We start from the raw sequence: 71,733 nt of genomic DNA, 5'->3' as shown, positions 1-71,733 counted from the left end.
GTGTGGGTGTGTTTAAGCTTTAAGGAGTCTTTCCGAGCAGCTACTGATATCTGCAGGATGGAGGTGTGTGGTGTGCTAGGGGAGATTACAACCAGTGTAAAAACACCCAGATGCATTGGTTGGAAATAATGATGAAAGAAAGAGAGAGGAATGGAAAATAGCCAAGTACTTTTGTTTGCCGTATGTCAACTCTTAAAAGATATGAGCTCTGCTCATTAAAGGTTTATGTTTGCATTTAGTTAAGACAAACAGACATTGCTGTTGGTTCAATAGCTGTCTAAGCAAACCAGTTATCTTTTAATGTTAGTGAATAAATAAATAAAAGGTTTTTGTATTAGGAACCTAATCCTATTCAAAACATCTTTAACAATTTATTCAAGACAGAGGTTTAACAACAATCAGTCGTCATAAATGGAAAGTAAATGTTGGACTTTCTTTTCACTATTTTGCTGACAAATTGACCTCAAATGCAGACTGGCCAATCACAGCGTAGCTTTGGTAAGCTCTGACCACCTGTGCTCCACAGACTCTGATGCAATCATTTCAGATTTCCTTTACCTTCAGGCTGGTTTCGTGGATTTGGAGCTAGTCATGGTTAAACATTGCGTAAGAGTGATACTTGTTACCAGGAGAGGTTGGAAGGTGACCGACATACATTTCTAAAATGTTGTGTTTCTATGTAAAAACTTATGAAGCTAATATTAGTAGAGTACGCTAGCAATTCTATGCTACAATTGCTACTGAAGGTATAAACATGGTGCTTTTTTAATTGTCTTCTGTCTTGATCACCAGGTGATGTGGTGCTTCACTTTTACACCGTGATATGTAGCTTTCCCTTCTATATTTGAACCTGTTTTCGCTGCTGATTCAGTTTGACAACATGGGTATATCCTTCAAACGCATATTGTATACCCTTCTGCCTGTTGCTCTCTGAAATCACTTAATTTAAATGAGATATTTCTTCAGGGAGTGCAGTTAGTGACAGTGTGGGCTCCATGGTATAGCTCTGACAGCTTGACGGAGTAGCACCTTACCGAAGGTCAATTGACAGCTCTTTTACATAATAATAAAAAAACTGAAATTACCATGTATTAGGTTACTTGCTACAACCCTTGATATCATAAAGCTCATGGAAGGACATCATTGACATCTGCCATGTTGTGAAGTTCTGACTCAGCTTTTATGATCCGGAATATATTTCTTTGTTTCCTTTGTTCCTCATTCATGTTCTCATTTGAATATGAACTAGTGACACAACTCTCTACATAACTAAAGTCTCAAATTATGTTTTTTAAGGATGGCAAGATTATAGATTATCAGTCTTAACGTGATAGCAGAACAGAACATTCTTCAACAGACTTGAACTCATAGTGAAGAACTTGAAGTCTCTGGAAACTTTTATTTTCTATCTCAAAAGCTGTCAAACATTAAGGAGTTGAAAACAATAAAGAGTTGCTATTTCTAAACATACTCTATATTGCATCTGTCTAAATCTGGCAGCAGAACAAATGTAAAGAAAGGTTTCCCTCCCACATATTTCCAGTTCTTTTTTCAGTGATTTAAACAATCATTCCACAGGTGCACGGGATTTAGATTTACAGCAAAATGACAGATGAAAGTGAAAGAAGTGATATTTTCTGCTGTTACAGATGTGTACAGCTTTTTTTTTTTTTGTCCTGGTCTTGTGTCTTTGCTTCTCGGAAGACCTGCTTATAAGAATATGTGTCTCTGGCGTCACGTTTTGGGAACTAACAGAGAGTTACAGTGTGACCTGCCTACACAGACAAGGTGCCAATCTGATGCATCAGGTTTTCTTTCTCAAAGTGAAAACTGACTTTGATCCCAAATCTTGGCATTTTGAGTGTGTGTGTGTGTGTGTGTGACAGAGATAGCCAGTGTGACAATTTCACAGCATTATCTGTAACATTCTGTTTAAATTATGCTCATTTCAGCGCTATAGCACAAGTTGCCTTTGAGTGTTTTACTATTACATCATGTAGTGTTTGTTATTAATCACAGTTTCTATCAATAGGTGGTATGGATGGACGTAGATGAGTTTGACATGGACATTGTTAACAGTGCACACCCACAGTTTCAGAGGGAAGCTGCAGATTCCTGATTTGTCCTGTGAAGCCTGTTAGTCTACATACATGTTTTCCAAAGTCAGTTCAAACTGTCCTACACTTGTCAGTAATAATATTTGTGGCCTGTAGAGGGGCCTCAAGCTAAATGTTCCATGTGTCCCCTAGTATTGATCCTGCCCTCCAATTAGTTATAAACAGCAAACAGACACAAGTATAAATAAGCATGTCGTCAAGAAAGCAGAAGAGAAGTTATAACAAATCAAACTCACAATGTCTGTATGGCACACAGAACTAACTAGGACACCTACAGGAGGAAGCTGGAGGCCAAACTCCAGCAGAACAATGTGAGGGAGGTGTGGACCGGGAGGTGTGGACCGGGATGAAGCTGATTACTGGCTTCAAGGTTGGAGGGAGACAACCAGGGGGCTCCCTGGAGAGGGCCAACGAGCTAAACTGTTTCTTCAATAGATTTAGCTCACAGCCCTCATCTGTCTCCTCAACACACCTCACCTCACAAACACCTCGGCTGCCTCCTCCCCTCCCCCCTCTGTCCCCCCTGGTGAGCGGCACGGACAATGAGCCCTCTACTTCAAAGGGCTCTTCCACCACCGACACCATGACCACCCTCCCCCCCCTCTCTGTGACGACTGGCCAGGTTAGAAGACAGCTGGAGAGACTCCACCAAGGAAAGGCTGAGGGACCTGATGGCATCAGCCCCAGGGTCCTGAAGACCTGCGCCATCCAGCTGTCTGATGTCCTACAACACCTCTACAACCTGAGCCTGAAGCAGGAGGAAGTCCCGGTGCTGTGGAAGACGTCGTGCCTGGTTCCTGTTCCTAAGAAGACGACACCATCTGGCCTCAATGACTACCGACCAGTTGCCCTCACATCCCATGTGATGAAGGTGCTGGAGAGGCTGGTCTTGGCCCACCTCCGACCGCAGGTGAAATCATCGCTGGACTCTCTGCAATTTGCATACCTGCCCCATGTGGGAGTGGACGACGCCATCATCTACCTGTTGCAACGAGCTCAGTCGCACCTGGATGGAACCGGTGGCTCTGTGAGAATCACTTTCTTTGACTTCTCCAGTGCATTTAACACCATCCAACCAGTGCTACTGAGTGAGAAGCTGCGGGAGGTGGGGGTTAACGCATCCACTGTCTCCTGGATCACTGACTACCTCACAGGCAGACCACAGTTTGTCCGACTGGGCCGTGTACTGTCTGATAAGGTGGTCAGTGATACTGGAGCCCCACAGGGAACTGTTCTGTCTCCCTTCCTGTTCACCTTATACACCACTGACTTCCAGTACAACTCGGGGTCATGCCATCTGCAGAAGTTCTCTGATGACACTGCAGTGGTCGGGTGTATAAGGGACGGACTCCAATCCGTCCCTTATACTGCTCCAATGCTGCTCCCCCTGCTGGGGGAGCAGCATTGGAGCCGGAGACACCAACAGACTTAACAAACTGGTTAAGAAGGCCGGCTCCATCATCGGCTGTAAACTGGACAGTCTGGAACAGGTGGTGGAGAGGAGGACACTGAAGAAACTATCATCCATATTGGATAACCAGGACCACCCTCTCCACCACCTACTGCAGGGACAGCGGAGCACTTTCTCCAACAGAATGATCCAGCTCCGCTGTCATAAGAACAGATACAGGAGAACATTCCTGCCTCCTGCTATAAGACTGTACAATAAATCACCTCGAGCCAAATCAAATCGTTAAACCTCTGCACTACTGTTTATTTAGTTGATTTAATATTATTCTGTTCTATTCACTGTGTATATAGTGTGCATTTTTTTATATAACATCTTTACTATATTATAACTGTATATATTGTGACATGTGTATTTTTCTTGTATTTTTCTTTTTCTTTTTATATAATAAGATTTTTTACCTGTGACCTATTGCTGCTCTGTAACCTATTGCTGCTTGTAACAAAATAATTTCCCCTCACGGGATCAATAAAGTTAGTATCTATCTATCTATCCATCTATCTATCTAGCTATTTCTATATAGAGTCTAAAGTGGTTGCTTGGACAAAAAAATATTCTGATTCTGACAACTTGCATTAACATATTTACAATGCAACAATAATTAACTACAACTTCACTGACTGATCCAAACGTGTACAAAAAATTCTTTGAAAGTAACACGGTAGTACAGCACTTTTTAGCTCCCTGACTTTGTTGTTGAGACATTTGCCAAACTGTTGTTTGTGTTTGACAGCCTCGACAGTGAGCAACTGTATATATTATTAAACTAATATTTTATCCACTGTAAAGTATTTTACATGACACACCACTTATCTTACATCTTTACTTAGAGATGACTGCTCTTCTGTTTAAAGTTAAATTAAACATTTCACATTTGGATTAAACTACTAAAACTCATTTTAATTTTCTCTCCTTCTCGCATACCAACCAAATGTAGGTTAACGGCTTACAAAGAACACATACTGTTGTGTCACACGCCCCCAAAACAATGTAAGTCGGAGCAACTTGAGCAACATAAAATCCCATGAGAGAGATTGTGACTGATAAAGAAGGATGATTAATCTAATACAGAAACCTCAGATGAAAAACAATCCAGAGTTTTCATTTGCAACAGAACATGATGTCCTAGTGGAGCAATTCTGTGTGTGTAAACTACTCACTCCACAAATGCTGCAATACTAATTGTTTCTCTCTCTCTCTCTCTCTCTTGTCAGCTGTTTTTCAGCCTTGAAGACATCTTTGTGCTGCTATTATATTGTTAGCAGTTCATATGATAGTGTTGCTTACTGGAAACCCTACCACAGTAATCATTTTGAAGCTTACAGTGAAAAATGGAAGCATCAGGATGGAAGAAAAAACATAAAACTTGGATTAACAAGGAAAAGTTTTGTATAAACTTAGCTTTGTACCATTTGTAAGATGTCCTAAATGTCCTAGATTGAGCCTACATTTGGGTTCCTCTCAAAACAGAACCCTCTGTTCCTAGTCCTGGTGTTAAACAGCTGAAACAATTTGTTTGGGGGTACTCTGCACTGCAATGGAAGGCGAAAGTCATTGTTTTGTCTGACAGGCGGCTTTGCTTGTTCTCCGTAACAACCTCAATCCCCCCCACACACACTCTTGTCTGCAGAAGGCGCCCTGTGTAATTACATCCAACCCATTCCCCTCTGCCTTACGCTTGATATCACTGCTGACATCGACTAGCACAGCCCCTCCTCTAGTGCTCATGCTCTCTCTCTCTCTCTCTCTCTCTCTGCTATTGAAGAGCTCTCGCACCAGCAAGTCCTGCCTCGTCTTCTGTTGTGTGCGTAGTGCAGCGGAGGGGAAAGGAAGAGGGTGAGACAGAGGCAGAGATGAGGGAAGAGGAAAGAGTGTGGTAGACAGCTGAAGAGGGAGCTGTAATCCATGTGAACAGAAATGGAGGATGGAGGATGACTGAGTTATACAGCAGGATATTTAGACAGAAGACAAACTGTTGGCTGAGCCTGCGAGGTAAGTGAGCAACTAGTATGAATCTGAGACTTTGCTCTGGCATGTGACAGCACACAACATGTCAAAAAGTCATTTTTTTTCACAGGACTGGAGGCAACCTGAGCCTCTTAAAATGTGACTTAATTAGACACTAAGTTTAGCAACGATACACAAAGGAGATCTTGTGATGGTTGCATTTTCAAACTCTCAGGGGAAGTTTTGAATTGTTTGTGATTAATACAAATCAATCTCCTAAGAGTGCAAAGAGGGAGGTTCCTCTCCACCTGAGAGTTGAAGGTTGCACCAAAGCCAGATCAAACGATCCGCGACTTTATCAAATCCACCTTTCACACTCCGTGGGCAGCCAGGTTTCCCGTTAGAGCTGTGGGTGTATAGAATTCACTGAGGCAGGGGGATCAGATTAACAGATCAGACTGATTGATAAGAGCTGATTAGGGGTTTGGGTGTGATAGTGCTGTCAAGGTTTCTGCTTGGAAACAGGTAGACCTTTTTATGTGTGTTTTTTTGTGTGTCACCCAGAGAAAGAAAAAGACAAACGGGTTAAAGATTGAAGAAAAGGCATTCAAGTAGAGTTGGGATACATCATTGTGATTCACAAGCTTTTTTTCTCACGGGAAGTGACTGCACTCATGCTATTATAATCACTTTTTTGAGAATGCAGAGCAAGACTTTGCACATTATGACAAATTGAAACTGAATATACAAAATATTTGTGAAAAAGAAAAGCTCCCACTCTCTCTGCCCTACTGCAGGTTTGCCTTGTCTCAATTGATTTTACCATTAACCCACTAACATGATCAATATTGATAGTGTTCATTTTACTGAAAATTGCAAATGAATGGTCATTCATTTTAAATAAATCTGTCTCACCAAAGGACCAGAATGCACATCGCAATCAAATCTCAAATCATTCAGATACCCTAACCTGAGAATATATTTGATCGGTTCTTAGAATAAGTGATTCTTTGTTCTATTTAGTTAGTTATATCTTCTAAATTTAACTGGTCACAACAACAATAACTTAGCAGATATCTTTCTGATGTTGTTTCGATGTTTTAAAGAATTGAAAATGATGAGACTTGAGCACTGTCCAGGTAAACACTATTCACTGACTGTAGTATACGTTTATTAACTATTCACACTACAAGTGCTATTCCAAAGTAAATTTATGGATATGCAAATGTTCCTAATGGGAAACTAATGGGAGAGCATTTTTAATCTAGTTCCTGATATTGTGCATCCTTATTAGCATATGGGCCGTCTGTACTAGATGTTAATTTGAAAGATTATGAAGAAAGATGAGCACATCAAGCGTGTAGATGTGTGTAATAGTGTAGGATAGTGCATGTGAAACTAAAAAAGCTGTGCCGAATCTAATTAGATCAAGAATTTGGGTTCATTTTGGTGAATTTTTTCTGGTGTGTAGCTGAAGGCTTGCAGTACACCAGTGGCTCACGTGGAAACAGGAGGGGATTGAGAGGAATCTATTAACATACATTACGAGTCTTAGGAAGTGGTTTGGGGCCAGTAACACAGATATTATTGCTTTAAAAGCAGTAAATACTGACAGTTGTGGTAATGGAGTGGAGAGTCCAGATCAGCTTCTTTTAAGCGGAGAGCGTTCTCTTGTGTGTGATGTGCAGTGGTTGTACATACAGCAGCCAAAGAATATATTGCGTGATTATTTTGCAGCAGCCTAAATGTGGTTGTGTTAAATTTAACGAGGCTAACCAAAGTGCACTGGTGTGCATGTTTGTACTTTAAAAATGCACATTGGGGGTTAACGCAATCAAACACTCATTCTACCACAGACCACCACACTAAGTTCCGTTCTCAAATATAACATTTCAGTTTCTTTCTCATTGGCATAAATTAGATCCACCGCTGGTCACTTATTTAAAAAGAAAATACATCACTTTTAAAGCTGGTTTGCCTGTTACGACCGTTATTTAATTCTTCCAAAAGAGTGGAGAAGAACACCGCAAGCAAATTCTAGGTGTTTGGTTTTCATTAAAACTAAATTATGACCAGTGTGTTACCTGCATGCCAAATTAGTCAGACCAAACAAGGCCAAACTGCCTCCTAAGGTACCGTATGACCGGTTGCTGACAAGCAATGTGGCATTTAAAAGTGTTTTTTTCCAAACAGAGTCTGGCGTAGTGCTCACTCCACATTACATCACTTCCAGCAAACAATGAAGGCAAAACAGCATCACCGATCTGTTTAAACAGAATATTCTTTAGTCTAGCTCAGCTAAAAACACAAACACAGAATCCGTCGACATGTTAGTGTGCCGTTCACTACAGAGCTTTTTGTAACCAGTAGGCTACCGCCATCGTTATCTTGACCTCACCTGTCCCTCCTCTGCTCCGCATGTCTGTGAAGAGGTTAAGCCCCCCCTGCAGAATTATGTATATCTGTGAAACACGAGAGCAACGTGGCTCATCATTCTACAGCAACACACCACTGAATGAATAGGAGGAACACTGCCGCTAACTCCCTACGCATCTGATGAATGTTAAGACCTTATGTAATAAAGAATGAAAGTATGTTAACTGACTAACACAAAGCTTGTTCCTACATCCCATTTCATACTCTGCTTGTGTTCAATTAGCCCTAATTCTTCTGCTTGTCCCTCTCTTACAGGCACTGGTAGGCATTTACTGGAATTGCAATCTCTTGATGATCTCAGGAAATGCCACGAGGCTCATCCGTATGGTGGAGTGGTGGTGTGTCACCCTAAAGACGCTAAAGACAGAAAAAAGGAGCCCTGAGGAGTTAACATTCATCGCTGCACTGAGAGGTACAGGCAGACTTCCCTGCTGTTGTCCAATCTAAATATTCAGCAGAACAAAATGTGCATCGTGCCCCTTTTACACAATACATATTGATTTTTACCTAAGGCATTTAACGATGTGATGGGAATACAGTAAGTTAAGTCCACCTGTGGACATGAGTAATCACAATCATATGGATTCAAGCTTCTAGTCTGAAATCAAGACATTGGTGACGTTCAGTCTCACTCATTCCATAATGACGAACTAAGGACATCATGGAACCAACTTAAAAACCTATCATCTCATTTGATCAACACTAGAAGCTGCAGTCCATTCTTCATTATGGAATCTGAAGAGAGAATGACAGGACTGTCCACAGCTGCGTTGGTGGCCATCGCCTGCAACACGTTAGTCGCCATCCTCCTCCTTCTTCTCTGTCTCGTCCTCTACCGAGCCTGCGGGGTCCCCTCCAGCCAGGAGAGGCTGCCGGTGTTGGTTCCGAGTGAAGGAGAAACCCAACAGGTGAACGAGCTCAAGTGCCCGTTGACCTCCTGACTGCAGAGGGATGAGTCAAATGCAGCGACGAGCGATGACCACTGTGCACTCCTCCGCTGGAGAGGGCACTGAGCGAGCACAGGGGCTGACTGCAAGCAACTATCAGACTTGTCCTTCGCTGTTTTTAAAGTCAGCTGGCGATCCGATGGCACAAATGGCTGTGCCTCCCAGAGGTAGCGAGGATGGATTGTGGTGAAGTGAGTTGACTATTTTTAAGCAGCTGTCACTTGTGAATGTGAATGTTTAGCACAGACACACACATACTGAGGAAAAGGACAAAGCCACAAGGATGGATGCAGGTCACACAAAGACAGAGAGAATCAGTGCACAAAGAGCGGCTGGCCTGTTGTTGGAGGTTTCTAAATATATCCTCTCCTTACTCTCTCCGGATAAAAAAAAGAGACAATACCAGTATATTGCTGAAAACAGGGACTTCAGCCTGTGTGGAGTGTGTGTGTGTCATTGTCACTCATAAAAAACAGCGATCTGTGAGGCATAGCGCCTGGCTGAGGGTGTTACATAAGGACTAGAGAGGCTTTGTCGAGATTTGTGTCCTCTTCAATACGGCCCTCACACTGACATCTGCTTGTGGCTGTACGTGATGGCCCACTCGCTCTGGACTGAATCACATGGATGCACACATACAGAGGCATCAATCATGTGGAATTCTACAGATCACGAAAAGAAACTGCCCACATTTCCCCCCCACAAATGATCAATACTTAGGAATTGAACCTGTATCGCCAGTGCTGCAACTTCAGACTCAACAAGGCGTGTTGTAGAGTTAAAAGATATTATGTGTATTTTAAACTTTACAATATCTTCCAGGCTTTCAGCTGAAATTGGAGTAACACAGAACAAGGAAGTAAGTAATTTAAATATTCTACAGAAACACATAGTGTCGGCATTTATAGGACCATTTTGTCAGGCTGGAGAATATCAGAATCAAAACATAAGAGAAATAAGCCCCAGTAGACCAGAATGCAAAACAGTCATGAAACATGTTATGATTTGAGTGAAAGAAATCTGTCTGTGTTAAGAGAAAACCTGTTCGACCCCTCTTCTAAACCAACCCAAATGTGATACATGCGTCAACAACAATCTACAAAAATGCAACGCAAACAAATCTGACAAACAGTTGTTTGACCAAACCTGCACTATACTTCCTATAACTGCAGTAACGAGGGAACCGGAACAATCGTATTCTCATTACTACCCTATGCACGCAAAGAAATATTTAGGCCTAATATTTAAGATTTATCTATTTTTTATGGATGTTTTATTACGAGCAGGAATATAAAAAGGAATTTTCTGCAGCAGAAAATTTAAAATTTTACATTGACAAACAAGTATTACAAGTATTCACATTTGCAGCAAGTCACCAATTTTGATGCAAGTGTTCCTGAGGTAAATATCAGTTTATCAGGCTAATTACCGTATTTTCCGCACTATAAGGCGCACCGGATTATAAGGCGCACCTTCAATGAATGGCCTATTTTAGAACTGTTTTTATATATAGGGCGCACCGGATTATAAGGCGCATAGAATAGAAGCTACTACAGTCAAACGTTTGACTGGGGTTGCGTTATGCATCCACTAGATGGAGCTGTGCTAAAGGGAATGTCAACAAAACAGTACCGGTGTTTACCGCTATTACTTCGGCGACGCCCCTGACTACGGTAGCCGTAATGCTGCAAGCGGTGCGGCTTTGTAGTTTACCAGTCGTACTGAAACATTTTGACAGAGCGCCGTGTACAACCAGTATGGATCAACCAATTAACCAATTGATTCATATATAAGGCGCTCCGGATTACAAGGCGCACTGTCGTTTTTTGAGAAAATTAAAGGCTTTTAAGTGCGCCTTATAGTGCGGAAAATACGGTACTCAATCATTGGAGCATCTTCATTTCCAGTGCTTGCAATTTTGGTGAAAGCTTGGTAGAGTCCAGTTCCATCAGGATTTTCTGAAACACTTCAAATGTGCACTTGAGGTCCTAGGGGTAGCTTAAGTTGAGCGCATAAATCAGTCCGAAAAGTATTACACTTCCAAGGGTGACACTTGGTAGGTTTTGCAAAAACGTCCACGCCTTCAAGTACAACGCCAGTATCTTTAGGCTCTTCTTGAGGACCGGCTCCCTCCCTCCGAAAGACGTAGATGCCCATCGTTGTCTGTGCAATCCCCGACACAGCCTCTGTAGTTCCGCTGTCCTGGAGGATAAACACAGAGAACAATGAGCTGTGTCCCCATGCTCGTCACATTGTGATATTCAACATTCTTAAGGCACACTGTTTCGCAAACTGACACTTCAAATATATATAATCATTCAATGTACATATGTAAAATAATGCAACATTTTTCAAAACTTCACACAAAAAAAAAACGAGGAAGAAAAAATAAGCTAACTAGCTAAAGTTAGTTGTTATTTATTACAATAAGTGCAAGTTGTCTAACTAGCTGACGTGACAAAAATGCTTGCAATGCTGGACTTAATGGATTTGACCGTCAATGTATCAATAATGGTGTGACACAATATCAACTGCACTCATAAAACATGTACATACACAGATAACGGGCAGATTATATAAAATGAGAGCAAATGTAATTTACCTGTTATAATCCAGGCTGCAGGTTGCTCTGAGGTAAAATGGCCGACAGAAAACTGGTGTCACTTCCGCTTCCGAACGATTCCATTTCCTGAAATGTATCTTATGAAATGTCTTATGAGTGTTAACTAATTGAATCTTGCTTGTTTCACAGCGAGCCATATTCAAACCATGTTTTAACTGATTAAATTTAATTGTTTTCAAAAATAACAGATTCATGCTGATTTTAAGGAATTTGAATAAACATATTTTTTTAAATATGAGTATTTAAATGAAATTAAATAGATGAAAATACTTGATAATACACTATGGCATGATAGTGGGGCCACAATCATTTGTTACACATTGTCTGTAAAAATGAACCCTGATTGAGCAGCCCTCTCTAACTAAACTTGTGGAGATGAAGTAATGAATCACACTTAAGGGACAGATTGCTGCATGTGTTCACAGGAAGATGTGAAGGGCCGGGGAGCTCTCTGTAGCAGAGTGAGAGTGCACTGTGGCAGCGTTGAGCGAGAGCTGGGTGGCATTTTACTGAGGGACAAAATCATTAAGTGAGAGAGAGGAATAAATAAAAATGCAAAATAAAGACGGACACTGCCATGAGTCAAAGCAAAGTTCTCCCCATATGAGATATTAAAAGGCTTCTATCTCATCCCTGGACGGGAGCCCTGGATGGCTTGTGCCAGCCAATATAAGTCTTCTGGATAGGGTCCATAAATGCTAAATCTATTATGCTAATTTAACTCCCCATGCGCTTGCAATAACTCTTCCTTATGACTTTTTAGCTTATGGAATATGGAATGGGTTTAAGACAAGTCAATGGAATTCTAATGTTGCCTGTTTAACATGTATTAAATACTGCAGTATAAATAAATGCATTGATAAATGAAACTGAATAATTTATTAACAGCTTAATCAAACAAAAAAACATTTTTTATGAAGATATAGAAATATTTTTGTTGTTATGTTGATGGTGTTTACTGTTGCACACACTGAACAAAAGACATGTTTGTTTTTTTTAATGAACAAAAATGAAAGATTGTATCATGTTGCTGTGTTGGGGAGCCTCAATGGCCGCGTTTTTTTAAACGCTATGTTCGGCGTTATGTTCCGCGAGGTAATTGGGATTAATAGACAATTACAAAATATTGCACAATGCTGCTTTTATATTACACTTGCGATATGTGGGCAACAACGAATGAGAAGAGAACAGATGAGATGAACGCATTCATGCTGAACAGAGCAGTGTGTTGTGTTGAACACAGACAGGGGTGATTTGATGCTAAGTGGTCATCTAAAGATGACCTGTGTTGGGGAGCCTCAGCGGCCGCGTTAGGCTGTGCTTTGTTCTGGTTCCCTTAGCAGACTGAGGAGCTCCTCCATCTTGGCTACTTCCACTTCTGGACCCTTCGGCTGCACCTGACCCTTCTTGCCCTACACACACAAGCACAGACACATAGAGAGAGAGAGAGAGAGAGAGAGAGAGAGAGAGAGAGAGAGAGAGAGAGAGAGAGAGAGAGAGAGAGAAATTGTAAATTATATTTTGCTTACCAAGCACTTAGGGAGACCACAAACCCAGCAGGCAGGCAGTTAACCAGAGGGGAACACAACACAATCAGACCTAAATTGAAATGGATGTTAAGGCAATAGTAACAAAGTGGTTATAATAATCCATTATATAGTAATTTCTTTCCACCATATTGTGATGTTGTTTGAAGACATGAAGCTACTGCCTAAAGGACACCACTGCAAAGGGCAAATTTAAAGAGATCTTCCAGTTTGTGGTGTGTTATTATTGAATAACACACCACAAACTGGAACACTCCTGTGCAAAGAAAAACACACACAGACACTTAAGAGCTATAGCTCAACATGTGTCCTCTTTTGCTGCAGGAGGTCATTCTACCTCTGTTATAAGAATATTTAACAGCCCATCACTATGTGAGTCCTAAAACCATTTTCACAGCAGACAATGTGACTTTGTTAGAGCAGGACAAGTACAGGTGTAACTAATAACATTAACTAGAAAGGTGCACACAGTAGAGCAGTAGCAGCAGCTGAGTGGCGGCGAGGTACTCAGCAGTGTGCGTACTGGTAGTTTCGTTAGCTGATAGCCAAACACAGTGTCCAAAACACTAAAAGTGAGCAAAACAGCGCAGAACAGCGGCTGAGAGGCGGCGCTGCACTGAGCTATGTGATATATCACTAGCGGCTCAGCGAGTGAGGTGTCAGCAGGCAGTCAATGGCGGTACAAAACAATAAAAGTTTTTTTTATGAAAGTGTGAGTCACCGCAACCACGAGAGATCCTTCAGCATGCAGCCATAACTGGCCACCCACAATATTAGGCAGAATGCGAGATTAACCGTGGAGAGACACAGAGGTGCACACTCACTCACTCACGGACGGACGGACGGACGGATGCATGCACTCATACACAAACTCACACATGAAACAGATCACATGATCCTCCTGGCTGGGATGATGATAATAACGATGGCTCGTTACAATTAAGTGTCTCAGTAAGTCATGCTAGTGAGCCAGCATGCACAACACCAGAACTACAACCTCTGAATGGAATGCAGCTGTCATTGATGTTATTAGACACACAAGTTTTTTTCCTACTATGACATCCCATAATGTCAGCTATGTAATGCTATTCTAATCATTTATTGTGTGTGTAGTATTTTTGCATTGAAGAATGACAACGTGAGGTATAAAACTACCTGTATGCATACTAAAATATACATCATATATATATATTTTTGAGTGCAATGTTGACGCAATGATGGATGCAATCATCCCATGATGGAATAAACAGTACAGCTGTGGTTTTGACAACAAAATACACCGTAAGTCTTAATTTGATGTCTGTGGCATTAATTCTTGTATATTAACAATCACAATAGTACACTTTAAGCATTAGTACGTAATATCTTTTTAATAGATTTATGTTTAGAAGTGTTACAGTGACAAAGTGTGACTGACGCCTCAACACGGTAGAAAGAATGAGAACTCCTCCTTTGAAGCTCGGAAAATGTGAATTGATATTGTGGTGTAGCTGTTTTGAAGTTTGAAATGGATACAGTGAGTGGGTTGATCCAGACAGACAGCTGCGTTCCCGAAACGAATGAGCATCAAATCTCGATGCACCATAATAACTCTGCCATGATTAATGGCTCAATAAAGCCTTTCTCCATAGTGGAGAGAAAGGCTGTGTTTTGTCATAATCATAAAAAAATCATCTTCTCTCAAGATGTCAACATATTTTCTAAATTCCTTGCTGGTTCGCTTACTGCAGCAGTAAAATCCTAGACTTGTTCTGTCTGTATAAAGGTAATGCATACAGATAAGAAGCCCCACCTGTGTTGTAAGGCTCAGACTGTTGTGTCTGCTCATTTTCTAGCATTCAACATGAATACAAATGTAAATGCTATGTTATATTCTGGGAGGTAATTGGGATTAATAGACAGTTACAAAATATTGCAAAATGCTGCTTTTATATTACACTTGCAACTTGTGGGCAACAACGAATGAGAAGAGAACAAACGAGATGAACACATTCATGCTGAACAGAACAGTGCGTTGTGTTGACCACAGACAGGGGTGATTTGATGCTAAGAGGTTGTCTCAAAATGATGGAGTGTGTAAAGTTGACTATAACGTGGACTTTCGGGTACCTAATATGCATTATGTGAATTGTGAAACACTTTCAGACCAGATTCAACTAAGTGAAGACTGCATACATTTTCTCTTTCTCCATGATAACACCACGTATCCACAGTTCTATACAGTTGTGTGTGTTGAGCATAACAGGCACACCTGACACTACCTCTTACTGATGGTTGCCCTCAGGCTTACAACTGGGAAATAACTGCTCAGTTCAGCACAACAGAAAGCCCTCAGAGAATTTTAGAACATCCTGTGGTAAACTTTTTTGTTTTCTGACACTTAAAATCAAAGTTCTGACATTTGACCTCTTATTTTGGAAGCCCCAAACAATTAATTCACTTTGAGGTGCACTGCAAGACATCAGAGGTTAAGTGGAATTTTATGGTGAGAGTAAATGAGCCAAGAAGTTGGACTGCCCCGACAGCCTTACAGAATTTTGGGTATTTTAATGGGCCACCATGCCCATTGTGCAAGTTTTAGAGGGCTGCAGTGCCAATTTTACAAGACATATTACTAATAATATTTGCTGTGTGTGTTGATGCCTGATGCTTATTTGCCACACTGTGTTCCAAAATGCTCTGACCGCAGTCAGTGATGCTTAACTATACAATTACTCCCCAATTGTACGCTTTAGGGCTACAGTCTGAGGCTAATGAGGTACCACTGGATGTGTGTGTATGTGTGTTGATATGTTGTATCCATTCAAACTGTGTTATGTGAGTGTTTGAATGGTAATTGTTTGTGCGTGTTGCACCAAGGCACTACAATGCAGTGTATAATACACAAAAATGCGTTGTGAAATGAATATGTATTACTCTAGTCATTAGAATGTTTTTTCTAGTTTACATGTGGCAAACACAAAGGAGCACAAAAGAAAAGGCTGGAGAGGTGGCAGAGCTGACTCTAAATGGGCCCTGACTAAAAAAGTGTTGTGACTCAGCGTGCCATTAGGTCTCCTCCTGTGTTTAGTAGGACCGCTGTGATTACTCCACAGCTCATTAACCATTGTCACTGGGTGGCAACAGAGCCTTCAGTGACTCATCAATTGTGAATGGAGTAAAGGGGAATTTATTTGTATTGTATTGCTACAAGTTGCTCCAGAATGTATTTCAGCTATCTTTTCTTGAAGATTATTTTCCCCACTATGTCTTTGCATTCATTGCCAGTTTGACAGTATATTTGAGAGGAAATAGGGAGAAAGACAGGAGGATGATTTGTGAAAGAGATCCATGCGTTTACCGCTGGTACCCTTGTACGGGTATGAAACAGCCTTTTAACCCACTGGGCTACCAGCAGTTGATGTTTCAGTAAAATTTCTAATACATGACAATTCATGTTCTGCTTCTCCTTCTAGTGATCTTTTCTAACAAGCTTATTGATTACGAAGAATGCTCCACTTCTCTGTGGCTAATTGTTAACTGGCCTAAATGAGCAAGGGAGAGAGAAATACAGGCGATCAGTGATTCTGATAATGAGCAAATGAGATGGGGGACAGTGGCCTTCATTTCATTGTCATTTGGTGAAATTAGCTCGAGGTCAGGACTCATGCAGAGACCTGATCTGCTTTCACTGACGTGAAAAAATAATACAAAAGGGCAGACATGTATTCAGATCATTTACAGATAAGATGGTATATAAAGGTGAAAGAACCACCCATTTTGAATTTTAGAAGCTGATTTAATGGGCTTTATCAGCGGTCATTACTATCAAGTGATAAGTGATCACCAATGCAAGTGACTTATGGTTTCACACAGCACTCACACAATGGTCCTCCAGGCGAAAGTCCTGTGAATGTTTGCCTCTGACCACCTTCCTAAAAGGATTTAGTCCAAGCCTCCAGGAAGAGCTAATTATACATAGTGGCCAAGCGGTGAAATTACAATTTTCTAGTCCGTCACTACATGACATTGGGCCCCAAAAAGCTTTTTCCCACAGACTTACATTGGGAAAGAGATGCTGCATCCATTCATTCATTTTCATACATCCATAATTTTATCGCTCTACTACATCACCTCACTTCCACCTTAATTCCCTTCATAATTATTACAGTGAACAGAAGTCAGTGCTTCTTCTTGTTTTTCATTCTTCCATTCAAATGCAATGGGAACAATGCAGAACACACTTCTCCATAGTGCTGAAAGTGGCAGAAGAGTTGGTATTAAATTTGTAATTTGGAAAAGCTCCATTCCTCATTATAAAGACAAAGCAGCAAGAGAAAAAAAACATGGAACAGTAAAGCAGCTGCATTTGGAAGGATGGGTTTATTTTCTTACCACTTATAGGCAGACCTAAAATGGGCATAGCTTTGGAGTAAATTAGTTCAAACAATTGTAATTCCCTCTCTTGCAACTCGATTAGATTCTTACCTTTGGTTTCTTGCGGAGGTTCGGGGAGAGTTTGAGGCTGCTGACATGGCCTCGGTCATCACCCACAGTGATGATAGGATAGATGGGATTAAACTCAATGTGAGTCAGCTTGGTCTTTTTGGCCACCACCGACTGCTGGCAGATGGCCTCATATTTGTTGACGTTGAGGTCAAAGACATGAACCTGAAAAAGACGAGTAATCAAAAGAATAAATGTGTTGTTTATTAATCTTTTTTTTTGTTACAGTTCTGACCCTCTGAACTGAGATTTCAAGAGTTTGGCATCACCACTAGGTTTAACTAGAAATCCGGTAAAAACTGACCCATCTTATTGACTACCATTACCGTATTTTTCGGACTATAAGGCGCACCGGATTATAAGGCGCACTGTGAATTAACGTGTCTATGTTCACACATAAACCGCACCGGATTATAAGGCGCATTAAGCAAAACAACACAGTCCGGTAAATCAAACTTTATTCAACTCAGTTGTAACAACAAATACCGGTACAGAAAAATACACTCACTTATCGATTCATTCCTCTTCCACAAATCCATCGAATTCTTCATCTTCAGTGTCTGAGTGAAACAGCTGTGCGATTTCGGCATCAAGAATGCCCGAATCCCTCTCGTCATTTTCCGAGTCAGTCTTGTTGCTGTTATCGGTACTTGGCTGTTCAGTGATGATTCCAGCTTTCGTGAAAGCTCGGACGACAGTTGCGACCGATGGTTACTTGTTGTGCTTATTGATTGATTTTGACTTTTAATTTAGACATTACATTCCTGTTACGGGGCCGATCAGGTAGTGACACAGCGTACCGTAATGCTCCGAATATCCATTGAGCGGAGCGGCTTCGTTGCTTACCAAAGTCGTACTTACATATTTCGACAGATTTTTAAGCGCATTGTACCACATAAAATCGATCAATAAGCACAACAAGTAACCATACATAAGGCGCACTGGATTATAAGGCGCACTGTCAATTTTTGAGAAAATTTAAGGATTTTAAGTGCGCCTTATAGTCCGAAAAATACGGTATTTAGGCTGGAGGATGTACATCATGTCTGAAGATTTTACCTGAAGAGTAAGTAAAGGCTACATCTGCCATTTTATATCTCGTGTTTGTGTTGTCTATTAAGGAGCCTGGTGAAGCACAAGCCTCTGCAGGGATGCAGCCTGACCATCTGGTGCAAAGAAAGATGTTCCCAGTTTTTCAATGAGTGTGCACTTCTGTCAGTATGTGTGTATTTATGTACATGGGAAATGGACTTCCATTTATAGCGTGCATGTCAACATTCCCACACACATCCATACACTGAGACAGCAGAGGCTGCCATCAAAAGTGCCACCTGCCCATCAGATCTAAACTAATGCACATTTACGCACACTCAAACACCGATGGCACAGCTTTTTAGAGCAATTTGCCGTCAATCCACACTTCGACATGTGAACGTGAGTCGCCGGGGACCCAACAGCCGATCTTTCCGATTAGAGGATGACCCGATCTACCGTTGAGCCGCAGCCGCTGTGTGTTTGTCTGTGCTGGCATACAAAACCATAAGCATCATTATCCAGAAGGGACCAGATCACAGACATTCTTTTTTCAGCATATAAGTGCATTTAGACAATCTGTCGGCAACGAATAAGCCCACAGCAGAGCACGGCCCACTCCTTTTACCAGAAAGATGACTGTGTCCAGGCTGTTCGGGTTCGCACCGTGTATGTGTACCAACACCACGTAAAGCAGCACAGTCACTTACAACCAATCATCATATTCTACCAGGGTATGACTTTCTGTAACCTCCAGCACTTCAGCCATTATCTGCAGTGTTTTTGCTTTTGATATATGAGCACTAATGTAACATTAGTCATACCTGATTGCAGTACACACTGACTACATTGGTAATTCATACAAGATACATTTTACTGTGTTGAAATGATTGCCCATAATTTATTAAACTTACACTGTAGAACATATTAATTTTAATTGATTTTAAAATTGTTATATTATTTAGGCAGTTTGTATTGCTTTAGGTTGATGTTGTTGGATCAGATCTAAAAATCTAGCATGAGCTGAGCAGGTATTCTGTCTGAAATATGAAGCAGTCCATGTGCAGAAGGTTAAGAAGAGCTGCACAGAGAGCAAATATGGATTTGGAGTCTAATCACTGGAGGATAAGCTTGGACTTCTCATTATTTCATCCTGACACTTTATTTCCTCGTTTGTCACCTCAGATGGAGAGGCAGTGACAGAGAGAACGAAGAGATATTTGTTTGCACAACTCAGTGTCATTTTTACACCTCAGCTTGCCAGGCAAGTCATTATCCTTATGAAGACATGTACGCACACACACACACACGCACACACACACACACACACACACACACACACACACACACACACACACACACACACACACACTCACACACACACATGCCACTGTGTCTCTGACATTTTGCAGTGTGGCAGCAGCAGCAGCAGGCCAGGTTTTCATCAACGGAAAATACACGTCAGGGGGTGCACAGCTCATGCTGAGTCACTCAAGCTCTATCAGACACTTGTCACAGAAAACAACAATGTACTGCAAATAATTTGCTATCCGGTGGTAGATTATGCAGACTAACATCATGCACTACGACCGCACCAGTGAATGTGGAAATTCTGACAATATTCTGCCATTCTTCAAAATGTGACCAAAGAACAAGTTTAGCCTTGCTTTGGACTGAATGTACGATCATTATTTAGTGGATACAGTTAATTCTGCACAGCCCTGTCCCTCAGTCCCATCCCTCAGTTTACAGATGACATTTACACTACCTCGACATTTGGCATTACAGTAAATACTAATATAATATCTATATAAAATCACTAGCTCACGTCAACAAAGTCTAAGCAAGCACATGCTTAAAATCAGACTGAAATGATAGTTCAGATTTGAGTTTAGCACACTGAGGAAAAATAGATCAGCAGTCTGATTTAATATTCCTGTCCTTCCTGCTGCTTGGAGATGAGAGGATATTGTGCTCGTAAAATGTATGCCAACTGATGAGCTTTTAATGAGTTTTTTTAATAGCTGCTGAAACTGCTTTTGATCCAGTTTCAGAGAATAAATTACAGGACTGAGATTTAATATGCTTTCTAGCAAAGTCATTTATTTAGATTTCTTTCTGTAGAGGATGTATACAATTTTAATTGTAATTTTTGTGTTAAAAAATCTGTCTGTATACATTGCCATTCATTTATGTGCAGCTTGCATACTATAAAGGGACATTTAATTTATAAAAAATCTCATCTTTCTTCTCTTCCATAACTAATCAAGACTGATGTTTGGTTGTGAAATAATCTGCATCATCGGTACACTATATTGTGCTTATATTGGGACTGAACTCTAGCATTGGAAAGGACGGTAAACACACACACACAGACACACACACACACACACACACACACACACACACACACACACACACACACACACACTATCACATACGGTGTCTCTCAAATTCTTCAGCTCTCATTTCCTTTTTATCATTCTCACACAACTTCACTTGGCACACTGGACAGGAAATGTGTCAGACACAACACTCTGGAGTTTTATAGCATGGTGCAGGCTGGTGCGAAGACAAACAGATGGGGACAGCTTGCAGCCATACTAAGAAAATATGTGAAGATAAGCAACACGGCATCCACGGAAATTACTTTTGGCTGGAATCAATAACCACTGGCAGGGTAGGAGCCTGCCTTTGTCACAAGAAACCGTGTTTGAACAAACTCAATTGCCTGAGGCTATTCTGCATTAATCTGAGACTTAGCATATGAAGATACTAAGGGTTTAGTCAGCTGCGTCTATATATATATTATAAGCAGCATAATGAAGTGAGTGGCAGGTGGGAGAAGGTACAGCTGCTTGTGACTTCACATGTTCTGTCAGGTAAGTGTTGAGCTCATGTCGTCTTAGGTCAACAGCAGATATGTGGTGGTGATAATCAAACAAAGCATCCTATAGGCCACATATAGGTCTGAGACTGTACAGTCAGCACCTGGAGCCATGAAAATATCTTACATTTAATATGTTATTATATTTTTGATTTGATACAGATATTGATACAGATCATTAATAATGAGTCCCTTCCTTTAATCCTCGCTAAAGGAAAGAAACTCATTCTGTATTGCATGACAGTGCAGCTTTCTTCAAATGTAAACATAAAACACTTCAATGTACAATCAATGATGTGAGGTTCTTAATACATCTAAGCAGGAATCATGCACTGTGGCTTGAACCAGAGTACTCTAAAGGCCAAAACAGGCATACAAGTTATGAACTGCTAAACTTCTAAGTCAAGCTGTGGGCTGCAAAATGTACGTTTAAGGGGACACTTACCGTTCCATCTGTTGTGACGGCAGCGAATACAGTGGAGGAGTATGGAGCCCAGGCAACGTCACCAACAGCTGCATTCAGATCAAATGTGAACATTGGAGTGCTGACAAAACACACAGATACATATAGTCAGTCAGGAAATGTGTAACTTTCCATTATAAAATGCTAAGAAACCAGGCACATACAAGTCTTCTTCAAATATTAAGGGAAGTGTCTGTGTGTACGTGTGTGTGTGTTTGTGAGCAAAATAAATGGAGTAGGCAAAACATTCTATTTCAATGTGTACATGAAAGCAATTTGCACTCGCAGTTTGTGGTTAATTGGTGTTTGATTTACTAAGGCAGAAACTAATTACACATCCAACTCCTGAGATGTCCTTCTGGCCACATTCTGCAAGTGAAGCGGAGCTCAAAAGGCCCTATTCAGTGGTAGAATATGTCCACCATCAGCAAGCTCAGAAAAATAAATCAAAATGTAGCAATGTTGAAATATGTCATCAAGAATGCATTCAAACTAGTGCTTTTTGAATAAATACGGCCACACACACACAGCCTCATCTATATACACCTATAGCCGCTCTTTGTTTGAAATGGACATGTTCATCTATGACATTCATTATTTATTGTTTTGGAACTATTTCAGAATAGTTACACTATGTACTTAATTAAATGCAGTATACTCGTAAATATTCACACATTTGGAGTATTTTATGTGCAATACTGAACCCCACAAACTGTATGAAACTTAGTAAATGAACCAGAATGTAAATTGTAACATTCTTGCCCAAGCCTCCCTTATTGATTTTGGGCAAGATGTGCCTCAGATGACAGATAAACTGTGCTCCCATGCTGCTGTGTGATAAATGGCATGCACTCTGGTAGGTGTAGAATATGTCTGAATCTGGCCCAGAGTCTTTTAATCAAGGGCCTTTTACAGCAGAATGACACTGCACTTACTGTACATCTAAGAGTCAGGGCTACTATGGATTCTAAGATCGTGTCCAAGTTTATCTCTAGGCTGAGGTGAAAATCTCAAGCTAACCTTTTGATGCAAGTCTCTTCTATTCTTCTTCAGCTCATTCAGGACTGGCTCATTCAGGCTCATTCAGGACTGGCTAATACCAAGCGACGGTTTTCCAGGATATATTATCCGCAGGCGTCAAACAAAAACAGCAGTTTTCACCGTAAAGCTTTCACACACTTCTAAACAGTGCGGCAAAGTTTGAGAAAATGTGTTTGATCCAGTCAGACCCTCTCCTGGAAAGGGATCTACGGGATGTTATGGATCATTCTTGAAATCCTTGTCTCTCATAATGGGAGGATGATTACTATCATTATTCAGTGGAGCTGCCTGTGCTGACAAGAAGTGGGAGGCACTGTGGGTTAGTCAAATAAGCAAGGAAAATGATGCTATGTGAGTACAACATAATAAAGACTAATATACTGCAATATAAAAAAGGGTTACAGGGATGGTAATTATATTGTCTCTGAATGCACATAAACATCTGAACACAGAGAATTGGTGATGTTGATAACCATGAAAATATAAATACTGTATAAAGTTGCAGTTACTATTCTGTAAGCATTTAATTCCCATGAGATAAATTACAAATGTATCATTCATCTTCTTCCACCCAGGTACTTTTACTTGAATAATGCTGAAACTAAATATAAATTATAGTTTAATAAACAGTCCATTAAACTGAATAAAAGCTGCAGTTACTGGGAAATCTGGAAATTAATAAAAACCAACTGACATTTTCTTTCCTATGTATTTCTTTTACATTTCTTCTCCTTTTTCTCCCAATTTGACACAACTAATTCATCATTAGTTGTCAGTCTACAGCAAGCCATAAATAAATACACCCAGCCAACCAGCCAATTGTACATGATCCCCCAACAGCTTCCCACCAGCCAACACTGCCAGTGGTGTTTGATGGGACGCCCGGTTAATTAAGCCAGCAGTCAGAGATAGCACCATAGCGGCTGCAATGTTGGGAGAGTGCTATTACTCAACAAACAAAATGTTTCCAACATGACCCACAACTTGTTTGTCATGGACAAGGTGTTTGTTCTTCTATATGAAATGAAAACAATGTAGAACTGGAAAAATACACAGGAATGGTAGAATATTTTACTAAAAACTAGATAATAGGCAAAATAGAATAATTCTTATAGCTGTGATATAATATACAGTGTGTAGAGTGATGCAATTTCGACAGTAGCTGCAAGTTTCACTCTTTCTCTTAACAGTTTTCTTACTTGATGGTATGGTCCCAGATCTTGACGGTCCAGTCTGGACTGCAAGAGATGAAAACCTTCGGGTGGAAGTGGTTCCACTTTATTGCATCCACTGCCATGCTGTGGGCTTCATACGTCTCCAGGAACTGGCTTGAGTACGTTTTGGAGCACTAGAGAATAAAGGCATCAAGGCAAACAACATGGCAAGTCTCAATTTGGGCCAACGTTGATGGTATAAACACAGATTTTCTACTTTTTTTCTCAAATTGCTTCTGTGCTTCAATGTTGAATTGCCCTGTAAATTTATAGTTTATTTGCAAATGACAGAATAGGTATTACAAAAGCACCAAAACAGCAGCAGAGTTAGATTGCAGGGATACATTAACTGGACAATCAAAGATAAAACAGCTGGACAGCTTGCGGGGACAGCTGTTGCTCTTCCAAGCACTGACAGCTTGATTGTTTCCTGCAGCGAGGTGAAAGATTCTTAATCTGGCCTCTCCCGGGGTTTTTGTGCCACTGAACCTTGAGTTGACAGACAGAACGTATTTTATCACACATACTGGGTGTGTGTCTGCCCATATGTCTGCAAAAAGGGATAGGTAAGAGAAGGGATTTCACAGGAGTGCAGCCATGGTGTGTCGCTATATACAGCCAGTAAGTATCTAAGCCACAGCCATCATAGGAAGTAGACAAATCAGTCTGCTGCTTCACTTGTGACCTCGCCTTAATTGTGTCTTGTAACACAGTTAAGGTGAGATCACAAGTGAAGCAAGTGAAGTTGGTAGCTTTGTGCTACCAGGCACAAAGCTACCAACATGCAATCAAAAAGGCTTTAAAAGTGTCTGATTATGCTTAAGTCTAATGGGTAAGATAATTATGGATCTCATTGCATTTCAGATTTTCTAAATCAGGAATTCAAGGATAATCTTTGTCTGATATGAAAGGAAACTGCTGAAGTGTTTTTTTACACATGTCTTGTGACAACACAAGACATGTGAATCGACACTAATGAGTGTTTTGAATTAAATATTGTTCAAGCATCTTCCGCCTCCTATCCTCTCTCCCCGCATCTCTTCCATGGCTCCTCCACTTGAGTCTCTTATGAGCGGGACTAAGATAGAATAAATAAATAGAAGAGGAGGTGAGGAAAGGAATCGAGGAGACACAATAGCATATTGAAAAGCACCCTATGTGTGTGTGTGTGTGTGCGTGTGTGCACATGCGTGTGTCAAGGCCAAATATTGTCCTGGAGTCACCTTCTGTAGCAGGAACTACCACAGAAGCCGTTTTGAGTCGTCCCCCCCCCCCCCCTTTCTTCTTCCCTCAGGCACTAGATTTAATTTTATAAACAGCCGATTTCAATGATGTGTGCATTAGTCACTGAGCTGTTTTGAATTGAATGAGGACACGGTCGGAAACCGGAAAACGATTGAGACTTCCGTGAGTGTCTTTCTGCCTTTGGTATAACAAGAACATGAGGAAGAAAAGCATAGAGAAGGTGGGAGGCCAGCCAAAAACTAGCAGCTGCCTGATGTGGACAGAGAGAGCCTCTGCTTAAGGAGACTCATTAAACGCTTAATGTCAAGCCTGTTGGGCTCCCAGGGAGCCACATGGACACACACAATTATACGTGCGCGCGCACACACACACACACACACACACACACACACACACACACACACACACACACACACACACACACACACATACACACACACACTTAATGGGAACTTTCTAGTGTGCACCCTCTGGAGTGCAAGCCCAGCACGATATCTATAAGTGCACCTCAAACAAAATGAGCTTCCGTTTTTCAGGGCCGACACTGTGAAGCCCCAAGATGATCCTAATGTCATTTAGGGGTGGTAGAGAAAGAAAACACATTTTAGGGATAAGGCTTTGCTTGCACCACATCAGCAGAATTTTTTGAGGAATTTTCAAAAGTAAAAAAGTTAGTCAAAGTTAACTTCGCAAAAGATTTTCTTTGGTTCTGTATATATACATAGTACTTTGTGGTTAAAACTGGCAAAAGATAAATATTATACATAAGATATATAATATAAACAAAGCATAAATATCATTGCAATGATGTAGACGAGAACGTTCATAACAGAAGTTGGCGGACAGCTAACGTCTATAATACTTTAATTCAAGTGTAAGTATAAGACTAGTTCAGCCTTCCTGATTCTCACAAATCATCTTTTGGTCACATGCGATACATAATACGGTTTATTCCCGCAGTAGTATGTTGAGCGATAGTAAACATATTGGGTACGTAGTGCAAAGTATGGGATTCCGGATGCAGCCTAGGGTTTAAAAGCAGCTTAAAGGTACATTAGGTCAGGGCTAGAGAAAAGTGGCGCCTGTCAAAGGGCCCAGTAGGTTTATTACTGATTCTGTTTAAATAGTTGTTTTATCACCTTTAAATTGGTCCTCGGGATAAAAGGTTGCTGGGTGGAGGGAATTGAAGCTGATAAGAAGGGTGGCAGTGGTCGGGAGGTATGGGTCCTGATGGTCGTGGTGATGCATAAGTAAGAGACAGAGTGAGCCATGGGCAAGCTTGTACAGCCTGTAAGGCCCAGGTGAATTAGATTAGCCAACAACCCTCCCATGCCAATTGCCTGCTGAGGTTGGCCCTTTTTTAACCATAATTTGACATGGATACTGAGCTTCCATCGGAATATTTGCCCAACTTAAAATGCTATCTCTATTCAAGGCTTGTTTTGTCTGTCCTCTTTCGTCTAGTTCCTTTGTCAGTGGTCATTCACATGCACTATGGGTGGCTCCACTGTTGCTCCACTGCATAATTGATACACTGCCATCTAGTATTGCTGTTTATCTGAAACTGGTTCTGTTTTAAAGCAAAACTAAAAGCTAAAACATCAAGTTATACTCAGAATAATAGTTGTAGAATACTACCAAATAGCTACATATTGACTCTGAAGCTTCAAACAGAGGGAATGAGGAGGACAGCTAATTAAGACACCTGTGTTCATTTGACTGAAAAATGTTTTCATTGAATGTACATCACCTGCTAAAACATTACTACATGGTGAATGTGGCACATAGTGTGGAACTGGGACACATCTGTATCAGTACGGGATTATCTCAAGCAAGTTTCAAATCTCTACTGAAATGATCTAATATCCATGATTACATGTGTGTTTATAAATCAATCTAAAATGTATTATAATAATACAAAGTATTACACTGACTGAAAGTTTAAAGTATGTCAATGAAGTGGATGACACAGTACCTTATAAATTCATGCTCTTTAAATTTGCTATTTTATAGGGTCCTGTTTTTACACACACATACTGTATTGTCATGTATTCCTCAAGATGATTGTCCTGTAATGTATTTTGTATCATAGATTTGTCGATTATCGTTACTGCCAATGTTCTGTATCTTGATGTTACTGTATCACAAGTTATGCTATGATTCCCTTCCCTTAAGTGAGTCATGTCGACAACTTGCTTAAAATGTAATTTTAGAAGTGACCTATGTCATCAAGCCAAAGCCAGCGCAGTAAAATCATGGATACATACCTTGTGTATTAACCCGTCCTCGGTGCCAACAAGGAAGAGATAGTCGATCTGTTTGTGGAAGTCAAACGATGTACCGCAGGCTGTGGACAGGAGGCATCAAGCACTTAAATTAGACACGCACTGTTACAGACAGCTGCACCAGACTCAGTCAAATCTGATCTGATGTCAGGTGACATTTATTGTGTAAGTACTTTGCATGAGTAATAGCCGTTAAAATTGTATTGTAATTGCATACATTCTTACATACATACATATAAAATGACATTGTGAGTAATGGAGATCTTACTGATGCCAGGCTGCTGTGCACCTTCTGGCACCTCAGAGACGGCACCATTCAATCTGATAATGTCTGTGAAGACCAGCTCATTCTGCAAGCATGCAAACACACTGTGATGCAGTCATAGATATACTGTACACACATTCAAATGATAGACATACACACACACAAATGAAAACAAACATAAACAATTGCAAATGTGAACAATCACACAGGTACATTTATCCAGAGTGGACACAAAACAACATGTAATTAGCCTCTCAAAAGTTTCATTATATTTAAATTATACTGAGATAACATGAAAAAAGAGAACATTTCCTTAGTTACAGAGAGGATAAATAAATATAATGCCTCAGCTAACCTTGACGAGTGTCCAGGACACAACTCGGCCATCAGATGACACGGAATAGAAATTGTGGTTATTGTCCATGTCGTCTCTCTGCCAGCGCACCTGAATAAAAAAAATAAATCAATAAATCTACTGAAAACAGAAGAAAATGGTTGAAATTCTCTAACCTGACATTAAATTCTCTGTCAGGTTAGGGTATCGTAACCCGTCATTGCTGCATGTCTGGTGTTTGACAATATATTAGTCCGCTTACACTTCCAACTAACTGATTTAGGATAGCGCACAAAAACTAAATACACACTCTGAACTCCCATCACCTCTACCTTGCCCCCTCCTCTCACCTGCCAGACTGGGTCCGTGTGCTTGCCAGTCTTAGCTGTACTCTTATACACAGGCTCCAATCCCTTCTTTTTCAAGCTGTAGACAGCCACACAGCCGTCATAGAAGCCTACCGCCACCAGGTAGGAATGCTGCTCGTGGATGTCGAGGCACAGGACGCCAGAGTCTGTGGGGTAGATGTACTCTGGGAATGCAGAGTTCTTCAATGTGTAGTGCAGAAGCATTCCACGGCCCTGCTTACTGAAGTCGTCTGGCCAGCAGAGGGCGAGAGGAGAGGGGACGTTAGGAAAGGACAGGTCAAATATCTCAGAATAGATGGTCTCAGAAATGCTAACATCACTTGAGAATTTTCATTAACTACTTACATGATCCCATTCCCACGGCAAACAGGTCCTGATATTTCTTATTCCTGTTGAGGACAGGTGCATCAATTAGTCATCTGCCCTTCTTGTAACAGCAGGAGAGATGTACAAACCTTGAAATGCAAACACTGATAATTGAGGTATTCAATCAATGACATCTTTAAAAATCTATATAGTAGAGCAAGTTGCGACTACAAATTCCCCCAAAGAATAACAATGAACATCATTCTCAGTGAACGTTAACAGATTTGTTAAGCAAACCTACCAGCAGAGGGCAGTGACAGATAGTCCTTTGGCTTTGTCATATTGGAACTTCCACAAGGGGAGAAGAGTGCCCTCCTGGCCTCTGAACGCGTCAGATGCATCTTCAAAGTATTTGAAATCTGAAAGGGCATGAAAGGCGAGCAGGGAGACAGGAAGAAGAATCTGTAGCAATTTGAGTATCAGATGGGATTGTAGTTTATCATTGTGTGTCACTTGACAGATGTACTTGAACATATACCTTGTGCTATGTCATCAAAAATATTCTGATGGACCATTCGTTCCAAGATCTTGGCTGACTTTCTCACTTTGGTGATGTCATCGTTCTGTATCCAAAGCATGACACAATTTTGTTGGAAACACAATAATTGATTTACCGATATTACATTACTGTGGCCAGCGTGACGTATGTTGATGTTATTGTAAGTTATGCTCTGACCGTCTAAATGAGTCAGCATTGTAATCAGATGTAACTGTGCTAAGATACAAATGTTAGATACATATTCAAATTAGGAAAGGGTGAGCACTCTATTCACCTGAGTTTCCATCAGCATCGTTTTCTTCTTGCTTTTGTCAGTATCTTTCTTTGAAGCCGCAGCTTTCTGCTTTTCTTTATTTTTTTCTTGTTTCTGCAGCTCCTCCACATAGGCGTCATAGATCTCCCACTGCAAAGCGAATAGAGTTATTACAGTCGCCCCATGTGAGCGCAAATATTCACGGATGCTCGACAGTGTGACAACAAGCCTGGCCTAAACATCTCTTTTAAACAAGTCAGGGAATTCAGTACCTGATTAGCAGTGGCAGCAAAGATGCTGCGTGGAGGAGGTTCAGTCTGGCAGCTTCTTTCCTACAGGAACATTTTAAAAAAGGCACTAGGCTATGAATATGTTATTATACACACATCAATATTATGTTTTTCATACCCTCCAATATTCACACTTTCCTCTTTGAAATGTTAGATAGCCCAACTATACGGCGTAAAAGATGTGTGTTGAGGTTCTCCTCCCTACCCTCAGTGGGTTATTGAGGGTCTGGGAGGCCCTCTCACTGAAGTTGAACGGGTTAGTAGCTTTTGGCTCCATGTCTGCTTTGGAGGCAACACTGTCTGGTCTGTCCTCTTCTCCCGCTTCATCCACTTCTCCTCCATCCTCTACAGGTGTGGCCTGTGGAAATCCAACAGGGGAAAGAGTTGTAGCTCAAGCTATACTCTTGGTTAAAATAAAATATTCTGTTCAACACAGACCAGTGCTCTGACCAGGGTGTCCGGTTTCTCCTCATCGGGTTCAGTTCCGGTCTCGACTGTTGCAGTCTCTGGACACATTAGAAACATTAAATCATGACTTGACGGTCAAGAAAATGAACACATCACTCTTTTCTGTATAAACTCTGAGCATGTCTTCAATTTTTATGACTCATGTTGAAAGTGTCACCTTGTGGCACCAATTATGTACTACACCAGAGAGGAAAACATCACTACATGCTTCAAAAACACTATGCAACACAGAGCGCAGTTGTTATGGAAGAGAATAATAGGTCAGCCTTGAATGTCTAACAAAGAGTAACTGTGATCTGTCAACACAGAATGCAGCATGTTTCAGTAACTACCCTTAGGGAGATCCCCCTTGGCCCTCAGTCTACGAGCCTCATCACAATCTTGATGCAGGAGGCTGCCCTCCAACACGAAGAGAACAGCCATCTGATCCACAACACTGGTGGGCTTGTAGGAACGTTCCTGGGAAACACAATGAGCAATGATGTGAGGAATAGCGAGCAGAGAAACCCTTCGTTTTGTTTGATTGTGGTTAGATGAGAACAAAATATACTGTATATGTTAATGAACAAGTGGTTCATTAACATATACAGTATATTTTGTAGTATCAAACACATTTTGAAACAAAAACCCCCCCAGAAACATTGGTTGGGAATAGCCAAGAGGGAAGAGAGAATGTGCCTTTGTTATGAAATAATCTTCAATATGACATGGCTTCAGTATTACAGTGATGCATCTATAGCGAGTGTTGTAAAGTAATACGCCTGGATATAGCTTTGTTACCTTGAAGCTGTAGTGGACAATATTTTGGGGAGCGTGTGGGTTGTTTGTAGTCAGGATCCTTGTGATTTTCTCATTCAGCTCCTAACATTAACATTATAGATAAAGCAGAGCACATAGCAGCACAGGTTACACTTGCCAGACTAATTTGGCCAAGGTTGCAAAAACAATGACCAAAAGATGATGATGAATTATTCTAGTTGGGGGAAAAAAACAATTAAGCAACAACAGCAGAATCTGAGCCAATTCCCTCAACACAGCCTGTCTGTCATAAACCTGAGCAATGAAGATCTCTTACAGTCTCAGTGAGCTCCAGTTGATCTGGGGGCTTAATGAGTGCTTTCCCATGAGACCAGTCGTCCCATCCATCACCGTTATCCACTCCCTCTTCCTCATCCTGGAATGGTAAAAAAGTACGTCAAGCTGTAACATGTGTTTCTCGTTGTTTTAACTAATTGCAGCCAAATGGCCAAAACTCTGAACTTTCAGGCATTTCTGGAATTTGGTCACAGGTTTGTGTGATTTGGAAGTGAACCCACCTTTTTCTTAGCTGCAGCTTTGGTTGTCTTTGCACCAAGTAAAGCTGCCTTCTGTGCAGGTAAACCCTGTGCGCAAAAACAAATGAAAAACGTTGCTAAATTAGCTAGCGTCAGGTTAGTCATTGATGACGCTAACGTTAGCTAAACAAAGTTGACATTTACCTTTTTCATCGTCGCTGCAGCGTTATTGTTAGACATTGAGAAAAGAGTTCGTTTTAATGTCTTCAGCGCAATCTAGCTCTTGTCAAAATACAGTACAACGACACAAAGTAAAAAAAAGAAACCTTACATAGTTAACGTTAGCTATAACATACACGAGACTAGCTCTGCAACGGCCTGCTGGTGTATACAGGTTGCCAAGACAACCAGCAGTCTCGGCCTGTCAGTCATTAGTGAGGGCAAAGATCCTAATAAATCCAGATAAAAAGAGGGCAAAAATCTTAATACAATCCAGAAAAGAGGACAAAAATCCTAAAATAATCCAGAAAAGAGGGCAAAGATCCTAATAAATCCAGATAAAAAGAGGGGTATACACACATATATACAATATATATACATATATATACATATATACACATATATACATACATATATATATATATATATATATATATATATATATATATTTACATATTTATACATATATTTATATACATATATATACATACAGTATATATATATATAAATATAAATATATACATATATATATACACATACATGCATATGTGTATACATATATGTATGATTATTATATGTATGATTGACTATTGTATCTGAAGTTTTGTGTATGTGTGTGTGTGTGTGTGTGTGTGTGTGTGTGTGTGTGTGTGTGTGTGTGTGTGTGTGTGTGTGACAATTGTTCCGTGTTCTAATGCGGAGTCCTGTCACTCAAGATGTCAGAAACATGCTCTAGAATTCTCTACATATTCTCTACATATTGGACAAACCACTTGGCAGTCACACAGTGGAGCTGATGGGATTAGAGATACTACTTTTTCTCATTATACCTAACTTTCTGATACCAGTGGATCATCAAGAAATGTCCATCGTTTGTGGAAGGAGAAGACAACGCCACTTTTCACGTTATGACTGGTATTTAATGACTTTCATGAATAGCTTTTGTTGGTTAGTTTAGCTGTAAAGATTAGTTCAAGTCTTGCAGCAGGTATACCGTAGGTATAGGTCTCTCTCTCTCACAGGTATTGGGGTAAGTTTTTCCTGTTTGATTTTCTTTTATTGTTATTTTGTTATATTCAGTGCTTGAAGTGGAAAAAAGTGACAGTTCTCCCTTTAATTCAAATGTTGGTGTGTGTACTGGCCGGTTTCAGCTATCTTTTACTATCTCTCTACTTCATTTATTCTTTCTTTTTAAGCATGTTTTAGCCTTCTGCCTCGTTCATAATCATGTTGAGATTGTATCATTATATTATTATACTTGGGCTATGCATCTTCTATAGCAACTCTGTAACACTCCAATAATAACTGTAACATTGGAGGGTTCAGGTGGTACCTTTGTAAATTGACCCATAGTGTTAATACTTAAAGTGATTTCCTGTGATATTTGTAGCCTGTAGTGTTGCTTTTAGATATAGTATAGGATGCCTATACAACCTGAAATCAACAGTAGCAGCCAGACAGGCAGGTTTGCATAAAGAGCTGAGGTGTGTGAACTATACATTCTGGTTTTAGGAGCAGTCTCTCAGTCAGGATGCTCAATTATTAGGGGTGTAACGATACACGTATTCGCATTGAACCCTTCGGTAAGGGGCTCAGGGTTCGGTAAGCATTACGAACCGAACAATACGTTTGAATAATATTAAATTGCTTTTGAAAAAAATATATAGCTGAAATTGGTGGAGCCACTGCGCTCAAACATGGCAACCCACCCAACGTAACGTGATGTCCTTCACTGATTCGCCACTCACAAACAGCAACAGTCTTGATTACCGATCAACTACCAGATTAATTCAACATGGAGAACTGATAACAGGTGTTGTTGTTGATGTGAATCGATAATGTGGATTGTGATGATGGCTTTGTTTTGTAAGTAACTCGGCAATGCTGTGTCGTAGCGGAATATGATAAATATGGCTGCGATCGTCAGGTTGCTAGCGATCGTTTAAGCGATCTTTTAATCTGTTAGCATTGAATTCATTTTCAAAAAGTTATTGGCATAAATGTGGCGAGTGGGTCTGCCTAGGGGGCGCTATATGGACTTTGATATTTGGTAATATATATAGCTTTTTTTCTGAGTTGTGTTTGGAGTTTGTACAAACAGCTTAACGTTAGATGACTTTGAAGCGCAGGAGCTGCAGTTTGAGTACCTATACGACATCATTATATTCGTTACTGATGATACAGAAGTTACTGATGGTACAGAAGGTTGTTGAAACTATGGCCTCAATCAGAAGAAAGAAAAGTTTTTAAAAGGTTGAGAAATAAAATATAAATATGTTTCCTATTTTATTCTTTTCCATATTTTATGGATCAGAAATCATTATATTCAAACATAAACATATGGATCAGAAATCATTATATTCAAACATAAACAAAAACATTCAATCTGGTATCCATAATAATGAGTCCTTCCATGTCATTCAATGGTGGAATCCCATGGCAAAGCGCTTTAACGTTTGCCTTTTGAAGAGTCTATATTAATACCTACTAGACGTTTTTGTCCTCATAAACATTTGAGAGTAGCGATGAACAAAACCACTGAGCAGAACCAAAGAGAGATGCAAATGGCTTCTACACTTGTGAAGCCATCTGCTTTTTGTTAAATGGAGGAAAGAGTTTTGTTCAAATTCACTGTTTACTGTAGTGTTTCTTAATTAGTAGTGTTCATCTTCCCAAGAAACACTTTCTAACAAAAATGATTTTGTGGAGTTGTTCTTGCCCACTAGAGAGTTGTGTTGATTCAGCATTTTTATATTAATGTTTTATGTTTAAATATCTGTTGTTGTCACTGTAAAGACACCTGTACGCCGTGGAAGAAGGTCTCTCTTGTGTTCATCTTCCCAAGAGATACTTTGTAACAAAATTACTTTGTACTGTTTCTTGCCCACTAGAGAGTTATGTTGATTCAGCATTTTTATTTTAATCTTGTATGTTTAAATATCTGTTATTGTCACTGTAAAGACACCTGTACGCCTTGGAAGAAGGTCTCTCTAGTGTTCATCTTCCCAAGAAATACTTTGTAACAAAAATATGTCTTTGTACTGTTTCTTGCCCAATAGAGAGTTGTGTCATATCAGCCATTTTTATGTTTTATGTTTAAATATCTCTTATTGTCACTGTAAAGACACCTGTACGCCTTGGAAGAAGGTCTCTCTTGTGTTCATCTTCCCAAGAAACACTTTGTAACAAAAATATTTCTTTGTACTGTTTCTTGCCCACTAGAGAGTTGTGTCATATCAGCCATTTTTATGTTTTATGTTTAAATATCTCTTATTGTCACTGTAAAGACACCTGTACGCCTTGGAAGAAGGTCTCTCTTGTGTTCATCTTCCCAATAAATACTTTGTAACAAAAATATGTCTTTGTACTGTTTCTTGCCCAATAGAGAGTTATGTCATAACAGCATTTTTATTTTAATCGTGTATGTTTAAATATCTCTTATTGTTACTGTAAAGACACCTGTACGCCTTGGAAGAAGGTCTCTCTAGTGTTCATCTTCCCAAGAAACACTTTCCAACAAAAATGATTTTGTGGAGTTGTTCTTGCCCACTAGAGAGTTGTGTCGATTCAACATTTTTATATTAATCTTTTATGTTTAAATATCTGTTATTGTTAATGTAAAGACACCTGTACGCCTTGGAAGAAGGTCTGTCTCGTGTTCATCTTCCCAAGAGATACTTTGTAAGAAAAATATTGCTGTGTACTGTTTCTTGCCCAATAGAGAGTTATGTCATAACAGCATTTTTTATTTTAATCTTGTATGTTTAAATAGCTGTTATTGTTACTGTAAAGACACCTGTACGCCTTGGAAGAAGGTCTCTCTTGTGTTCATCTTCCCAAGAATTACTTTGTAACAAAAATTATTTTGTGGAGTTGTTCTTGCTCTTGTTCTTGATGTGCGGTCACCAACGCGGGTGCGACAAGTGATACAGTCACCATCGAGGGAGCTACATGACGTGCGGTCACCAACGCGGGTGCGACAAGTGATACAGTCACCATCGAGGGAGCTACATGACGTGCGGTCACCAACGCGGGTGCGACAAGTGATATAGTCACCATCGAGGGAGCTACCCATTCAGCACCACACCCAATAATACACATATAGTTGCATACACACATTTAGATCCTAAAGAGTGGTAAAACAGTGTCTCTGACAGTCTTGCGGAAACCTCACGGTGTCAACAGAAGCAAAACTGATCACACAATCCAGTTGCTAGGGTGAATTCCATACAAACTGGTTGGCTGTTTCTCTCTCATCATGCCGGAACAAAATCGACCATGGAATCCATTCCTCCGTTCTGGTGGCACTTGTGTAACATTATGTATAATACTTCTGATGTTATTGAAATGTCCTTGTAACATATTTTTGCAATATTGTGTGATTAATGAATAATCTAAAGAGTGGAATGTAATGGTAAAAATATGCATTAACAACTGTGTGTCCTTTGCTTTGAACCTGAAACTGGAAATAAATCTTATTCATTTTGAATATTCATGATGAAGTGTCTTCAATGTCATAAGGCTTTCCTTACTAAATTTGAGACTGATCTTGTCAACTGGCTAGGAGGAGTAAATAAAAGTAGAAAATGTGACATTTCCTTTTGCCAGTAGGTGGCGGTATGAGTTATTGAACATTTTGGCATTGATATATGCTCATTCTTGAATTAGCATCATGCATATGTCATTTTTTGCAGATTGAATAATGTACCTTGGAGTTATAACAACTTTATTGTTCATGCCGAATGAGGCAAAATGGCCGCCAAGTCAAGGTTTTTCCATGAAAACTCACCAATTTGATAACGTTTCATCACAAAAGCCTGAAGAGCATCCTGACCAAATTTGAGGTTGATCCCATGAATTCTTTAGGAGGAGTTCATTAAAGTACAAAGGCTGAAAACTGCGAAAAGTGACAAAAAAGCACAACATGGTGGGTTTACTGTAGTGCCCCCTAGTGGTTGAATGAAATAAAAATGTCAGGGTATGTTACAGGATGCGATGTGCACATAAGGAGCAAATTTGATGATTTTCGTACAAATGGTTGAGAAGTTGTGTATTTTAATATATAAGCCACACCCCTAAGAAGTTTATTGGTCCTTATCTTGTAAACGCAAAGAGATTTCAAAAAGCTTTTGATAACTTTTGATGATGTAGATCCAATAATGATTCAGAGCAAATTCGGTATCAATTAAAATTGCGGAAAATCTAAGAAGGCGGAGTTTAAGGATCTGAGAGGCTTCTTTGTACATCTAGCGGAGGTGGACATGTGTGTTGAATTTCAAGTAAATCGGACATACTGGCTGAGGGGTGTCGCCGGTCCAAATTCTAGGGGGCGCTAGAGAGCCATTTATTTACACACAAATATGCAACATATATACAGTTGCGGTCAAAAGTTTACATACACTTGTAAAGAACATAATGTCATGGCTCTCTTGAGTTTCCAGTTATTTCAACAACTCTGATTTTTCTCTGATAGAGTGATTGGAACAGATACTTCTTTGTCACAAAAAACATTCATGAAGTTTGGTTCTTTCATGACTTTATTATGGGTTAACAGAAAAAGTGACAAAATCTGCTGGGTCAAAAATATACATACAGCAACATGAATTAGCAATTTTGGTGACTTAGAAAGTTGTGTCAATGAAATGAGCTTCATAGCATGGCCTCTTAACTTCTTGTGAGTGATTATGAGTGACTACAACTGGTGACTTCTCTGAGGCCATTTAAATAGGGCTCATTGGATACAAACGCCCACAAACGCTACAATGGGAAAGTCAAAGGAGCTCAGCATGGATCTGAAAAAGCGAATCATTGACTTGAACAAGTCAGGAAAGTCACTTGGAGCCATTTCAAAGTAGCTGCAGGTCCCAAGAGCAACAGTGCAAACAATTGTTTGTAAGTATAAAATGCATGGCACTGTTTTGTCACTGCCACGATCAGGAAGAAAACGCAAGCTATCACCTGCTGCTGAGAGAAAATTGGTCAGGAGGGTGAAGAGTCAACCGAGAACCACCAAAAAGCAGCAATATGTTTGGAGGAGAAAAGGTGAGGCCTTTAACCCCAAGAACACCATGCCTATCGTCAAGCACGGTGGTGGTAGTATTATGCTGTGGGGCTGTTTTGCTGCCAATGGAACTGGTGCTTTACAGAGAGTAAATGGGATAATGAAGAAGGAGGATTACCTTCAAATTCTTCAAGATAACCAGAAATCATCAGCCCGAAGGTTGGGTCTTGGGCGCAGTTGGGTGTTCCAACAGGACAATGACCCCAAACACACATCAAAAGTGGTAATGGAATGGCTAAATCAGGCTAGAATTAGGGTTTTAGAATGGCCTTCCCAAAGTCCTGACTTAAAATCCCATTGAGAACATGTGGACAATGCTGAAGAAACAAGTCCATGTCAGAAAGCCATCAAATTTAACTGAACTGCACCAAGTCTGTCAAGAGGAGTGGTCAAAGATTCAACGAGAAGCTTGCCAGAAGCTTGTGGATGGCTACCAAAAGCGCCTAATTGAAGTGAAAATGGCCAAGGGACATGTAACCAAATATTAGCACTGCTGTATGTATATTTTTGACCCAGCAGATTTGATCACTTTTTCTGTTAACCCATAATAAAGTCATGAAAGAACCAAACTTCATGAATGTTTTTTGTGACAAAGAAGTATCTGTTCCAATCACTCTATCAGAGAAAAATCTGAGTTTTAGAAATAACGGGGAAACTCAAGAGAGCCATGACATTATGTTCTTTACAAGTGTATGTAAACTTTTGACCACAACTGTATATATATATATATATATATATATATATATATATATATATATATATATATATATATATATATATGTATATATATATATATATATATATATATATATACGTATATATATATATATATATATATATATATATATATATACGTATATATATATATATATATATATATATATATATATATATATATATATATATATATATATATATATATATATATATATATATTCACCAGGCCTGACAAGTGTGCAAAATTTGGTGAGTTTTCGAGTACGGCAAGTTTCCCAAATATGCGCCCGATGTATTCAAATTTCAATAGGGCCTTCACGGCCCGACGTTGTCGGTTGCTCAGGCCCTAATTATGAGATACTAAGTCATTATTTTGAGATAGTATCTCATATAATAATTTACAGGATCTTTATTATTTCCTCAGAGTGGTGGAAATGGGCTTCCATATGTTTCCGTTTTTTTCCAAATTGTAAATTATTGCACTGACACAATTGCACAATTGTATCAGTTGATATGAGCATTTTATACCTTTTGAAAGCCACACACCTACGTTTTTAACCTTTAAAACAGCGTTTTGTTCCTTAAAGGCGCTGTTTATAATTTGTTTGGATAAGGACAACATGGTTGTAATATTATGTTGTTATGTTATCATAAAGGGTGGCTAAATGTCCCTGAAATGTAAAACACGTGTGCAATGACACAAACATATCGATACGTTAAGGTAATCCAAAATGTAGTATTATATTAATATAGATTTCTACAAATGTTTTTATAAGTAAAACATTTGAATTCTCCGTCAATGCATGGAATTACTCCCCTACGCATTTCAGCGTGATCTCCTTTGTGATTGGTCGGACTCCTCATTAATATTCTATAGACCCGGAAGTGGGGCGGTGCTGCTGTTTTGCTGTCGAGTCACCTCTGTCAGGATGGAGGAAAACGAACTGCTATCATGCTGAAAAACGAAGGATCCCGACAAACCGAGCATCATCTACCGGGATAGTTAGACACGAGTTACCGTTTATCTTTGACTATTGTACCGTTTCTATGTTAAAAATGATGGAAGAAATCGACCGGTTCCAAGTGCCCCCAGTCAACGGAGAGACTCAGCCTTTGGTAAGAGAGCAATGACAAAAACAACATTTTATTTTTTGCAAATAATTCTATTGAATGCAACATTTTAGTGTCGCTCGTGGGTTTATCTTGACAGCTGTGTGACATATAATCTGCGTGTGTGAGCTAACCGATAGCAATGTAAAGCTTTGGCACAAACTGAGCCTTTGGGATGGGTGTAGATTGATCTCCTATAGATGAAAGGATAACGTCATCTCTTTTTATCCATAGAGTGATTTCATAAATAACACATGTAAGGATTAAATAATAGACAAGCATTCACTTTACTGTACCATAGTACTGAAACCACGCATTTGACTAAAATCATGTTGTTGTTGTTTTAAATCTACGTCAGTATCAATAGACGACATAGCCCACTGTTTTTTTTTTTTCTTTTTGCATTTCGTTTTTTGGTGACGTGTTATTTGGGTCGGGATGGCTGTAGGTGCTGTGAGCCCAAATGATCGCGTGAACAGGAGCTCCGTCCACACCGATACTGCAGACTGCAACCCTTCAGGATGGCTAGCCCGAGCAGGCCCATAGTAAGAGAATATAGTCTCTCCTTCCATGCTTTCTTATTGGACACAGACCTGCCAGTACAATTTACAACAGATACACTTCAAACAGTAGCCAGTCATGACATTAATGTGTTCTGTGCTTCGATCTCTATCGTGCTGTTCATCACACAAGGGCTATATTTCTCCAGGTTTGAATGCAAGTATAATACAAGGCCCAACCTGCACACCGGACAAGATCTGAAATGATAATTAATGGCCACCAATAACTTACTGAACCACTACATTTCATTTTGAGTTTTATTTCAGCAATACAGCTTATTATTACCATAGAACATTCTCATATGCCAGCCTTATTCTCCATACTTCAAACAAAGCAGTCTCAAACAGCTGTTCCCCTTCTTTTTTTTTCTTTTCTTTTTTTTGCTATGTAAGTGTTTGCCTTCGGGTTTTAGGCAAAAGCAGCGCTCCAAGTTCTACTGTTCATTATAGTACCCGTGCTTCCCCAGCCCTCCTACCCCTGAGGCTAAACTCCAGCAGAAATCACAGAAGAACATACTTTCTCTGGTACAGAAAGTCTCCTTTTTGCCTCTCCTTATGAAGATTTAATCAGTCTGCTCTCATGTTTCATCCAGTGAGATTGAATTCAATCCAAATATCAGAGATACTTGGATTGTGGCTGCGGTGTGTCAGTTACAAATGGTATCGTTCATTCCATATCATGTAATTACTTATTATCATGCCTTGGCCTCCTAAATGTTACACCTGCTATCTTGCAGTCCCAGCCTCTGAAACACTCCCTCCCTTTCCATTCAAACCATGTCTGATTGTGTCAGAATCACAGTTTGCTGTGGCGCACATGGATGTGTATTATAATGCTAATAACTTTATTGTGTTTGCTAAAAAATGCATGAATACACCTGGCACCTGCCTCCTTGTTGAGAATAAATTTCACTCAAATATAACAGCTTTTTATAGACGCTAGAGTAGCAGCGTTTTGCTGGCTCTTTGTGGTGAACGATCACATACAGGTGCTCTTTGGATCCCTCAGGTGTGCTGTGCTTATTCCATCTTGTGACGGGCTCATTGCATCGGTGGAAAATGGTCATTAAAAATGCAAAGTCCCTTTGGAAACAGATCCAAGCCACACTGTAGGGTTTGTGCAAAATAAAATATTTACATGGGAATATGTATTTAAAAGGACCCTGCTAACAATGACCCTGAAATACATATTCCCATCTAAAATAAAGGCATTTTGAGACCATATTCCACCCTTGAAATCAGCTCTTCTTATGATGGAAGAATCTTTTTTTGTAGAATTTCGAGTGATTTGAATCACTGAGTTATTGTCTATTATCATAGATGTTTCACGCTTTAGATTGTGAATGTTAACTTGTAAATCATTTTTAATCTGCACTAAATTGAAATTCATGGTCTCTCAAAAACGACCCTTTTCCCAAACCGGCCCATCATTAAGCACAAGGACATTTGAGAATGATCACTGTCGCCTGAATCTAATCATGGCACATTGTCATAAGGATAACATGCAACTGTTTTAATGGTCACCTGATCTATCAGCCGACACTGCCATTGGCCAGTGGGAGGGAGGCCGGGATGTGTAATCCCACCAATGGCTTGGTGTCGGTGCTGTGTCAGCGGCCTTGTAGCTCTTCATCATCGGAGGCAGTAAAGGAGTCTGAGGACATGCTGATGAAACGGATACACTAAGAGGGCGTCTCATTTATATGTGTATGTGTGTACACATGTTCTCTTGAGTGTGTGTGTGTGTATGTGTGTGTGTGTGTGTGTGTGTGTGTGTGTGTGTGTGACCGTGAGTGAGTGCAGGTGTATTTGAATCCATGTTGAGGATCAGGGCCAGTGGCCATGTTTGATTTTTACATACATCAAAATCAATGTGTCACTCCTTCTGTCACGGCCCAGGTAGCAAATCATTTATGAGTTATTGTCGGACAACTATAGCCTATGAATGCATGTTTTAAATGGCCCATCTGGCTTTGATATAAGAATTTATTTTGTATTGCATTTAGATTTAGAACCTTCTAGTAGCATTTCTTTAAGCTAAACTCTGGAGTGCTATAGTGTAAGCGGGTCTATTTTAAGATGAACTCTAACTTGTTTATTATGGGCTTCCCGCTATAGTTGCTATCAGGTATTTAGTCGTCTTGTATTCAAGATGAGGCAGTTCATTCTGTCACATTCATCTTAGTACCGAATCCCTTTTATTGTTAACTGCCAGCTCTGCTGAAATATCTCAAACGGATTTACTTGCCAGACAATGTGACCCTAACCTCATCACAGTATCTGTCCGAGGTGGAAGGGAAGTGTGAAAAACAAGAGTGAAAAAATAAATCCTGTGGGTTAGCCTTAATGATCCAAGGGAAGGGCCTGTCGCAGAACAGAAAGCGCTCGTGTTTGTGCTTGTTTCTGTGGGAATGTCCTCATCTGTGTGCTGTGCCTTCATTGCTCCTACTTGTCACTGTTGCAGCTCTCATTAATTATTCCAGTTAAATGGATGACGCTCCCTCGCCAGATGAGAATGAGACTATTGAATGCATTGAAGGTGTATTTGGCCGCAGTGCACTAGCTCTTGTAGAGAAACGGAAGGTTACTTTTCTGTCACAATAACAGATTAGTCTGGATGGCTTCTAAAAAAACATTTAAAAGATACGATATTAGCCTTTTGCTCTGATGACAATAGTGTAGCTTTTTGCTTTAGTTTTGCTTGTGCGTTAACTAGACATCACACGTGTCTAAGCGTGTTGTGTTTTGTTGTTTTACCGGATTTTTTATATTCTTGACAGCTTGTTTTTGAATGCATTACATGAAAATTGATATTCTCACTGTCCCCAGCTAAATACTCATGAATGTTTTATCAGGCCCTGTGGGACTGGATAAGCTCTACTGGTCTCATGGAATTGGCCTGAATTCTTATAGTATTTCATAGTGATACCATGAAAAGGTTTTGATGAAATAGATCCCACATATCTGTGTCTAGAGTCTAGACCTATTTATTTTGAAATCCCATCAATCCCCCTGCAATATTTAAAGATGCTCTAGTTTTCAATGAACTTTTGAAAAAGCATTTTATGAAGTATAAACATGCCTAAATGTTTCTTTTAGGTACCCAACATTTTAATTATAGTTTTTTATTTTACTTTATGTAGCATAATGTATGTAAGTATCAAGCAGTGATCTGAGCCGATATTCATTTTTCAACTTTAACTGTAAAATAACTAAATAAAAAGTTTCATCTCCAGGTATTTAACTGCTTGAAGGATAGTTTAAAAATAGCAGCCATTTCTCTGGAGAGAATACAGAGTTACTGAAAGCCAAATGCCTGGTGGAGACCCTCAGAGGTCTACAAGGGGAGGACTGTAGGACCAACATAATGTGGAGCTCTGTCAGCTCCCCTCTCTCAATCTGGGGAAACCGTGGCTGCAACAGCAACCCCCTCTGTTCTCTCACGGCCTCCTCCTCATGTCATCGCTGCTCACACATAAAAGAGACAGAGCCGAGCACATAGCCAGAACACTCAAGCCTATTGATGTAGAAAACCAGGCAGCTATAGTAGCACATATAGGCTCGGGGAATATCGCCAGGCTACTGGACACAAGCAGGTTCTGAGAAAAAGAGCTGATTTCCAGGGCTGTGTGGGCCTGGTGATAAATCAGCGAGTGGCTCTCGGTACTGAGTTGATTGTGCCCTCAGGACTGTGTTCAATTTCAGCTGCCCAGTGGAAGTATAACACAAGTTGATTTGAATTGTATTACCAGAAACAACTTGGGTCCAAGTTTAATCCCTGTCAGCCACTGAATTAGCAAACAGTTGAGTCTATGATGAGACGATAACATATGAAGTTAGTTCTTAGTGTTGTTGTATCAAAGCTGACATGCTCTGTACTGTGCCTTTTTTTTTTTTTTTAATTACATTTTTTTTTCTAGGACCCAGCAGCGTCCTCCACCTCAGAGGCAGACGCTGACACCAAGGGAGAGACTGTGGCCATGAACTACAAGCCCTCACCACTGCAAGTCCAAATAGGTATCACAAGAAAACACATTGCAAATCAATACACAACTTCCCGCTTAATAATCGAGGTTTAACAGGAAGCAGTAACAAAGTGCTTGTAGAATGGAAAGAACTCAACACATGAACAAAATATTCCCCTGGGCTAAAGCAGTATGCAGATTTGTGTTAAGGCATCATATAAGGTCAAAGTAAGCCCAAGCATTAGTTCAAATCCAGAACCGTATGATATTCACAGAGACTACTCTATGTTAGTGAAAATATATTCCCCAGCATTGCAACACTGTGAAAGCCTTCGTCACACTCATATTTATTTGGTCCGGAGGGCTCTGTTCCAAACAAACTCCCGAGTCAATATCTACAAAATGTTCTGTTTGTCAAAGAATAATAACTTATTTCAATTTAACTAAAGGTGTTGCTTGTGGTGGTTATATAGGCTGAATACTTTATAGCAGATAATATGACTTAAAGTCTGTTTTTGTTTTGAACATATTTGATTACTTTCTGCTACAAACAAAATCATATAAATCGGCTTCTGATGGTCATGAAGGTGACCTTTATTGATGCATTTACTGATGACCTCACACACCCTGTGGTTGCCCAGAGAAACAGAGGGACCTTGCCAGGAAGGGATCAGTGAAGAATGGCACCGTGGGGAGTCCTGTCAATCAACAGCCCAAGAAGAATGCCAGGACAAGGTAACAGCTTCCACTGCCTCCTTGTTTCCTGTTGTGTTGACCACCTCGACCACAAATGTTACACTTTGCATCAATTAGCATCTCAAGTATGTTTTTTTGTTTCGTGTCCTCCACTCGGCCTGCTGGGGACACCGCTAGACTTCCTAACGTTACAACCAAATGCTCAATAGAGAGATTTCTTTTTTTTTTTAGAGAACGGGATGTTTTCGTGGTGTGAATGGTGATAAATGAGTCAGAGCGCCGAGCATAAACCCAGCGCAACCAACAACATTGACAGCTCATCTGTCTAATCCCACTGGTGGATTAGTGGAAATATAAGAAAGGCTACCGACTGGTGTGGACTCTGCGTCCCACTGGTGGAAAGATAATCTAGAAACGCCTGCAGTCTGAAGGCTACAGATTAGCCCCAGTTTGTGTTTCTTCGTGGCCTGTAAGAAGAGCACTACGTTTGTGTTGTGTTTTCAAGTCTTCTGTCTTCTGTGTTGTGTCTGCGCTCATCTTCAGGTTGGTGGTGCCAAACAAAGGCTACTCCTCTTTAGACCAGAGCCCCGATGAGAAGCCCCTCGTCGCACTGGACACTGACAGGTATGTATGTCACGTAGTACATGTTCCGACACATTTAGAAGAAGAAATGTTTCAGGCCCGCTTAAAGGGAGTGAACAGGAGATATTTGCTGACTTTGCGGTTTTGTCGGTCTCACTCTGCCGGATTGCACATTAATCCATAGAGCAACTTGAGAGAGTTCTTAACAGAAGGGATCCTAAAAAAAGGGACAAAGCCTCTCTCAGGGCGCGGGATTAGAGGATAGCAGGGTGAGGATTTGGGCAGGGAAAAGCAGCTCAGTGGGAGCGCTCGCTTCCCCCTCCCCTTGTAAACCAGAAGGTCTGCATTTGACACATATGAGTCCCACCCTTTGTGCCCTCCGTATGCTGCTGCACGAGGGAATACTCTCATGTGAAATGAGAACTCTGGAAGCCAACCCGAGCTTACATCATGTATTGCTTCATACACACCCTCTGACGAGCTTCCCGACTCACAGCAACACAGGACACCAGTTTGTTTATTGTCCACATTTTAGACTCGCGTGCAGAGCCTTTGGACAATGACGCTCTGTTCGTTGTTTACAAGGCAGTTTGAAAGGCAGATTATTCATTTGGAGGAAAAAGCCTGTTGGGTGCATTAGACTGATATTACTACTCCTTAGATTACATTTTATTTAAAAGAAATGTTGTTATTGTCCTGTATGTTGTTCATTCAGCCTCACTGGAAAAAAGCCAATCATTTAGGAATCAAGAGACTGCAGCAGATTGTCACTGTTACCTGATTTTAGCATAAGGGACATGAGAAGCACTACTCAGCCTGTGAAAGTAGTTGTATAATGCCTTCTGTGGCACTGGAGATTTTTTTACTATAAGAAAATAACTAAAAAACCCTGATGATGTACAGACTAAATAACCCGAACAGTGACTAGAATTTTAAAGCAGAAAGTCTGCGTCACAAACTGGGACCACAGAGTTTGAAAGACGTGGGCATTTAGCAGGCAGGAAGCATAGGACGAAAGAGTTTACAGAGTTGCATCATGGGAAATGTAGGATCCAGCATTTTTATTTTTATTTTTTATGGCTTGACTCACACTCTGAATAACAGTCAGGATATCTCAACCTGTGCTGCTTTGATTTAACCGTTCTTTAAAAATCTGATTCTCTGGAGTCTCCCAGCAATATTGAATTGCTAGACTTCTACTTTAAACATTCAGACATCATGTCTCACTCTTACCTTTTGAGACGCTTCTGTTTTAACTGCTGATGCCACCTGTCTTTCAGTGATGATGACTTTGACATGTCCAGATACTCCTCATCAGGATACTCCTCAGCCGAGGTGAGATGTCTGAGGGACCAGGTATCTATACACGCATTATACTGTTTCACAGCGTCATTTGGTGAATCCACAAACATCACCACCTGATCACCCAGTTCCATTGTCACTCCACTCACACCAGGTATATGTGCACCCGTCTGAATCAAACGTTTGCTGGCTCCTCCGAGGATTCATAGTCACAGTCATCCGTAATGATTTCTCCATAGTTCTCATTCAATTTCCTTTTCATTTCTCCCTCTTAGAGTAGAATCTTTTTTTGTTGTGCTTCTTGCCTTTCCCCGTTGCCACCTATATGACCTGCCTGCACAATGATGTTGCTGCCTTCTGTTTCTGTAAAATGTAATTATAATGAGATTTTTTTGAATCAACATAGGAACTAGTTTAACTAACAAGGTCCGTTCCTAGCTGAAGGATTTGTCCAAATTGTCCTGGAGCTCCGCTGATACTGTGTCTCCTCTCTTCTGCCTGTTGCAGCAGATCAACCAGGACCTGAACATCCAGCTCCTGAAGGATGGGTACCGGCTCGATGAGATCCCGGATGATGAGGACCTGGATCTGATCCCCCCAAAAGCGGTCAACCCCACCTGCATGTGCTGCCAGGCTGCTCCCTCCACAGCCTGTCAAATCCAATAGCGCAAACCCCCACCTCCCCCAAAGAAACCCTCCTGCCTGCCACCTACACTGAGGCCAACTACTGACACCAGAGTGGCTGCAAGGAGGAACAAACTATCAACTGGCAATGGCACAAAGGGAAAACAAGGGTTATACATGCTAAGTTAGGAAATGGAGATTGGTCATGTGGTGAGAAATGAGTCACTATGTACAGTATTAGTGCGCGTTCCTCCTATGGTAGGATCTGTGCATCTTACTTCTGCATTGTTGGTTCAGCGAGGACTCGACTGATGGCAGAAACATTACCTCTAAGGAAAACATGTTACTTTTGCTTCGTCTTTGTTTGACTTCCATCTCATGCTTGTGGATATTTTGGTTTTACAAGGACCATAGGGGATTGTGCGTCACTGTGGAAGAACAGAAACAAAGTCAGTGGGAACAAATACCTAAAAATGGTGACACGGTGACATTACCGTGACGGTGCATCGTCCATGGAGTCTACTTCTTCTACTGGTGTGTCAGTGAAAGTGTCAGAACAAAGGACAAGGAGAGATTGGAAGTTTTGTAGTGGCCATTGTTTTTCTTTCTCATTTCTCTTTCAGCCAGTCTGCTTTGTCTTCCTGTGTGTATATATATGTGTCAGACATGAAAATGACATGTGTGTCTGAAGATGTCCACGGAAGTAGTTCTAAACCATCAAGCTGCTGGTGAAACACTAATGCTTACACTCACAACACTATGGGAGTAATTCCAGATTTTCTTTTTCAAGTGTGTCTGTTGTCTCCGAGGTTGTACTGCGTAATTGTTTCACACTCAGTTAAAAGAAGCTGAAAACAAATAGTTTTGCATGTTGCCTGTTAACACTGTGTCCTAATGACCAGATGATTTATCAAGTTTTTGTCAACCTCTAAACACATCCTTGTGCCGATGAGACGATATGTGAGGCGTGCTTTTAAAAACATCGAGTTAGTAATATTTAGGTTCATCCACTGTGATATCGGTAGATATAGAGAAACCGTTATTAGAAACAGCTCATGAGTTGCTGCGTACTATCTTTGTTTTTGTCCATGAAAGCCCCGACATGAGTGGATGTGTAAGAGGAGCACAAAAGGCAGTCACCACCAGTGAATGTGGTTACAAAATAATACTACGAATATTAATAAGAGGCTTAGAATATGTGCAAATACATAGACAGTTGTGCAGTTGTGGCCTGTACCTGTGTTATGGTTTCTGAAGAATGTCTATAAATTGATTCCATATTGCTTGGATGGAAATGAAATGGATTTTTTTTTTCAGAAAAGACACAGGTGTAAGTGTATTGGGTTTGTATGGTTGTACATCTGCGCATATTCCCCTTGACTTATAATATGAGCAATTTGTCTGATTTGATTTGGGGACTGTATATGTAGCACCAGACACAGCTGTGTATTGTCGATGCTTTATGCCAATGGATGTTTTCCAATGATGTTGAGTAGGAAGTACTTAATGCATACTGGTTATTTGTAATGTTTACATCACATCTCTTTAGGTCTACAGATGATAAAAGTCACTTGCATGTGAATCTGTTTTGAAACAAATGACTGTGGAAGAACAGGCTGCTTTTCCCAAAAACACAAAATGCACATTCTGACACCTGAAAAACATTTTCTATTTAAAATAAGTTAAACCTAAATAGACAAGCATTTCTTAGAGCTCTCCCTTTTTCTTTTTTTTTCCTTTTTTTTTGGAAAATGCCAAATCTGCAAGCATAAAGTAAGCACGTTCAAGAAAATATGACATTTTTTTGAATGAATGAATAGTACCGTAAGTGGAGAGTAAAGAAAACTAAAAGCTACTTGTGAAGGAAACAAAAAGGCTAATTCTATCTGTTAACCTGTAAGAGGGCATCTCCTTTCTCTCATCACTGATATACCTGATTATACGGTCTCAATGTATCTGCAACGCTTGAGTTACAAAAGAAAAGAAGCATTAAAACAAGCTCCAGGTGCCATGTGTGTAGATGATAAAATGATGTGTATTAAGTAGAAAAATACCTGAATGGAAGAGTAGGTCAGGTAATGTGTCACTAATGCAGCTACTAGCTGAGGCGTGTGTCTGACCAGTAGCTGTGTACACTTAACATTTACATGTAGGGACTGACTGTAATTGATTATGGTGCTGATTTTATTTTTTTCTACCATAAACATCATCCCGGTAGATTCACACGGGCAGTCGCAGGCATGCCAATGTCGTCTCACTAGGGGTGTAGCTTCACTAATCTCCTGAGTTCAGAGTCTTATTAATGCATTGTAACATAAGCTATTTATTTGCAGTTGTGTGTTTTTAATTTAATTTTCAAGAATGGGAAATAATTCATGTGCAGACCGATTTTTTATTTTTATTTTTTATTTGTCAGGTGCTTATTATGATGATTGTGAACTGGTTCCATTTAGATTTTAACTGTGTCAAAGTTCTGTGTATAGTGCAACATATCAACAAAAATAAATATTAGATATCTGAAGTGTGACGGTGCCATGCGTTTCTGTAAGTTTCGCCCTTCCTCAGAGGAGGTGACGACTCCATGCAGCCTCAGTCAGCTCTCAAGAGCTCTTATCCAACCGGCCCCTCAGTCTGCTTCAAACTGCTTGTCCCTGCATGAGGTGCAACAAATAGCTACTGTATGAAACACTTTGCCTGGCTCCCACACAGAGTCTCTGCTGGTGATGTGTGATTGATTGACTACCTGCTGAAGTGACTGAAGGCAACATTTCAGCCAGGAAAGAGAGGATGGGGAGGAGGGATGGATAGATGGATGGAAGAGTAGTGAGTGTGAGAGGTGGGGGGTTGGGTATTTGTGATTAGCCTTGAGTTGATCCCTTGGGAGCAGATGGTGAATGGTGGCTTACCTACAGAAGACGCCTTGAATCCCAGGATCTAGTTTGTGTCCACGCTGAAAGGAGTAGCACTGAAGTTGAGGAAGACGTAGTACAAAGGCTCATGAGACAGGACTGCTGGGGGACAGGTGAGGGACATTTACATGCCCCAAAATGATGCTACTAGAACATAGCTGACTTCATGGTTATAGGTAGAATATGTTATTGTAAACTGTGGGAGTGAGTCTATGGTACTCTGTATAGTCAGGCCTCGTATGTAGTTTACCGTAACATCAGCCTTCCCTCATACATAGATTGAGACCATAACAAGGCGCAGGCGGGACGTGACATCATGTTGCCAAGAGACCTGAGCGTAGCTGCTGAGCTGCTGCTGCTGCTGTTCTGTGTCCAGCGTCTCCACGGCTCTGCTCTCCCGGCTGTTTCCTCCTATGAGTTCACAGCCTACAGGATGCAACAGTTCAACCTGGCACAAAGGAAGCATGGTGAGTTCAGAGCGTTGCACCTTAACTCCAGTGGTGGAGAGTGATTATGAACATTTACTCAAGCTGTGTACAGCTTTGAGGTACTTTGCTTGAGTATATCCATTTAATGCTGTTTTAAATGAATCTACTCCACTGTATTTCAGAGGGAACTACTTTACTTTGTACTCTACTACTTCTATCTTACAGCTAGTTAGTTAGCAGTTAATTAATCCAGTATTTAAACCTTTTGGGCTTGTGACATCTTATTTAAAAAAAGCAGAGTCTGCTTGGGACCCTTGTCTTGTTTCAGATCATTCCGTTGTTAAAGAGAAATTTCCCCTCTTAACTTCTTTCATTTAAATAACTGTTGGAGGCCCAAAGAGATCAAATCATCCAATTTTCCACAAAAGTGAAGATTAGAGGTCTCAAAATTTACTACAAATATGTGCTGCAGAAAATATTTCCTTCTTTCCTTCCTATGTGTGTCTTATACTGTTGCGTAATTATTACTGGTACACTAATATCTAAACAGGATGTAAATGTGAATGTATCCTATGTCATAAACTGACCATGTTTGCATGTAAAAACAAAAATGTAAATCTATAGCGGTCAGATAAAAGAGTACAAATCCCACATATCCTCTAAAATGTGGTGTGATAGAAGTGTAAACTAACAAATAATAGAAATAAAGTACAAGCAGTTACCAGTACAGTACTTGAGTAAAGTGGCTTGAGTTGCTATTTGTGTTCATTTCATTTGTCTTCTGAGGTTGCCGTGGAGCCATCGTAGTGGCGGAGGCGCGCTCAGCCGATGAGCCGGTGCTGACCCGCCGCTGCGTCATCATGAAGGTGCTGGATTTCACCACAGAAAAATACCTTGAGGCCCAAAAGCAAAGTGCTGCTGCCATCCTGATCCTACTGCCTAAAAATATCTCCGGTATCCCCCATGACACTTTGCAGGTAAACAAGTTATCCAGAATTACCTTTTTGCTCCAGGACATGCTGCAAGGCAACAAAAATAAATAAAATACAGCTTCTTTTCTGGCAGGATACAGTTTCTGTATATGATATATTGTATCTTAGTGCTCCAGGGTTTTAGGTAATAGCTTGCTGAAGTGTTATGATCACCACACGGCATCTTTCATATATCTGCGACTAGAAAGACTTCCCTTTTCCCCTCGCAGTCCTTCATGGTGAGTGAGAGCGAGGCCTTGATGAAGGAGACCCTCATGCCTGTGTATGTTGTGCCTGAGGACGAACAGCTGCTTTGCATGTATGAGGAGGTCAAGCAAGCGGCTGCCACCAGGACCTCATCTATATTCGTCAGAGGTGACAGGAGCGAGAGGATTGTTACATTTTTACTCTAAGAAGGTGAAAAACAGTAAAACCGAGGTTTGTATATGTTTTCTTTTTTCGCAGTGCTTCGAAGTATGGTCACAGCGACAGCCTTTCAGATCTTAGTGAGCAACAATGTCCCTATTAAGGGCATCACTGACAACATCATCACCACGCTGGAGGTGAGGATGGAACCGACTGGTACAAACCTCTGACCGCATGACGTTCTTCAGATGCCAGTCAAACCTGATTAGTTTGGCTTGTGATTGGTCCTCAGCTCTGCATTGTATAACTGGTGATGTTTCTTTCGAAGGGAGTGCTTCCCGGTGCAGGGGAGGATTTACCGACTGTCGTCATCACTGCCCACTATGATTCCTACGGGCTGGCACCAGTGAGTCACATACAAATGATGTAAACACAGTTTTCTGCACTTTTAGTATAATGCTATATGTTTGCATTTGTGTTTAACACAGTGGTTGTCATACGGAGCAGACTCTAATGGCAGTGGGGTCACCATCTTACTAGAGTTGGCACGTCTCTTCCAGAAGCTTTTTAGTAGCCCAAGCACCAGACCACCGTGAGTTACAACCCCCCAAACCTGGCTGAAAACCTAGCCGTGTCCCATTCTCAAGGGAGCCGTACACTATCACCATCTGTTTTGGTAGATTACTGCTAATCATCTGAAAAAAGTGTCTGTCATGTAGAAGTAACCAACATACTATTAAATACTTGATTGCTCTTTTAAAGATATCATTTAATGTTCTCCTTAACTGGAGGAGGAAAGTACAATTTTCTTGGCACGAAGAGATGGATTGAAGATAATCTGGACCATGCCGGTGAGTTTTTCTTGAAGTGTTTTGGGCTTTTTGAAAGTAGTCTACCCTGATTTATTTAATCCAAACCTTTTTTTTCTCCAGAGTCCAGCCTGCTCCATGACAATGTGGCATTTGTTCTGTGTTTGGATACACTGGCCAACAGTGATGAACTGTACATGCACGTGTCCCGCCCTCCTAAACCCGACACTCCCATGCAGTCTTTCATTCAACAGCTGGAGGAGGTAACAAGCTTTATTGCCAGGTCTAAAATATGGGGTATAGGCCTTTCTTGGTCTTCATGGACTTAAATGTGTGGTCACTCCACCAGGTGGTGTCTTCCAGATTTCCCTGGGTGAAGGTGGGATTGGTCCACAAGAAGATCAATCTTGTGGAGTCCACAGTAGCGTGGGAGCATGAGCGCTACAGCCTGCGCAGGATACCAAGCTTCACTCTGTCTCATCTGGAAGACCCCAAATCTGAGCTCCGTGGCTCCATTCTAGACACCATGTAGGTTCTTTATTCTGTGGTTCATTGTTATGACTTGGTGCTTGAAGGCCTTGTTTACTATAAGATGAGATGATATGAAGAGATGCTGCAACGAGACGCATCACAGTTGCCTTTGTGTCTTCTCACAGGTCACAAGTGGACTTCAGGAAAATGAAGCGAAATGGCATCATCATAGCAGAAGCACTGGCACGTTATATGTACAATCTCTCTGACAAGGTGATTTAAAATGCATGAAAATGGAATGCATGAATCCGAATTCATACACTGTGGTTTTATCTTTCATCAGCATTTTAATGTGTGATTCATTTTCATTATCTTCTACAAGGTTTCACCAAAAGATGTACAGGTTTTCAAGGGCCAATTGGTAAGTTGACTGGTTATTTTGGTCAATAAACAAAGGCAAATGCTGACCTCTGGTGTTAGTTTATAGGCATTGCAGAGTCCCCGTCCTTCATCTAAAGATTGGGGGCATTTAAATAAAAACATTTATTAAGATACACCATCCTTCAAAAGTAATGTATTCATTACATTTGAAATAGTTTGTCCCCAAAAGAACAAAAATTAAATTGATAAAACATGTGCTTAGTCTACATTTTTTATTTGTTTTCCAGTCCAAAAAAGCATTATTGACCCTCGATTTGAATTGAACCATAACGGTACTTTATATTATTTGGACCCTCTGCAGTCTACTCAGTGGTTGTATTGAGGAGTTTTAAACTGTGGTTTGTCAGTCCATAGTCTGTCCAGATGATATTCTGTGATCCAGTTCCAATAGTGCTCACCATACAATAAATAACCTTCAATTTCTGTTGTGAGGTTTTAAAAATAACTTTGATAAAGCATCACACCTGTTAGTATTCCAGCTTGTTATTGGCTGCATTATTGTACACTTGACACTGAAACAGTAACTTGTTCCTCTTTAAATCTGCAAACATGTTGATGCTAAGCTTCCAGTTTATTTTACTTTCTTCTATTCCTATTCCACTGTTGCTCAGAGTGGTCCTCTCAGCCATCAGACTCACAAATCAAGCTGTTGTGGCAGCGATCCCAAACTTTTCAGCGGCAGTGTATATTTGGAGTGTAGAAAATTAGGTTTTTCATGCTCGACATAGGCTACTTTTATTTTTATGTGATGGCCATTCCTACGTTTTTCTTCCTTTGAAAACACGTCTAAACTGTTGACGCAGGACTTTCACGACAGTCGTATGTCCAGTCTGATGTCCTTCCTGACGTCAGTCCCTCGAGCCACCCAGCTGCTGGACAAGGAGCCCAGTCACATTCTGCTGGTCAACTCACTGGAGCACGAGTTCAAACGTTACCTGCAGCAAGTTCACAGACACGCCTACCGACAGGATAGGAGGTGAAATGCAGTAGCAGGAGAAAACACATACTGTGAAATGTCATCCCAATGCAAAGATATCACCCATGATTAACTACATTTCTTCATACAGGGACCCTGAAATTACCTTTTTTGACCAAATGAACCAACCAATAGTGATGTACAGGTAAATATCTGAACTCATATGCATTTTGTGCATGTGGTCATTTTAATAAGACACTAGGACACTGACACACTTTTTATTCCAGAGTGAAGCCTGCAGCCTTTGATCTCTTCCTCGGCGGCTGCATTGCTGCTTATTTGGGGATCGTCTACTATACCATCCAGGTTCGTTAATACACCCTTTTATATTGTCCATTTATACTGCATTGCACAGCACCACATATAGGCAGTCAACGCTAGACATAGACACGTTTGTTTTCTCACACCACCTCTCTGTTCTCTCTTACAGAATTTTGGTTATCTCTACACAAAGCTCAAAGCGGCAGTGAAATCCAAGCACGAGTGAATGAGACTGTGAATGCTGAGTCGATGAAAAGGGCTTTGAAGTCTGCATTGCACATGTTGGACTCCTGCTTCACTGGCTGTGCAGAACATGAAAGCAATGCAGTGAGAATCTTCTAAGACCAATCATATGCACAACTAACAAAGTGTGCATTTGCTTTGAAATGTATATTGTTTTCATAAATACACTGTATTGTAAACCATTTCTCAGACTGGAATTTGTTGTTTGGACCAGATGTAAAGTAAACAAAACAAATAAAGGAGTATGGGATTTGCATAGGATCAAAGTAAACTGCAGAAGAGAACACAAGCTAGAGGTTGGGTTTGATTTGAGCACCCGTGAAGGACGTTGCTGCCGCATCATTACTATGATTCCCCATGCCCTCTGCTCTGCATCTGTTGACATGGATTTGACTCGGCTTAACGTGGCTGTCAAACAAGGTCCAGCCACTGCGGCGAGATGAACAGCCAGTTCCTGTCACAGATAACTCAGTGAGAACAGTGGAGACACAAAGGCACCCTGCAGAGCTTGGTGAATTATTGATGCTCATGTGGCATGCTGACAGTGGATAGAGGTGACCCTGGGTGGTGGTGGTGGTGGTGGGAGATTCTTAGAAATCCCATCCCTCCTCTGGTTTGTTCCAGTTCTGTAGATCTGATAAGACTGATTCTGTTTTAGCTATGAGGCGGCTAAACAGCTGGGAGCTGAGTGTTTGAGATCAGTGCTGGTTAGTTTGTGTGGGGCCCTGGGAGGGAAGTGGGTCATGGACAGTGACCCAAGGTATGTGTGTCTCTGCAGGGGGCCTTGGGCTTTAGGAGGATTAGTGGCCGAGTGTTCAGGTAGCACAAAGAGTTGTTCTGGTTCAGCAAGGATGCTCTTAACCTTTCGCTACTCCCGACATATAGATCCATCACAATAGGTGCAAGTTAAACAAAGCTTTCACCATGTATTTGTTTGTTGATGAAGATCCCAGCAGGATTCATAGCCACTGATGCATGCACAAATTTGATGTTGTGATACATAAAACATAGAATGATTGATATACATCGACAAGGTAGGTGGCATGCACAACAACAGCAACCATTTTTAGGATGAAAAAAACCGCACACTTTTTTTTTGTGGTGTGAGTAAAAGAACAACAGACAGTATGAGGGAAAGGGAGGAGCCACCAGGTGACAGGGGAGGAGAGGGATGTCCATGACTGTCAGGCCGACTGGAGGGAAGCAGTGGCAAATAGGTAAGACAATAAGTGAAGATGGCTCCCCAGCTCTACCTCACCATGTACAAAGAGCAGTTTGCCTCTCCCGACAGAGCGAAGCGAGAACAACTTCGACCAACATCTGCCCACCGAAGGAACAACCCCCAGCCCCGGCCGGTAAGAGGCAAAGCCACATAGACTTTATGGATTTCAGAAGATAAAGTAAATATTTATGAAGACATGTTGGGTTTCTTGAGAAAATATTCTACGTAATATTTCTTCAATTAATGTAATTCAGCAATTAATGTTACTCAAATAATTGAACACATTTCCAAGTGGTGCATGTAAGGTCAAACAAGGCTAATTGGATCACTTATTATTGGCACTCTCTTTATTGTTCTTCATTTAGCAAGACTTAGGAGTCTTACACTAATTGGCGACTGGTTGTTTACATTTCCCTGTACGTGGTGAAAGCTGCATAACATCTATTATTCAGCACTTCCTCCATGCCTATTTATCTATCCTGACATGTAGTAAACAGAGCTAAAAATAGAGAGTACAGTTAACCCTCTGTAAAAACTTACACTACCGTTTTTTCGGTGTATTATATTTGATAATCACACTAAGTGGAAAGCCATTTAGGAAAAATCCAAATAGCATTTTAAAACATGAATGCTGTTTACATTGTAAGTAGTACTGAGAGAAAGGAATAATCTTGGACAAGGTTTATTCAGTGAGAATAAATAAATAAATCCAAAAGTAAAAAAATTAAATAAAAAAAAATACATATCAAAACCATATTAAATGTGAGATGTGTATGCTACATGTAAACATGAATGTTCAAGGTTGCCCTTATCTTCTATTTCCACGTGTGCTTCTTGTCCTTGCTTTCCAGGACTTTCTGTTTCCCCGGAGTCTTCAGTCCAACTACAGGACACGCCGCACACCATCACAGCCCTCACCCCCTGTGGACGGTGGCCGTCCACTCTTTCCCCCTGTCAGACATGTATCATTCCACAGTCCACTTACGACTCATCCAGACAACTGCCTGAACACAATGGACAAACCAAACCACATGCCCCCTGTCAGCCCATCCACAGTACAAGCTCTGCCCTCTGCTGGCGGACTGCAGACACTACAGCTGACTGAGCCTCCTTCTGACACTGGATTTAAGCTCCACGCAGCTTTGACGAACCCAACAAGGTAGCAATAGATCAGTTTACTCTGTGGTCCAAAGATGACTCTAAATACACATTGAATTCTAATTGATTGTCTTTGTATCAGTAGAACGAGTTATCAGAGGAATGTTCATCCATTCTCAGCACAGCAACTGAGGTGAGAAAATGATCTCTGACCTCTTCTTGTGACCTTTAAACCCTTTAAACATTGGTAAACAACATACACTGACGAGCATTATTGAGCAGTAGTTGACTGATTCTGACTAAATTACATTGTTTTTCACAGGCAACATGCAGGAGCTCAGCTTCACACAAGACCACAAACCAGCAACCCTCAACACTACTTTCCACGGACACAATACCGGAGGTCTAGTTCTAGTAGCAGCCAGGATTATAGGTGCAAATTATAAAAACTTTATTTGATCATGATCATAAATAACAACCATGGGAATTTTTCCCTCTGAATGTTTCTCAACAGCGGGTGCTACAGCTGCTTCCATGTGGTGAAGCCTTACAAAGCTGGACACTACATCATACACCCAGACTTTGTGTCTGAATGCCTTCGTAAGGACTATTAGAGCCCTGGCTTCCAAAGTGGGGACCGGGGACCTGCAGAGCTCCTTGAGGACATCATTAACTTCACCATTGTTTAATTCTGCACTAATTAACCCAGCGAGACAAGGTGTAAGAATGAATAATGCAACTGTAGGCTGCACTCTCGCCACTATTATCTCCCTACATACAGTGTGGCCACTTTTACAATTCAGTACTAAATCAGTGGCTAAGACCTTCCCATAAGGGGCTTTTGGTGATCAAATCGAATGAGGCACCGTGGCCCTAATGTGTAACTGTCTGTGGCATTAACATTTTATCCCACTATTAGAAGATAATTTTATACATTTGATATAGGAATTCTTTATTGCATGATTAGACGGTTAAAACAGAAATAGTACTGCAAACAATCAAACTTTACACAGGGGAATTAAATACTTATCATGGTTATTATTATAGGTAATTTATTATAGTGATGTCATATAGCAGACAAAATATACCACTACATTGCCTATAGCACAGATGGTCCCCATAGAAATAGCAACATGTGTTTGTTTTTTCCCCCCTAACTTTGCTAATTGCAGTTCTTTAAAACATGTTTTTGGCACACTTGCCTCTCGCTATACCAGTGTGTTATGTGAAGTTTTGCACAACTAGTGTGACCTTGCTCAAATCATGTAAAACAGTGTAATCTATGCAGAATGAGAAAATAAACTGTTGCGTTCCCACCTACTGGACTACATTTCCCATGCTATGGTGGGCGTAGACGAGGCGGATCCGCATCAACATGCATGTCTTGGTCATTTTTCTGTGAACTGTGGCAAACAAGTTGTGGCTGTAACTGCTGAGGGGGCTTCTGCTGATCGGTAGGCAAAACAAACTATTTTTAATGAACAGCTGAGAGTAAAACAGAACACGCATAAACGATAATATTTTGCCGTTGTACTTACACGGACTCTGGGTTCTTTCCCCTCCGTCAACTTTCTTGTACGACCCACCACCGCGACTTTAGTATACATTCGACTATAGGCTACTGTATGTAGGCTAGAAGTTGTGTGTACATTAGGAGAGACGGCATTCTTTTTTATGTACGATTATTAACTTATAAATGCATGTTTGTATCTACTGTACGTTTTGTTTATTAAAGAAATATGCACAATAGGCTATAAGTATTGAACAGTCTCAGTGAAGATCGTTGCTCTGTAAAATTCAGCCGTGCAGGCCAACTTAATATTCAAGTTTATTAGCGGAATATATGCCTATATAAGTCATAGACTGATATAACTACAGCATGCTCTTATCAGTGCGCCGCAACATGCCACACACACACTCCACCTACGCGCACGCTCAAACGCGCGCGTGCTTTTTGAGGCAGTGAGCCTCTCTCAGACTTCTGTTCCGACTGCATCAGCTCTTCTGTGTTTGTTTTCCCCATGTCAGAGTAGATAGTGAATCGGCTGAAGTGGCAGATATGAATCCCCCTGATCACACCATAAACAAAGAAATGCCCCAGTGTGAACATTTTCAAACTGAGAAAAACACGTTTGAGTTCAATAGTTTTGTCCACTAAAGACCCTTTATGTGTGAAAAACACTAGTTAATCGACTAATCAATTAGTTTAAGGAGAGAAAATTAATCTGGAACAATGTTGATCAATTTTCATTTTGTCTATATTAGATATACAGTAGGTCATTCTACTGTTGGATTTTTGATTATGTGTTTTATAAAATAATAATAAAAAAGATAAACGATTAATCTTTAAAGTCATTTTAGGAAAAAAATGTCCTGGCTCCAGCGATACCTAAAAAGATCACCCTTGGCTGTGGGAAATAGACGATTTTCCTTATTTTGTGATGTTTTATTGATAAAAAAGATTAGTTGATAGATTGAGAAAATAATCAACAGATGAATCAATAATATCCATATAATTGTTGGTTGCAACCTTAATTTGCTAGTCTTAATAAATGTATTATCTTTAAGTTTTTGGTCTGTTGGTTGATTAAAACAAATTGAAGACTTCCCTTTGTACTCTGAGAAGCTGGATATTTGACCCAGTTTTTATATAATTGTATAGACTAAACAATTAATTGAGAAAATGATCATCATGTTGATTGATAATTAAAATAATTGTTGGTTGCAGCCTGATGTGAGCAATGTCACAAATCATAGATTGTAATATGTTGAATTCATACATCTGTCGTTGCACTTTTCCATTAAACAAAGAAGGAAAAAAAGACATAAGCAAATAAATACAGTAAATCTTCTGTTGACTTTCCTGGTCAATTCCAGCAGTGAGTAACCAACAGTACGTTCTCTGTTAATTAATGATGGGCTCATGTTATCACTCCTGTTGTTGGGGTAAATCCATACTAAGGGTGGTTGAACACAGAATTAGTCAATTAGATTGCTAATTAATAGCAAGCATTTTTTATTATCGACCCTTGCTGCCAGGGCAGACCATGAGGGTCAATTGCAGTTAGGACCAGTCAGCAAACGGGGAATGTGGAGAGGACTGAGCTCCCCTCGGCTGGCTGTGCACCTTAATCTAATCTATTCTGATTAGCTAAAGCCACAATAACTAACATAAACTAGTTGATTACCCAAATAGTTTTTGCTGTATCCCTGCTGAGAGGGACAGCCAGGTCTAAATGCAATAGAAATGCAAAAATGCATGTTCAAATGTCTGTTTCTTTGGCTTGAATGAACCAGGTTACATCCAGTTTTGTTTGTCTGGCTTGATGGAGCACAAAGTTTAGTATTCTTTCCTCTCCTTCCCAGCATTGGCATACCCTTAAGGCCAAAATCCCCTTTTCTGCTCCTCTACTTCCTTCCATACAAATGAGTCTTCTTTCAGTTGAACTCATATGTTAGAATTACTGCTGGGAACAACCACTTTATCCTCTTATGGGTAATTGGCAGTAGATTTGTTTTGTTAAATCTCAGACACATCTTTAAAGTTTTCATCCTGACAGTGTAATACCTCTAAGTGATGTGGAATCTTTTAGTGCAGCAATGCAAAGCATGTAAGACAATGGTAGAAATGTAATGGAGGCTTTACACTGACAAGGAAACAAGATAGACTGAGAAACAGGCTGGCATATCATGCTGATCTGGCTGTGGCTGTTTCCTTGATGTCTCTGATAGTTAAGTGATTTGAAAGAATTTGTTGACTAAACAGAACTGGTAAGCAATATTAGGTGAATGCTCTGTACAAAGGCTCCTAGTACAGGCAGCCTTTTTGTTCTACTTTGAACCCATTTCCATGTTGATATATGAAGATCAAATACTGCATGAAGACCTTGACACTGACTTTTCAAAGCTTGTTATTTCTCTCTTATGACAGGCAGAGTGCAGCAATCAAGGTTCCCTGGAAAACATTTCTATGATCTTAAGAACAGCAACTCTCAGATTTGCCCACTGAACGGCACAAGTCATGTACCAAGTTGTTCCCGGAGGAGCGGGAGGCACAATTACAGATGTTATCCCCAAGCAGAAGCACAGCAAGGACACTCGACCCTTGGTCGGAGCTGGAGTAATCGGCTTGGTGCTGGTAATTGCAGCAGTGACTGCATGGTGTTATTACATAGCCTCTCTACGCAAAGCTGAGCTGCTTAAGACTCAGCTCCTGGATCTGAATAAAGATGGCTACATTATCCGCAACCAGGGAGGGTCTATTGTTTTCAGAATGGATTTCAGGTTGGTATTTTTCCGTGTAGTGATGCATAATATGTAAAAATGTAAATGTATGCAAGTCAATTCAGTTGTTTAACTGTTACAAAATAAATGGGAAATGTGTCTGTTGAGAGAGATTGCTTATAAATGTAATTATATGTAAATCTTGGCAGGTCAGGTACGCTGGATTTGGATTCATGCTCCAAAGAAGGGGAGATGCTGAGCTGCGGACGCACCACTGATAGAAAACTGAACTTCTTCATTGAGACAGTGCGACCCAAAGACACGGTGCAATGCTACCGTGTGCGTTGGGAGGAACTGGTTCCTGACATTCCTGTTGAGCATGCCATGACGTACACGTTTGCACACTGGTATGGTGGTGCAGTGTCAGCAATTCAACACTGGCCTATTTCTATTAATGGCCAAGAGGCTCCCAAACCCTTTGTTACTAGTGACATCTACTCAAACCGCAATGAATTTGGAGGAATTTTGGAAAGTTATTGGCTTTCATCCAACGCTACGGCCATCAAGATAAATAATTCAGTGCCCTTCCACCTGGGCTGGAATGACACGGAGAAGACCATGTCTTTCCAGGCGCGATACAATGACAGTCCCTTCAAGCCAAACCCAGGAGAGGCACCATGTGCTGAGCTTAGCTACAGAGTGTGCGTGGGCTTGGATGTGACATCCATACACAAGTACATGGTCCGCAGATACTTCAACAAACCAAACAAAGTGCCTGCCAAAGTCATGTTTCGCCATCCTATATGGTCGACCTGGGCGCTACATAAGACTGACATTGACCAAGAGAAAGTCTTGATGTATGCCGCCAACATCCGAAAATATAAGTTTAACTGTAGCCTCCTGGAACTAGACGACCGCTACACCAGCCGCTATGGAGAATTTGAGTTTGACCAAACAAAGTTCCCCAATGCCTCGTCCATGTTCCAAAGGCTGAAATCAGATGGATTTCTGGTGTCGCTCTGGATTCACCCTTTTGTTAACTATGACTCAGAAAACTTCCATACTTGTGTAGAGAGGGGGCTGTTTGTCCGGGAGCCTACAGGCCGGCTGCCAGCCATGGTGCGCTGGTGGAATGGTATTGGTGGCATTTTGGACTTCACAAATCCAGAAGCCCGCGATTGGTTTTCCTCCCAGCTCCGTTCGCTGCGCTCCAGGTATGGGGTGTCATCTTTTAAATTTGACGCAGGGGAGACTAACTACTTGCCATGGAAATTTAGCACCAGAACTCCCATTCGGGACCCAAGTTTTTTCACAAGACGTTACACGGAAATGGCTATTCCCTACAATGACAGGGCTGAGCTGCGCAGTGGCTATCAGTCCCAAAACATATCCTGCTTCTTCAGACCAATTGACAGAGACTCTGTTTGGGGCTACGAGTTGGGTCTCAAGTCTCTTATCCCCACCGTGCTCACTATCAGCATTCTGGGCTATCAGTTCATTTTACCAGACATGATCGGAGGGAATGCATATCTGAACCGCACAGATGGTAAAAGTGTATTACCCGACCGGGAACTCTATATCCGCTGGCTAGAGCTGACGGCCTTCATGCCGTCCATGCAGTTTTCTATTCCGCCATGGGCATACGACAACGAGGTAGTTGAAATTGCTCGGAAATACACAGCCCTCCATGAGAGTATTGTGGCGCCACGGGTCCTGGAGCTGGCTGGCGAGGTGCTGGACACCGGGGACCCAATCATACGGCCCCTGTGGTGGATTGCCACAGGTGATGAAACAGCCTATAAAATCGACTCCCAATTCCTGATTGGGGATGACCTCATGGTAGCCCCAGTTTTAGAGCCTGGAAAGCAAGAGCGTGACATTTACCTCCCTGCCGGACATTGGAGAAGCTACAAGGGGGAGAGATTTGATATCAAGGAGCCGCTGCACCTCACAGACTATCCTGTTGATCTGGATGAAATTGCTTACTTTGTTTGGGTGTAGCAAGAAGGGAATGTACAGCTGAACAGACTTGATAAGCCTTTGCTGCAATTTGCTTGTAAGACAAGCTTCACAAATTCAACTTTTATGCTTTATATATACGTATATATATATATATATATATATATATATATATATATATATATATATATATATATATATATATATATATATATATGATCAATAGATCATCTTTATATATATATATATATATATATATATATATATATATATATATATATATATTTGTGGTTTAAAGGAAAGGTAGCTGGCTAAAGTGGAGTTTTTAAAGAGAGACTGTGTAACTTTTTCTGAATGGTAGCCACTGTAGCCGTGTGTGGCAACTATGGGCTAATCATGAATGTATTATAGCAGTAGCACAGGCAGAGACGAGTTCTACAAGTCAATGTCTCCATAATGTCAGTTTCACAGCAATTTTTGTTCAAAGTTCAAACCATAAGCTACTGGTCATACCAGACTGACAGTATAGAAGTTACATAGTCTCACTTTAAAGCCTGTACAAAACATGTATATGAAGCATTTGTCAAAAAGGGAATATGCAAACTGTGAATTAAGTAAAGCATACTTTTCATTGTATGCCATAAAGATGAAGTTAAATTCAAGCCAAACAGATTGTATCATGGGAAACAACTGTAGGGGTGTCGTTAACGCCATTATGCAGGTAGTAGGCCACATAAAACCTTCTATATTAACTTCCATTTGACTGAGATGTCCTACTTTCCTTTGACACTAATGACTCTTCTACTCCTCTGCTCCGAGATACTTTTCAGGAAGTCAGGTTTTATGCTTCACTTATCAGGATGAATGCTTGAAGTTTAATCATTACAAACTGCATGTGCTCTCATTTGTGGAACACAGTGTCATGTAACTACTCTTAGTCCAGATGAAGATGCCTTTTATTAGGCACTAAATATTTTATGCTCCTCCTCAGGTAACAGCTTTTTCTGGTGTGTTTTAAAGTGTCTGGTTGAGTCTTTGTCTTTATTGTGCTTTGCTGACTCCAAATCCAGCTAAACAACTATAGTGTATAATACATTGAAGACAATAACTTAAGTGATAATGGTCTGGTTACTTTATACCTACTTGGTATGCAGTGTGGAAGTCTATAGGTGCAATGAATTTAACAGCATTTAATTATCAAATTGAATGGTACAATGTATTTTGTGACCTTGTGTTTTGTTGATAGTTTGTTACTGCGGTGATATCTCTAAGTGCCATGTGTTAATATTTACTGCCACATACTCTTATGTAATTTGTTGTTAAGCTATACATTGAATATTTTACATTGATTGTATTGTACATTTATTTTGTGATATTTCTTCTTAATTTAACCCTTAATGGGGTGGGTTAACCCTTTATGCACAATCCCATGGTCAACAAAGTGTACCACAAATGCCACAAAATAACATTTTGTATTATGTAGCCGCAAACATAAACCTTTTTTTAAGTACATCATGATATTTTGCAGATGCACAGAGGAAACTGATATTGATTGTCTCATGAAACTCCGGAAGTGACTTATGTCAAAGTGAAAGCAATAAAGATTAAAATTGGGAACATGGAAAAATGACTTCCTGTGGCTCCCACGTTAGCTTTTTAAAACCTTGTTGAGATGGATTCTGATGAGAATTGAAGCTGCAATAATAAAACTAATGAAAATGAAACGTCCACATTATTTTGGTCCAATATTCCCATATGTTAATATTACTTTATTTTTGTTAAACACTGTCTGTGTGGCATACAGGTTGACCTATGTGGATTTAGTTTGTGCCTTTTGACATAGTTTCGTCATAACAAATATATCTCCCTATTTATAGCAGTTCTCACTCAGCATCTGGGCCAGGCCAACCTCTCAGGCTATTTCTGTCTCAGACTGTCTTGCTCTATGACGAGACGCAGAGGCTGTATACCTCGGACTAAATGTTCCTTTGCCTTTGGCTCTTTTGACCCAGTGTGTGGGGTCTGCCTCCAGGTATTGCAACTGAACATTGCACTAAATTTGTTGAGAGTGCTTAATTGATGTTATTTAGTATGAATGCATTAAAATAAATAAAGTTTGACTTTTGTCTGTTTGTGAGCATTTTGTTGTGCTTAATTTGAATCTAATAATCTTTGTTGTTAAAGTAAACATCACATGGTAAACTTTTACTTTTTCACACACCTACATATAAAATACGAGAATAAAAGACACATGGACATTAAATCCAGGTCAGTAAGCTGAGTGTGCGACCAGTGAGCCAATAACAACCTGTAACCTCTTATGAGTCTGCAATACAGGAAAACTAATGTGCCTATCAGTTCAGTATTGAAAGAGACACCCTTGAGGGACTTTTCCAACTTTTGGTGCCCAGCTCATCACGGGGCGATAATGACAAGGTGATGAAACAATTGTGCAGGTTATTTGGAGGCTGTGTTCGGATCAATAAATCATCTGGTGGCTCATGATGTGAGGCCAGAGAGCAAGTGATATGAAACGAGCAGACACAAAGAATAAAAAAGATAAACTTCAGTAGGAGATAATAGCAACAATATTTATTAGAATTAGAGCCGTAAGCATGATTGTTTGTCTGGGTTCAAACAGCCTGGCAGGACCATTTTCTGACGGCTGTAGTCGATCTTTCAGAGGTTTGGGGAATTCATTCCATTTCGAAACAGCGGGATATGCTTAAGAACTACTTCACTTTATTTGCCAATGCCTCATCTTCCTTCAAAATTGATCTGGACTTGCAGCCTGTGCGGGGAGGACATACATTCATTGATTAGCTGTCCGTGCGTTGCAGGGATCAATATTATTTGTCTGTTTGCTTTCTGCAATCATATTGTCTGCTTCTGCCCATCTTTTCATAGGATGGACAAGTTATTTATGTGGTAGCTTTGAAGGGAATTTGACGATTTCCAGAAGGAGGGATTAGAAAAAAAGGACAATTTTATGCCAAAGTAATAGGGGCTTTAATATATATTTGTACTTAGTTCAGTGCGTTGAGGCACATGCTGCTTTACTGTTTTTAACAAATGTGTTGATTGAAATTAATGAAAAAAATTATATTTACTTGATGTTGATAGTAGTACGAGTGGAGGAAACAGCATTAAAGTATGTAAGAGAGTTTGAATGAAAAAAGTATTTAGAAAATAATGCATAGGTTTTCTTTCATATATTTGTGAAAGGGCTTTTAACAGACATTAAAACGTGTTTTGGCCATGTGGTGCTGCAGACGCCCAGAAGGGTGCAGTGTAGCTTCATTGATATTTCTCTCTGACATGTCAGAGGACCATGGTCCAGATGTTAGGTGCTGTACACACACACACACACACACACACACACACACACACACACACACACACACACACCAAGCAGGACACAAAAACTGGCAAAGCCCTTCTCCCCCTTCCTTCCCACCTGTGAGCCCACCTGTGTGTCCATCTGCAGAGGAGAGACGCCAGTTGTTCTGGTTAGGAGCCAGTGTGTCTCAAGTACCTTCCCATATCCTCCTTCCATGAGTCTGCTGTCTGTCCTCCCCAGTAAGCCATATATATATATATATATATATATATATATATATATATATATATATATATATATATATATATATATGTTACACACAGAGAGAAGTGGTGCTTGGAGCAACAACCATAAAACACTAATGTCCTCAGTTGTTTGGAATTTAAATAATGACCACTATCAAAAAATGAGTGTAAAAATGATTTTTTTTAATCACAGTGTTGTAATGTATGTTTTTGTGAATTAAAGTGCCAAAGATTTGACATAACATTACCTTAATTTATGTTGTAATTTGTATAGCCTAATTCAGCTAGACTTCAGCAACAATGAATAATATATATTGCAAACAACTTATTAAACATGATCACTAAAATAATTGGAGATAAACATTAAAACTACTGAATCCATCATGAAAGTTGCAGTTAGATTACAATTATAAAGCAAAATGAACAATAGACAGACTATGATGAATAAGCTTCAGTTTTTATTAAAAAAGTGCTCCAGCTTCTTGGAGCCAGAATGAGCGTTTATTGTAGAGGGCCACAGGGGAAATAAAACCCCATGGCTGTCTCTTGTGTGAAGTGTGAATCTTTGTCCTTAACCCAAGATTTTCACTCCGTAACTAGAATGACCTTGCATCTGGTGCTGCCATGGCTTGTCTGACAGGAATATGTCTGTCCTCGCTAGGTAACAAATGAACCCGACACCCCTGAGACTTGTCTCGCATCTGTTTATCTTTTTTTTTACCTGTCGGTTCGCTGCACTGCATCAGACTTACACTCCTCTGCAGCCTTTGTGGATTTCAGAGCATGCCTCTGGCATTACGGGGCAGGAGATAGTCGGTGTTGTTTGTTAACTTTATGACTGGGTTTAGTGTTACAGTGTGTAAGTCCATTTACATATTTGTTTTTTTCATATCTTATTTATTTTTGACTCTTGATACTCTTTACTGGTACACTGTTCTTTTTTTTATTGGCTTCCTTTAGTATTTTTTACATTTGGTGTTTTTCTTATATCTTAGCTTGAGCTGAAACAATAAGTCGATTAATTGATTAGTCAAATTAAAAAAATAATCAGCAATTATTTTGATGATAGATCAAGTATTCAAGCAGTCGCTGACGATTCTCATGTTCCAGCTACTAAATGTGCTGCTCTTCTTTTCTTTTTCTTTTCTAAACCAAACAAGTTTGGTTTTAAGACGGTTGGTTGGACAAAACAATCAATTCGATGACATCACCTTGAGCTTTAGGAAATTATTATGGGGTTTTTAACAATTTTGTGACATCTTATAGATCAACTTCACCAAGAAAATAACTGGAAAATAATTTGATAACGAAAATCATAAGTTGCAGCCGGCGCTGGTTGTAGCCATAGACTTTGCACCTGACTGCCACTGTAATTTTGTTGTTGCAGACGATGACAATAAAGCAGATAGTATATACAGTATAAAGTTAAGGAAAATGGCGACAGATATGCTTAAACAGTAAAATTAAGGACTTAGGGGACGACAACAGGCAGAGCACTTTCTCTGTGCCTTGGTGGGGGTAAGAGGTTGAACGAAATGTCAGCCACTGAGGAACAGATGCATAATTGAAACATTGCGCTGCTGTTACAGCCGTGCACAAGGTTGTTTGATTGATACCGTTTTAGAACACTCCTGTCCCCTCATGCTCATGGGGTTTACCTGGGGAGAAACCAAGGGAGGGAGAAAGGTGCTTAGGTGGCTCATCTGGGTTTTGGAGGAAAATTGGTGCCATCCATCAAACACTGCATTTAACAAACGCTAACACAGGCCTGGCCAACAAAGGATTCATATATAAGGCAGCGAACCGGAAAACATGCGAGGTGCAGGGACTGCTGAGGGTCTATCAATCAGCCAGTCAGCTCCTTTATTTAACAAGCGAGGGCCACAGACCCCAAGGGCCACACTCCATATTCTGGCTGGTTGGGCTTGCAGTCTTCTCCACTGAAAGGATGAAAAAAGGGGAAGAGATGAGCGAAGGGAGGAAGGAAAGAGGAGCATGAAGGGATTGGGGTTGGGGGGCAATGGAGGTGCACAAGGGTTTGGCCCGTGTCCTCTGGCGTGCTGGTGCGCTTCATCTTCTCAGTGCAAGGGCCTGGAACTGCTGCTTGATGGGATTTTCAGCCCTGTGGCCTCCGCTGTCCCAACATCCATCTGGAGGGCTGCCGTGTGCACAGCGGAGAGCCAGCCACTCAGCGACACAGCCATAAAGAGCAACCCGTAGGCCAGCCAATGCCACTGATCTGAGGCTCGCGGCTCTGTTCAGTGGACAGGCCAACACTCGGTGGCACACATTCCTGTCGGGGACACAGGCTGATCCCTAAGCTACTGTGTGCTCAGTGGAACAGAAGACACGCTCTGTGAGGCAGCCCACATCCAACCACTGACTCCTTCAAAGCTTAGAAAATTGGAATGGAACAAGGACTTCACTATTCAGCATCCTTAATGGTGTGAAGAGGACTATCTACCCTCTCTCATTTTGTGTCACAGCAGTGGAATATACACTTCTTTTTAATATTACAGAATTTTATCAAGATTTTACAGTGTGTTCAACATCTGATAAAGATAAGATGCTGAAGTCATAGTGGGCACCTTGTAAATGGTGCAAATGTCCACTCAGTGGTCAGACAGATTCCTAATTTCAATAAGCTTGTTGGAAGGTTGGCCATAATGAAATAATACTTCCTTTGCATGTTCACCAGTCCATTTTTATATACGGAGAAGCTCAATTTAATACCCCAAGGCAGAGCACCCACAACAATAATATCAGCAATATGTATTTGAAAATCACAACCAAACATTCAAAGACATTCATTACTGCCTCTTATTACTGGATCCAATTTATGTATGTCCCAGCGGACAGGGTAGCAAATAATGGCTGAGAAACTGTACACGGCGGATTTGTGGTGAATGTGCACAAGATCCCGCCCGATATAACATATACGTCCGTGGAAAGTTTGGATTGAAAATGTTTTTGTTTCTCCTCAGGGCTACGCAGCGTCATTAGCATATTTTTTTTCTCCTGACGACTGTAAATTCAGTGAATGTAGCCCTGTGGTGGGTAAGGTGGGCAGACGGCAGACTGTATAAATAAACAGAGTCTGTCTGAGGGCAGCACTGTGGCCCCCACCTGCCCACCATCAATCAATATTACAGCGGCCACTGGCAGCCCAATCACCCTTTTATAGGCCTGTGAAATGATCAAACATCTGCTCATAACCATGCTTCATCTATAGATGGATCATACATACAATATCAAACGCTGATGATGTCATGCTGCACAACAGGATGTGACAACGACAATACAATGCATTTACCCAAATGTGTGCACAGTGGCTGAATGGGGGGGTTAAGTGGCTTTGCGATCAGTGGGCTTTTTTAAGGCTCAGAAAATACTTTGGATCAATTAAGCCAAAATCAATGACACATGAAGCTTCAGTCTTATTGTTTCCCAATAATCACATGCAGTCTTACTGTGTCCAAAAGATTTGGGCGAGAAAGCACAACTCAGTGTCAACTTTTTCCTTGTTTGCTGTTGAAAAGTCTGCCGTGTTGATGGAAGCTCAGTGAACATGATAAAAGTTGAGCCCAGTAACTAGTTTGGCAGCTGTAGTAGACAAAGGTTGCGGGGGCCTGGTCCTAGGAGAGAGGGAATGAATCCAACTGGTCCAAGGTTAATGGTGGCCTCGAACAAAATGGATTCAATGCCAGGGGCGTGCTGACAGGTGATTTGACATGAGTGAAGGTGGGCCATCAATCTCCGGTTGGCCCCTATGACCCTCCCCCGCCCGGCCGTAGCAGCTAGGGGGCGCCAGGTGTCATGGTGCCCTGACCTGTACAGGTCTCCAGATAGCCCACCTGCTGTCTGCCTAAAGCTCCCCCTACGGCTAGAAGAGACTCCCATCACTTCATGCTTGGCTGGCATAATGAAACTGTGATTGGGAGATAGTGAACTGTGACAGGCTGTAGTAGACTCAAAGTCTTCTAACCAAATTCAGACCACTCGCAGACGGTTTCCTTTGACAGCAAGCTCTTCTCTTGAGTTGGTCTGACATTTTAATGGTGCAAAAATGATAATCTGCCA

At 40.6% G+C, this 71,733-nt stretch overlaps 4 protein-coding genes across 9 annotated transcripts; 3 read left to right on the top strand and 1 right to left on the bottom strand.

The window, feature by feature from the left end:
• Positions 1–12,480: 12,480 nt before the first annotated feature.
• dnai1.2 (dynein, axonemal, intermediate chain 1, paralog 2) lies at positions 12,481–32,235 on the bottom strand. Of its 3 annotated transcripts, none has more exons than XM_068720410.1 (20): positions 32,059–32,235; positions 31,897–31,962; positions 31,656–31,754; positions 31,361–31,441; positions 30,913–31,039; positions 30,551–30,618; positions 30,318–30,470; positions 30,095–30,154; positions 29,844–29,972; positions 29,549–29,633; positions 29,312–29,429; positions 29,050–29,093; positions 28,687–28,934; positions 28,358–28,447; positions 28,006–28,087; positions 27,720–27,799; positions 24,193–24,341; positions 21,935–22,034; positions 17,553–17,735; positions 12,481–12,950 (listed from the first exon to the last, which is right to left on the bottom strand). In XM_068720410.1, the coding sequence occupies exons 1-20, from the start codon at positions 32,092–32,094 to the stop codon at positions 12,849–12,851; spliced, it is 2,100 nt and encodes a 699-aa protein (XP_068576511.1). In that variant the 5' UTR covers positions 32,095–32,235; the 3' UTR covers positions 12,481–12,848. The 3 variants fall into 3 exon arrangements, with proteins under 3 accessions (XP_068576511.1, XP_068576512.1, XP_068576513.1); XM_068720411.1 differs by having other exon boundaries at positions 30,563–30,618; XM_068720412.1 differs by lacking the exon at positions 17,553–17,735.
• A 7,509-nt stretch (positions 32,236–39,744) lies between these two features.
• Positions 39,745–50,211, top strand: fam219aa (family with sequence similarity 219 member Aa). 4 transcript variants are annotated; one of them, XM_068720403.1, is made up of 7 exons: positions 39,745–39,967; positions 40,410–40,506; positions 44,442–44,538; positions 45,128–45,221; positions 45,726–45,806; positions 47,045–47,120; positions 47,574–50,211. In XM_068720403.1, exons 2-7 carry the CDS (start codon positions 40,483–40,485, stop codon positions 47,730–47,732), a joined length of 531 nt encoding a protein of 176 aa, XP_068576504.1. In that variant the 5' UTR covers positions 39,745–39,967; positions 40,410–40,482; the 3' UTR covers positions 47,733–50,211. The 4 variants fall into 4 exon arrangements, with proteins under 4 accessions (XP_068576504.1, XP_068576503.1, XP_068576502.1 ...); XM_068720402.1 differs by lacking the exon at positions 40,410–40,506 and having other exon boundaries at positions 47,045–47,099; positions 47,577–50,211; XM_068720401.1 differs by lacking the exon at positions 40,410–40,506 and having other exon boundaries at positions 47,045–47,099.
• A 704-nt stretch (positions 50,212–50,915) lies between these two features.
• On the top strand, positions 50,916–55,609 carry zgc:109965 (Nicalin-1-like). The gene is made up of 15 exons (XM_068720359.1): positions 50,916–51,066; positions 51,814–52,004; positions 52,229–52,373; positions 52,464–52,561; positions 52,693–52,770; positions 52,853–52,956; positions 53,127–53,215; positions 53,297–53,436; positions 53,523–53,701; positions 53,830–53,917; positions 54,027–54,065; positions 54,889–55,061; positions 55,153–55,206; positions 55,289–55,367; positions 55,492–55,609. Exons 1-15 carry the CDS (start codon positions 50,916–50,918, stop codon positions 55,546–55,548), a joined length of 1,665 nt encoding a protein of 554 aa, XP_068576460.1. The 3' UTR covers positions 55,549–55,609.
• Positions 55,610–59,291: 3,682 nt separating this feature from the next.
• myorg (myogenesis regulating glycosidase) lies at positions 59,292–64,189 on the top strand. Its single transcript, XM_068720270.1, has 3 exons — positions 59,292–59,339; positions 61,817–62,169; positions 62,319–64,189. Exons 2-3 carry the CDS (start codon positions 61,907–61,909, stop codon positions 64,108–64,110), a joined length of 2,055 nt encoding a protein of 684 aa, XP_068576371.1. The 5' UTR covers positions 59,292–59,339; positions 61,817–61,906; the 3' UTR covers positions 64,111–64,189.
• The last annotated feature ends 7,544 nt before the right edge of the window (positions 64,190–71,733 follow it).

This window comes from Cebidichthys violaceus, unplaced genomic scaffold, assembly GCF_023349555.1.
Source record: "Cebidichthys violaceus isolate CVI_PGR_0920_01 unplaced genomic scaffold, fCebVio1.0.p SCAF_25, whole genome shotgun sequence".
Lineage (NCBI taxonomy): Eukaryota > Metazoa > Chordata > Actinopteri > Perciformes > Stichaeidae > Cebidichthys > Cebidichthys violaceus.
Note: the sequence above shows the minus strand (reverse complement) of the source record. Positions and strands in the feature narration are given on the sequence as shown.

What these genes read in the sequence shown, in the direction of transcription:
- dnai1.2 (XM_068720410.1), bottom strand. Translation starts at nt 32,094, where the DNA reads ATGTCTAACAATAACGCTGCAGCGACGATGAAAAAG. An exon ending in TTTTGATGACATAGCACAAG is followed by an intron (nt 29,430 to 29,548) that starts GTATATGTTCAA and finishes ATGCCCTTTCAG; the next exon opens with ATTTCAAATACTTTGAAGAT. An exon ending in ACACGGACCCAGTCTGGCAG is followed by an intron (nt 28,448 to 28,686) that starts GTGAGAGGAGGG and finishes TTTTTTATTCAG; the next exon opens with GTGCGCTGGCAGAGAGACGA.
- myorg (XM_068720270.1), top strand. Translation starts at nt 61,907, where the DNA reads ATGTACCAAGTTGTTCCCGGAGGAGCGGGAGGCACAATTACAGATGTT. An exon ending in GTTTTCAGAATGGATTTCAG is followed by an intron (nt 62,170 to 62,318) that starts GTTGGTATTTTT and finishes AAATCTTGGCAG; the next exon opens with GTCAGGTACGCTGGATTTGG.
- zgc:109965 (XM_068720359.1), top strand. Translation starts at nt 50,916, where the DNA reads ATGTTGCCAAGAGACCTGAGCGTAGCTGCTGAGCTGCTGCTGCTGCTG. An exon ending in AGCCCAAGCACCAGACCACC is followed by an intron (nt 52,957 to 53,126) that starts GTGAGTTACAAC and finishes GCTCTTTTAAAG; the next exon opens with ATATCATTTAATGTTCTCCT. An exon ending in GCCTACCGACAGGATAGGAG is followed by an intron (nt 55,062 to 55,152) that starts GTGAAATGCAGT and finishes TTCTTCATACAG; the next exon opens with GGACCCTGAAATTACCTTTT.
- fam219aa (XM_068720400.1), top strand. Translation starts at nt 39,899, where the DNA reads ATGTTAAAAATGATGGAAGAAATCGACCGGTTCCAAGTGCCCCCAGTC. An exon ending in ACGGAGAGACTCAGCCTTTG is followed by an intron (nt 39,968 to 44,441) that starts GTAAGAGAGCAA and finishes TTTTTTTTCTAG; the next exon opens with GACCCAGCAGCGTCCTCCAC. An exon ending in ACCACTGCAAGTCCAAATAG is followed by an intron (nt 44,539 to 45,127) that starts GTATCACAAGAA and finishes GTGGTTGCCCAG; the next exon opens with AGAAACAGAGGGACCTTGCC.